This window comes from Pituophis catenifer, unplaced genomic scaffold (genome assembly GCF_029215685.1).
Source record: "Pituophis catenifer annectens isolate HBS135680 unplaced genomic scaffold, rPitCat1.0.hap2 SCAF_4, whole genome shotgun sequence".
NCBI lineage: Eukaryota > Metazoa > Chordata > Lepidosauria > Squamata > Colubridae > Pituophis > Pituophis catenifer.
The window spans coordinates 33,731,536-33,794,162 of NW_027256884.1; the positions used below are offsets into that span (position 1 = coordinate 33,731,536).

The window sequence follows — 62,627 nt, forward strand, 5'->3', positions numbered from 1 at the left end:
CAACTTTTCTGAACAGTCACGACTTTAACATATGTGGAGGTTGAGAAACACTGCTATAGCGATTATAGTCATAGGTTAGTTTTTCTTCCTCCTCCAATCAGTGGATCTTATCAGAATAAAAGGATTCTTGGTTGATCATTCTGCCTGTCATTTTCTTCAACAGATGTTCTGGTAAACTGCCCAAATTCATGAAAGAATGAATTGATATACAGTATTTAGGTTGGTTTTTTTTAAAGAGCACTACTTGGACCAAATCATTTCCATGTAGTACAATTTCTGTTTTGGAGTTTTTTTGTGGAAAAACACAGTTATAGGGCTTGAATAAAGGAGCGCTCAAACATTTATGAACTCATCTATAGAAATCTCCTCATTGCTATTTTGGTCAATGCTTTTAGAGGTGAAATTAGGAAACTCTCTCTCTTAAGCTGCTTTAAGGAGACTATGATCAGTTGTTATACTTTGATTATGGGGGTGGTGGACTATCGCTAGTTTTGTTCTGTTTTAGATTGTTTTGAGTTGCTTATTTTATTTGGGTTTTCAAGGTTGGATTAGGATATATTTCATAACAATGTTTCAACTTGGAAGTTTTATAACTCACTGTAGCCTCTATGTATCTGTCTCTCTCTTGGGAACTTGAAGGAAGGTACTATGTATTATTGTGATAGATTCCACATAACTCTTCCTGAAACACTGCTGAGCACCACTGCCTAGATAGCTCCCAAAGCTCAGGTACTGTTTGTAGTCATCTAAAGTGCAACTGTTCACTTCCTGATGGAAAGTTCAAACACCATAGAACCGTGATAGTGAACCTATGGCACACATGCCACAGGTGGCACATAGAGCCCTCTCTGCGGGCACGCCAGCTGTCACCCCAGCCAGGCTCCACCACGCATGCATGGGCGCCTCCCGCCAGCCAGCTGCTCTGTGTGGGGGTGTGCATGCGGGGGGAATGCTCACATTGCATTTTGGGGGTTTGTGCACGCATTCCCCCCGCACCCCATTTTGGGTCTGGAAAGCATCCTGCCCCAACCTGGAAGCCAAAATGGGGCATGGGGGACACAAGAGCATATACGGGGGACACACATGCATGCATGGGGGTGGAGCGCATGCAAGGGGGGCAGGGCGCATGCGCAGGGGTGCTTACATTGCATTTGGGGGGTTTGTGCACATGTGTGTGCATTCGCACGTGCGTGCGCTTTGGGCACTTGGCATAAAAAAAGGTTAACCATCACTGCCATAGAATAAGGTTAGGTATATCTGACGATTTCCCAAAAGGATTATATACTGCCTCCTGGTGATCAACGTAGCTAAAAATACCACAGAGTATATACCCGGAGTATATACATGGGGGCACATGACATAATTAAACATCTGTATATATCTTCTGTGATATCTTAGGGGAAGAGCATAGACTGCATATTCTCTTCTAATAGATTTTAGTAAATGGATAGCAGGTCACCTAAAAAGAGCATTTGGACTTAAAAGCAATGTAGCAATACATAAGCAAATAAATATGAACATAAGCTATTTCTTTTTTAGTTATTAATGAAATAATAGGTATTTGATTATATAGGCTAAAGTAAGGAAGATTCACTTCCTTCCTTTCTAGTGACTTCCCTGTAATTGAAGTGTCTGGAATATTCTTTATTTGAAGATAAAATTTCAAGTGCATTAAACAGGTGGTATCTCTTCAGGGACAAACTCATGTTTACAGACATGTAACAAATTCCCTTACGTGTGGTAAATATTGAGAACCTATTAAAATCAGAGATGTACTGACAAATATTTTGGAGGACATTCAAAATATATATTATAATTTACTCACAGATTCAAAAATCTTTATTGAAACCCTAAGTACAATTGATTTTGTTTCCCTCAAGCTTTTTTGAAGAAATGTGATCCACTACTCAGCACAACTCCACAATTCATTGTTCTCTGCTCAGGGAGATGAACGATCAAATAAAATAGCATATTGTGCTATTGTGATCCACAACTCAGCACAACTGAATTGTGGAGTTGTGCTGAGTTGTGGATCACATATTTCGCAAACTAGTCTGGGGAAAAGATGAAATAAAAATCAATGGCGCCTATTTAAATTACTTAAGATTTGCAGATGATGTTGTTCTCTTCTCACAAGACCCAGAAGAGCTACAAAGATACATACAAGAGCTGCAAAAGCAGGCATTTGGCTTAAAAATAAACCTGAAAAAGAGCCAGGTTATATTTAATAAATTCACCAAAGAAAGAAAAAAATTATATCTGGAGAAGAACTAGACTTAGTAGACCACTACATATACCTTGACCAATGGATCTCAATGGAAGGGGATACAATAAAGAAATTGAATAGCATGTTAAATGTGGTTGGCAGGCATTCGGCAAGTTAAGCATCATTTTCAAGAACAACATCCCCCTATATCTGAAGAAGAAAGTTTTCGATCAGTGTGTACTACCTGCTCTAATATATGCTGGTGAAACATGGATGCTAACCTCACAATCGATACAAAAACTATGAGTGGCACTAAGAGCCATGGAAAGATACATGCTTGGCATGATAAGACAAAATAGAAAGACCTGCACATGGATTAGAGAACAAACGAAAAGTATACAATATCATCAAGAGAGTCAAAAAATGGAATGGAAATGGGCTGGTCACATAGCAAGAAGAACTGATGGCCAGTGGACCAAGGCAGTCATAGAATGGATCCCATTTTATAAAAAAACATCCACGAAAGAGACCTAAAACAAGATGGATCAATGACATCAGCAAGTACTGCAGTCCCAATTGGCAAAAGAAAGTTCAGGACAATATTGGTTGGAAACATGTGGAAGAAGCCAATGGCTAAACAGACAATGGCTAAAATGATGATTGCAGCTTGAGGGTATTGCCACACATATAGCTTCATACTTTGATGAGATTGGAGCCGTACTCCCGTGCTCCCACAGCCCCCATAATTCTTTTTCACTGTTGATCCTGATAATCTCCAGTTCAGCTGTGACACCACAGAAATCATCAGAAAGGATGGGATGGTTTTTTTGGCAATAATGCTGCTCTTGGAGCCAGTTAGTCCGAAATGGTGGAAATTCTGCCTGCCCTCCATAACTTTTCCTGTTGAGCTTAAGTTGCAGTGGTACCATAACAGCATTTCACCTAATTAACTGAGTGGTGTCAGGGTGTTTTTGCAGCTTCGTAGGAATACCCTTGCTGGAACAGGACAAAACCTATATGAGTCCCACATTTTGTAACTTCCAATGGTCAGCCAGCTCCTTTGAGAGGTTCACAAGCAGGAGATTGAGACCTATCCCTGTCCCACCATAGATGCCTTGTAAGTGGTATTTGGAGAAGAGGAAAAACTCAAGTAAAGAAAATCTAAAAAAAGAAAAAGTTGGGGAGTTCTGTGCTGTGCTATCAGAGAAATACACAGGTCACAGCAAACAAATCAGGTGCAGCAGGTGCCTGATTCCTCAGAGAACAGAAATCACAACACATAAGCATTATCAAACAAATTGACACACAAGCATTAGTTATCAAAGGCACGCATGCCCTGTAAACTATCTCTTCATGTTATAACAATGTGACTCTTCTGGTTCTATAAACATGGGGAAGCCTAATGAATTTCTTATCGTTATCCTTGCGAAAAACAGCACAATGAAGATATCAACGCCTTCTTTAGACACAGGATGGATATTACATAGTAAAGAACGTGAGTCTTGCCAATGTCATGAAGATTTGCTACTTGTAGTTTGACCCTGCTTACTTTTGACACAAGAAGAATGCCACATAGCAAAACAAGAAGTTTTATACAAGGTTGCCAACTACCACGACTGTTCTAGACTGCTTACAAAGTTCAGAGTTTATTATGGATGCCTTCTAATACTACTTCAGGAGTCATGCTCCCCAAACCTTATATCTTTAAGATCAATAGCCCTTGCTATACATGCCCTCCATGAACTTACAGAATCTTTTTTAAAACTATTCAGTTTAAAAAATGCAGGCATCCAGAGAAGAAATGGTGAACTTTTAGCAGAACCTATGACCCCAGCAGAATGAAGAGTCAATGAGTAGACCAGCTCTTTGTAATTTCTTTCCAAAGGAGGAGAGGACTTCAAGTCAGCAATATCCAGTAGGATAAAGTTCTAGAAGATGAAGGAATAGCCATCTTGCTCAAACAATGGTTGGTTTCTTCAAAAGGGCACTGGGTTCCCATACTTCCTTTTTCAATCACTTTTGGGAATTGCTTGTAAACTGCTTTTCACCTATTAGGAAGTTTTGGATTGAGAAATCTGAAAACACCAAATGAGTTTTCATCAACCCTTCGTGAAAAAGTTTTAAATACAATTTTAAAACATTTTTTACCCAATAGCAAAAGGGTGATTAGAACTTTGATTCTGGAAAGTTACAAATGGACAAAGGAGCCAGATGGATTGGAAGTAAAATTTTGGAATTAATTATAAAAATCCTTCCTGTGGGAAAATGCTTCTGTTTTGATTTTTTTTTAAAGAAAACATGATCAGACAGGACTTCAAAAATAGAACATTAGAAGGAACTAGAAGGAGCTAAAAATTAAAATTAAAGGAGAAGAACATTTAAATTAAAATCAACCTACAAATACAAAATGAAGCAAAATATTTTAGCCATGGGCATATTGAAAGATATTTTTGAATAATGGACCCAGAAGTCAATTTAGAGAGTATTAAATAGATTGTGTTTCAAAGTTGAGCTTCAATCAAAGGTTTATAGAAGCTAGACACACTCTTCATTTATCATAACTGTTTCCAGTTGTGTGCGTCTGAACTGGTCTGATAAATTTAGATTGTACCCTTCCAGAAAGGTGAAACATGAAGCTAGGGGGCCAATTAGAGTTCCATAAAGGAACTGGGTTAGCAGCTTAGCCTTTATATCTTTCTTTTTCTTAAAGGCCACTACTTGTTTTTATTGTCTTTAAGGATGACAAGATGTTCAAGGATCATTGTGTTATTTTCCCCTATCTCAGGTGATAAATTGTTTCTTAGCCTCAATAACCTTATCAAACCATGGCTTTGAAATTAGGTGCTGCTTAATCGAATAATTCAAGTCACAAACCAATAAAAATTGTAGTTTTGGCACTAGAGTTTTGTATATGACTAAATGATCTTGTTTGAGATTGGATGACATGAGGGCCAATCAATACTGTTGTTGATTGTCCTTTGCCAATGCCCTCTTCATCTTTCAGATAAGCTAAGAGGTCCATATGGCAACATCTTGCTTGACCTACTGAAGAAATGAAATGAGCCTCCAGGTATGTCTTCCAAGTGGGAGGTTTAAATGGTTGCAAAGGGGGAAATGTTTACTACTTTTTCCTAAATGGGAAAGTATTCTGAAATGTTTCACCTAGAGTAGCAAGTTTATAGTAATTAGCATGTAATTAGGGTTAAATTGAAGTGAGATGGCCATCAAACAAACCAAATCAAATCAATCAATAAATAATTGATGGTACTTGTTCTGATGCTTGCCATAAATGTGAGTTTGCCTGGGTAGTCTCCTATGAAAGAATCATTATTACAAGGAAATTAAACCTATTTCTCATTTTTGCAAGGTAGAATCCAGAATAATTTGATGTTTTAATTTTGGAGATATGGAAAAAAAGGGGTGCAAGTTAAACTGAATTTCTGATTTGGTAGCTACTTGTGGAATTTAGTACACACAGTGTATAATAATCAGGGTCCAAGCATTAAAGCTCCACCCCCATAGGACTATATTAGCATTTGGGTAATCCAACAGAAGGTTGTCAACATAGTTCTGTCCATTCAACACAGATTTCAGCTTTTCTTTGTAATGGAGGGAGGTAAACAATAATAATTAACAATGACCTATTATCCAAACTAAATAGTAGGGCCATAGTCACTTGCTTTAAAGGAGGGGTGTAAGTAAGTGCTTTAAAGTAAGTGCTACTCTCCAAGACATAGATGTGAGGATACCCAAACCACCTATCAGCCATCCTGGCCCTCTGTCTAAGTTGCTCCCTTTTTATATGAATGATCCCATTAAGCAGGAGATCATCAAATGCCCATGTTTCTTGCACAAGAATGATATCCTTGCCATCAGAGGACCAAAAAAATGAAGCCTCTATTACAATATCAGTCAGCAAGATTCCATGTTGGTATTTTTAAAGTCCTTACTGTCTACTGGTCTACATTCTGTCATGCAGGACACTATGAATCCTGACATATCAATGTCCGCTCTATGGTCCTGATGAGTCTCACCAATAAGCATAGGTTCTGAAGAGACAGAATTTGGAAGGTTAGAATTATCAAGAGGCTGCTCATGAACCTGAGCAACTGTAAAAAATAATTTTGATTTTGAGGATTCTGGTCATTTCAGAGGATTGTTGGAATATGGATTAAAAAGAGAAACATTCTTCTTTTCAAGCTCTGCACTGGAGGTTTGTGAATCTGAATTGTTCAAGGCAGCTGTGACAGTGCAGATAAATTGTTCCTCCTCAACAGCACAATCACATTGTTTCCCAAGATGAAATTTATTAACCTGCATAGTAAATTGTGCATTAATGGCTTGGTTGTTTTACAGGTTGTCGTTAAATATTTTCTCAGGCCATCCAGACTTTTCATGATGTCAGCCTAATGTATATTCGACAAGGCACTAAAAGAGTTAATCAAACCTTCTTCTAGTTGTTCATTAGAGAGCTGTGTTGCTATGAGTTGGATAAATTGTTTACATAGATCTTCCCCCTGCAGAGGCTCTGTTGATAAGATGTCCTTGAAGTTGTCTGAGTGGAGAGTTTTACTGTACTTTTATGTGATAAGGTGCCAATACCCTCATGATTCACTGAGTTAAAAGTGAAATGATTTCCTCAGAATGGAAAACAGTTGGAAAATTTGGAAAAGCGCTCAAAGGATTCATTTTAAAGAATATACTACAGCCTGCCCAAATGACAACAGGACTCACTTTAACTGCATCCAGGTGGAAGCCATTCTACCTTTTCTAAGTCCATTGGTTGCCTTTCACAGCATCGTAGCTGGACTGGGTGACTGCCTTTTTAGATCCCATCTGTCTCTGTTTACTCTGTATATGGAATTTGCAGAGTTATCATACTAGTTTGAAGAAACATTTGTCGTCCCCCCCCTCACTTCCTCTTAGAAGACTGATTTCAGGGGTGAGATCCTCCTTTGCAGGACACAATTTAGACCCAAACCATTTGCTTTGGCAGGATGAGTGATTTTATTTGATTGGCTCTCAATAATTTTTCCAAAAGATTCTTACAGAGAATCTACTTTATTTTTAACTGCAGTCAACAAGTCAAAGTTTGAAAGAACAGTCTGTGCTGTCAATAGATTCTGTCTAGTTATAAAATGTGGTGTATTTTGTTCTTTCAGGGACTTAAAATTAGAGCCCTCATCTCCCTCCTGTATGAGCTGTTTGGCTGCTGATCAAACAACAGTCTCTGGAGGGGGAGCATTCACTATCAGAGAGGAGAAAAGCTCTAAAAAGTGTTGACTTTCAATCTTAGCCTGTAGATCCCTCTCTAAGGGGTCATATCTATCCCACAGATGAAGTGAGGTGGCATTATTTACTGGAGAAGCTTGCTTGCTTCTGATATATCTGTCAATTTTCTGTTGCTTCAGAGGCTTAGATGAGGTCTGTGTTGCAGAAGATACCCACTGTCAATTCTTCCTTTTCCCCAAGACTGCAATACAAATGTGCTTGCTGTGAAAAAGGCTGATCCAATAGTAGTGATATTTTTTTTAAAAGTAAAATTGTAAAAATGATTGTTAAGAGAAATCAAGTAATCTAAAAGTAAGTGAATTAAAATACGGGCTAGATAAAAAGTTTTTAGGGGGAAGATCATTATAAGGATTGATGTGTTAGGTCTCCTCACTAATTCCCTATCATAATAAATTGTTCTCAACTAGTGGTGAAATTCAATTTTTTTTTACTACCGGTTCTGTGGGTGTGGCTTGGGGGCATGGCAGGGGAAGGATACTACAAAATCTCCATTCCCACCCCATTACAAGGGAAGGATATTGCAAAATCTCCATTCCCACTCCACTCCAGGGAAGGATACTGCAAAATCCCCATTCCCTCCCCACTCCTGGGGGAAGGATATTGCAAAATCTCCATTCCCACTCCACTCTGGAGCCAGCCAGAAGTCGTGTTTGCCGGTTCTCCGAACTACTCAAAATTTCCGCTTCAGGTTCTCCAGAACTGTCAGAATCTGCTGGATTTCACCTCTGTTCTCAACATTTTATTTAGAAGTAAAACTTTTGGTAAGTTTTACTTATCAAAATGTATATGTAAAACTACTAATATCTGGCATAAAAGTGCTCCAAAACTTTCATGCTCATTTAAAGCAAAGATTTCAATCAATCTATGCAATGTGGGGGATCATAATATTTTTTGAGTATTTCTCAAAAAGAAAGATCTATAAAAATGGACATATAAACCTCCCACTCTCTATACAAAATCTCCCTTGTCATACTCATTTTAAGCCTAGCCTTCAAGTAGGATGAACCTAAGTGCAGATTTTCAGTCCTAACAGTCCTTCCTGTGTGCTTCCAGGAAAAAAATCTGACTGTTTTTTCCAGAGATTTAAGAAACTGAATGTAAACTCTGTTTTCTATCATAATTATTGTCATGAAGCTTTTCTCCAGAACTCTTACCAATAATAAACAAACAAACAAATAAATCCATTAGTCCAAATAGCAGGCTAATTTTGAATTATGTTGAATGCTATGTTAAACTATTTCAACTTATTTTAAATTTTAAATTTTGTTGGGAGTCTACTCAGGGTTTCTTTCTTTTAATGTTAATTAGATTAGCTTAGTAAACCTTGCACACGGTTTTGTATGTCCCTGTGGTGGAATTAACAGCAAACTATTTTGGAAATTAACTATTTTATTACTTTATGCATTCTGTTAATCTTGGTTGATTTTCATGCACGCATTTGAATTAATTGTAACCTAAGGGTTGTGACGTAACCTATACAAATGTATGCATATGCATGTACATACATATACTTGGTGCCATGAGAATGTCCAAAACTGCACAGGCGTATCTATTATGATTTAATCAATTGGGGAGAGGGGTGCTTTGACAATTGCTTCTGCTCCATCCTAAGTAAAACCTGAAAAAGCGGGCACTTTGATTTTTCACACACTGACACCAACAATCACGAGGCGCCTGAAATGTTTCTGTGATTAAGAGTGACTGAAATATTCGGCGCAGGCGCAGTAGGGAAAAGTGACTTCATATTCCGCCACCTCAACGTCGGGTTCTTTCCTTCCGCCGCCCGGGTCCCGTTGCTTTGCCGAAGCAGAGGCTGAAGCGGAGGGAGGGCGGGGAGAAAAGTGGAGGGCCCCATGTGCGCATGCGTGCTGCCGCTGCCAGGAACTGGCCTGGCTACTGTTCCTCCTGCCGCTGGTGGCGCGGCGGGCTGAGGAGGTCCGTGGCGGGCAAGGCGGCGGAGGCTCAAGGATCCCGAGGGTGAAGCTGATGCCTTGCGGTGCCGAGCGCTGCTGCTCGTGGCTGAGTCTTCCCCACCTGGCTGGGGATGCTGAGTAAAGGGACGCTGCTGCGCGTGCTGTCTGCCATCAATAGGAGACGGAGGATGAAGCTGTTGATGGGGCTCGCTCTGGTCGCCTATGTCGTCTGTAAGTGGAGCGGCGGGAGACGGGCACTTCATTCATCCGGCTCTTTCGGGCAGGCCGGGAAATTGGCACGCTTTTTCTGGCAAGGCAAGGCAGGCTGCTTTCCTTGTGCGCGCCTCTTTGCCCGGCCGAAGGCAGCATCGGAGGTGTTGCATGCAGCGCAGGGAAAACACAACAACAACAACACAGAGGAGGCGGCTGGGAGACGGTGCTGTAGCAATTCCTGGGTTGCCATAGGGTTGGGGGGGGTGTCCAATTGCCAGGTTCCTACTTCGGGGGTATGGGTGGTGCAGTCATATTTTTAAAGGGGAAAAAATCCTGCCTTCTGTCTGCTCCGGGTGCTTCCTTTGAAACTTTTCAGAAGTCCAAAAACAAAATTATTTCAGCCTCTGATCAGCTGACCAGAAGTGTCTCTCTGCTTTGAAATTCTTTATGGTTGTGGTTTTGAGTATATTTTCTCTAATTTAGAGAAAAAGAGGTGACGGTTAAGGAACTCACTTTTTCACATCCTCGACTGCTCAAAAAGGAGCACGCCCCACCTTTGACAGAACACAGCCAATATAAATGGGAATCCTGTTTCCTGACTTTGGTTCCTCTTGATATTTTGGGCTCCAATTCCAACTGGTGATTACAAAGCTTTTAGTCCAAGTTATCTAGAGAGGGTATCAAGGGTTAATTAACAGGATATGCTATCTGATTTGCTGGCCGCCAGAAGAGTAGTTGACTAAAGCTCTGAAACTTTTAGTTGCTGTCCAGGTTTTCAAGGTAACATCCCCAAGGTTTGAACTTGATGCATCCAAAGAATCTGCTGTGCCAATGACTGCAAACCTTTTGGGCTTGCCCTCTCAAAAATTTGGAAAATGCCTAACTTGACGCTGCTGGCATGTCATCCCATCCCCAAACCAAAGAGAATCAATTTATCTCCCCTGCATCCAGGCAATCCTAAACAGGGGCACTCAGTGGCAGCACTGCCTCGACTTCAGCACTAGTGCCACCACTGCCATCAAAAAGGCAGTGGTGGCACCTCGCAGCACCATACGCTAGTAACTTTTGGGGAGGGTTCTTGTTCTCTTTCTATTGACAGGCCCCTGCAGCCCACCTGAGGCTGCTACAGGTTGCACAAGGCCTTCGTTCTTCAAGTGGTTTTGGAGAATGCCCTTCCATAGTCCCTGAAGCTCCCCCAAACCACAGGAGAGCACAACCCATTCTCACATGATTTTCAGATGCTCTGAATGCCATGCAAGAGCACAATTCTCTTGTGTGATTTCTGGAGGATCCGGAGGCTATGTGAGGAATACCCCATTCTCACACAGTGTCTGCAACTTCTGAAAACTGCATGAAAATAGGGCATGCTTTTAAGAATATTTGTCAGGTATTGGTGAATGCTGGTGTGTCACCTTTAACATGGGTGTCGTAGGTTCACTGTCATGCTACACTCATGTGCATTCCAGAGGTGGCATGTCAGAGCATGCAAACTCTAGCCATGTTATACTTGCATTGTGACTTTTCACACAAACATAAGGAGAGAACTTGCAGTGTAATATTAAGATAGATGTCTCATCGTTTTGAAGACACTACGGGTTGCTTCAAACACCCATAGCTCTGCACTGTATTATCACCTAAATCACAACTTACTCAGATCTGTACCAATCTTCAGCCTGGTTCTGTCTAGATATTTTTGGAATTAACTTATAATTCCTGTGTTGTGTCTTATGAGAGGAGCCCATATGTATTCTTATCTCATATTTACAAAGACAAGTTTCTGAAGTGTAATAAGCATCCTAAAGAAGGACAACAGTTGATGGAAGGCCAGCATTTCATCCTGAATTTCCAAGAATATCTTTCTTGGGTTGGGAAGTATTGGGCCATCACAATACTTAGCTGCCTTGTTGAAGGTTCTTGTAACTCTATTTTAAACCTTTGTTTACAGTCTGAAAGTTTAAGATCAGGTTGGATAATGTCAGCTGAATCAACATGACAAATATTTAAATGCTATTATAATGTGATTCTTGATAGAAAACAAAATTGATAGACTTGTTTATATACTGGACATTTGTTTTATATGAAATGTATCAGTGGAATATTCTATATTATCAGAAAGAAGCCTAGAATAGCCTTTCCGTCCTTAAGGACAAGATTTACTGGTTCTGCTGAGCAAGAATTATAATCTAGCCTGGAGGGCATCAGTTAAAGAAAGTTGACTTTAAAGGAAGTTTTTTGCTTGCCAATAGTTTTGTAGTATTGTGGCTTTATTGTGTGTTATTTCTGGTAGTCAGGCTTAAGATACTGGTGTCCAATCTGTTTTATTGTACCATAATCGTCTGTCGATCATGTGCTTTTGATATAAACTGTTTTTTTTTCTTTCTTTCAATTGTGTCCAATTCTCAGAGACTACCTGGACAAGTTCTCTGATGTTTTCTTGGCAATGTTTTTTGGAAGTGGTTTGCCATTGCTTCCTTCCCAGGGCTGAGAGAAGGTAACTCACCCAAGGTCACCAGTTGGCTTTGTGTTTAAGGTGGGCCTAAAATTCTCAGTTTTCTAGTTTCTAGTCTGATATTTAACCACTTCACCAAATTGGCTATGAATGAGGACAGTGAATGAGTTTTCGATAGTTGATTCTGCTTTCCATTGATTTTAGGAATTTTGTAACCATGTGTAAGGCCTTTAGTATGTACAGCACCTACGATTGTTCAGTTTTGCATGTTTAAGGGAACTAGTGATGTTTGCTAAATATTTGTGCTGCCTTTTGCAGGATAGTACGGCCTCCATTAGCTATTTATTTGTGATGCAAATGGATCTCTCTCAAATTATCCCCTTAGGTAGTTTGTCTTTGAAATAACATAATATTACAGTGTTGTCAAAAAGTGTCACACAATATCCAGAGGTTTCAAGCAAACCTCTTGGAAAAGGGATATTTTTTAAAAAATGCCTTAGACATACCAGTTGTACTTTTTCATATTACTTAATTACTTGCAATTTGTTTTCCACTTGCCTCCTGTTCATATGAAAACTAATTGTATTTATTTATTTATTGGATTTTTATCCTGTTTTATTATCTTATAAGTAATTCAAGATGGCGAACATGCCTGACACTCTTTCCTCCTCCTATTTTCTCCACAAAAACAACTCTGTGAGATGGGTTGAGCTGACAGAGAGGGACTGGCCCAAGGTCACCCAGGCTGCTTTCAGGCCTAAGATGGGATAAGAATTCTCAGTCTCCTGGCTTCTTATCAAACACCTTAACAGTTTATAATATTTTAAAATAAAAATAATATAAATTTTAAAGCCATCTGTGTTTTAAAAATGTTTAACGACGACTGTATCTTTTATGTACACTGAGAGCGTATGCACCAAAACAAATTCCTTGTGTGTCCAATCACACTTGGGCAATAAAGAATTCTATACTATTCTATTTAATTTTCTCCATTAAAATTGCAATAAATTGTAACTTTTTGGAAATTTATTTTGATTAATACATTTTTTATTAATTTATTAATAAAATAATTTATTAGTAGTAATAATTAATTAAAATTAGCATAGTTCATGTGCTAAGAATTTATAATACAGTTGAAATGGACATCATTTCTCTACTGAACAGAACCAATAGCTGGGTTTAGCTTCTCTCAGGGTCTACCATTTCCATCCCACTGGTGTGTAGTAGGATATCTATAATCTTTGGAATATATGTGTTAGTAAAGTTCAGTATTTTTTACTTCTTTTATATACTGTGAAGTTATGTCATTGTTCTATTTGATATATAAATTAAAATGTAATTATTAGAAGAAGGCGGCATTCTGAAAGCCAAGGAAAGCATTAGTTTTATTCAGAGGGGGCAAAGTGCAAATTCATTTATCAATTTAGGGAGTTACAGATGAAAATGTTTGTTTTTAGAATACTGTATGACAGTTTCAAATGGGCCTTGTGCTTCTGTCTTTCACCATTAATTGTTATTGGTGCTATTTATATATTTAAAATGACCTTGGTTAATGACCAGGAAGTCTGTTTGACCTTAACCCTGCTGGATTTTAGGAAGACACTTCTTCTGCAAGCTCTAAGTTAGAATAGTGTATGGCCTGTCTAATTATTGTATAAGGTGTGGTTTATATAATTCTATTCTCCTGCCAGCACAGTGGTCTTTGAATTTTTCCCCTCTGTTTTTATTGAAGTGAGACATCTTAGAAATTGATCAGATAAAAAAGTAAATAGAAGCCTGTTACCATACCATTCTAAGTAAAAAATGTTCTGAGCTTTAAGCAACTATTTTGAGTTGTTCATGTCCCAAACAAAGCACACTTTTATAATTTTTGCTTGGATAGTGAAAGAAAATGTTCTGTTTCAAGTGTTCCATGTTGGTTTAGAAAGATTTGCACCATAAAGTTATCTTTGGAGTTTTCCTTTCAGTCCTAACACAGTTGGATCAATCATTCCCCTGTTGCATTGGCTTAGGCCATATGGAGAGGACCCAAGGTGATTTTTGCAGTGGCATTTTAAAGGATATGTGGCACAGTGAAAGTGCTATTCCGGATCTGACCATTGCTTTTCCTTCCATTGATCCAGTATCTGAATACCAGAAGAGGGGTGTTTGTGTGCAAATATATTTTTAAAATCCTATAGAAAAATGGGACATCGTGTAGAAAGTAGAAAGCAGGTAGAATGTGAATAGGAACTCATCAAATTCTCAGATAACACAAAGCTAGGTGAATAGCCAACACTTTAGAAGAAAGGCTCAAGATTCACAAGGATCTTGACAGTTTTAAACACTGGGCTTTATCCAACAAAATGCAATTTAGTAGTAAGAAAAGTAAGGTTTTACACAGGCAAGAAAACCCAGATGCACAGGTACAGAATAAGTGGTACCTGGCTCAAAAGCAGTAATAGTGAGAGGAATCTAGGACTGCCCTAATGGACAGTCACTTAAATATGAGCCAGCAATGTGGTGCAGCTGCCAAAAAAAAGCCAATGCAGTCCTAGGCTGCATTAACAGAGAGATAGTATCAATCAATCAATCAGAATAGAGCTAGAAGAGAAGGTATCAAGATCAATGAAGTGTTAATACCACTTCATACTGCTTTCATAAGACCACAGTTCTAATAATGCATTCATTTTTTGTTTCCATGATAAAAAAAAGATGTTAAGATGCTAAAAAGGGCGCAGAGAAAAGCATTGAAGATGATTAGGGAGCTGCAGGCTAAAATATATGATGAATGGTTGCATGAACTGGGTACATCTAGGATAACTGGGTTGACATAGTAACAGTCTTCCAAGTCTTGAGAGGCTGTCATAGAGAAGAGGGACTCAACATATTCTTCAAAGCACCTGAGGGCAGGACAAGAAATAATGGATGGAAGCTTACCAAGGAGAGATCCAACCTGGAGCTAAGGAGAAATTTTCTGACAGTGAGAACAATTAACCAGTGAAACAACTTGTCTCCAACACTGTAAATGCTCCAACACTGGAAACTTTTAAGAAGAGATTGGACAGGCATTTGTCTCAATGATATAATTTTTTTCTGCTTGAGCAGGGACTTGGACTAGAAGACATCCAAGGTTACTTCCAACTCTGTTATTCTGTATTCAGAAGTACAATTTTGATTTGAATGGTCTGTGGAGCTTAGATGGTATTTGCGTATACTTGATTCTATTGTTGCAATATAGTTCAGTGTCTTTAACATTTCTCTAAGTCTTCATCCACAAAGGAACTCTGAAAGTGTCACAATCATCAGGACCAAAAATCATATGCGGTGTGCATATATAGTGTGCTTAGCAAGCCAACAAGGAAGTATTTCCCCGAAAAGTTTCTTATGCTGATGGCTTTGGTAATTGGTTGCTTGGATAATGACTTCTTTGGAATTGTGCTCAAGGGGATTTGAAAAAACAAAAAGATTAATCGATTAGCTTTCTGGGCTTTTTGATATTCATTGTTGCACTGAATTTTGTTCTTTTGTTTGTGGAGACTATAGAATGCATTTGACAATGCAAAAAATTTCTGCTAGTTGGGCTGCAAAGCTTGAGGTGTGTGTGCACTCTTCGCATTCCTGTGTGCTGCAAAAGGATGTTTTCACTTGTTGGTTTGACCTTGTGTGCTGTCACATATCATTCCATTAGCATTTCAGGTGTAAGAAAAAAATTTGCTTTGCTGAACAATGTTGAACAATGCGTGACTTATTATTTCTGTGTGCTATTTAGGACACAGTATAACTTATTAGGATGTACAAAGCAAGGATGATTTTTTAGTTTTCCTGGTTATCAGTTCACTCTTTCTTTTTCTTCACTATTGTTCTCAATCTGCTTGGTCTAAATTATAATCCATCATTTCCTGTTGCAACTAATCGATCAAGACTTGGTTGATCTGGAAAAAAGTGGACCCGCACTTGCAGGAAAATGCTTGGAAGAAAAAAAAAAAACCCAAGGTGAATCCTCAGATTCTGAGCATAGTATATTTGTCAGAACTATATACCATACTATTCCTCCCTTCTGTTTTTCATAGGGGTAATAAGTGCTGAAAAATACATGCATGAATATGTATATTTTTATGACTATTAAGTGATACTACTTTAAAGCGGTGGTGCTGTTGACTAAAACTGGAAATTATTCTGCAGTAAATATAGCCAGATATTTATTTCATCTTGTAAGTAAAGTTTAAAGAATGGTTATCCCCATTCAATCTTGCTGTTCCTAAACTGTTAGATACTGGGTCAAAGAAAAGACAGTGTAGAATCCCTGTGTTTATTGGAGCTCAGCAGAATAGTAGGTTTCTTGGAAGTGTTGGATCTCAGTACTTCACAAAATAAATGTGCCTCCCACCACCATTTCTGAACCTAATATAAGATCAGCTTTGCTGTTGTTGACTGCTAGTTCCAAGGTGTTCACGTGTGAGGGAGTGATGCTGTGATTGCTGTCTGTGCTTGGGAAAAGTAGCTATAGCCAGGCAGTAACACTTCCCACCCCCATTTCTCTCATGCTTTCATACATTCACTCACAAGCATCCAAGCCAGTGTTGCAGCTGCCTGTGATAATTGAAACACACCCTGATGTTTTCAAAGACCTGCCGACCTCACCCCCACTTAGACCCTTAGTTTACAGAAACAGATGGTAAGATAGAGTAGGTAAGGGTGTAGGAGGAAAGGAGACTACAAATAACATATTGTACAGACTAGAGACAGGAAAACGAAGGCGACATTTGGAGATTGGCAGCTATTTCAAGCAGGCAAGTCCATTCCCAGGACCAAGCTATGGTGAGCTTCGTATCCCAGTGGGAGTCCTGACTGGAGCTTTGCCAGGAGCTTGGTAGCAACCAGAAAAGAAGCAACTGCACTGAAACAGCATCACAGCCCCAACTAGTGTAAGTACCTTTGGAAAAAAGCAAATGTTGTATACTACATTAGAGAATGTAGGATTTATTATTTATTTATTTATTTATTTATTTATTTATTTATTTATTTATTTATTTATTTATTTATTTATTTATTTATTTATTTATCAAATTTCTATACCGCCCTACTCCCGAAGGACTCAGGGCGGTGAACAGCCAAGATAAAATACAGATAATACAAATATTAAAAATCCCTTAAAATTATTAAATATTTTGGCCGAAACACAGATTAAAACACCCAATTTATAAAATCACGAATTAAAAAAATTTAAAAGAAGAGAATTAGGCCAGGATTAAAGACATATTTATGTGCAACATCACCTTGCAAAACCTCCTAGGGTGGAGTTCACCCAAAACAGTTGCCTGTTGCTGGGGAAGTTGTGTGCTGCAATAAAGCATTTGCTGTGCTGTGCTGTGTCCTGTCCTTGGAAAGAAAAGAGCCCTCACAGCATGTGCCACTTTCCTTCTGCACCATACTAATTCTTGACCAGTCAAAAATCGTGTACTTTAAATATGTATCACCATAAGTCATCCCCCATTTTAATGTAAACTTTAAAGCACTGCATTCATTTGACTGAAGAGGTTGTGAACAGTTGCCTGTTGCTAATGACTATAGGGAAAATGAATGCCCTGTTGGGTCCATGTATCACTCAAGGAACCAAAGATTGGTTTCTTTGTATTACCTGTATTGCCTATACAGGACACAGACAGGCTGAAGTATAGAAGCTGAATGCATTGCTTCTTCCCTTCTCCAGCTACAACAGAAGAGTATAGAGTTGTGTATGGTTCTCTCTTTAGGTTCTCTCTCTTTCTCAGGATAAGGTTACTTGGGTCCTTAGATCATCTTTCCATGCAATCATTTTGTATGGGATTTTTCTGTTTTTTATTGTTGTGTTACTGCAGAATTTTGAATCATTGATCAGCTTACTAAGATAATATTCTCAAACACTTTTTGTAGCTTGTCTTTACAATATGCCCTCCTTCTGGAAAGTTATTCTTCTAGCAATTACTGGTTTCTATGAACACTCTGTATAAGGGTAATAGCTTTTGAGAGCTTAAGAATATTGATTTTGCTTCCCCCAGATGGATTACAATGCCTGCTATTGCTTTCTTACAAAATGTTTTAAATGTTTTATAGTCTCCATGTTTATTTCCTTGACGTTGCTATTAGTAAAAGAGTCTCTGGCTGTTTCATGTTTGGAATAAAATAACTCAGCATAATGCATAGAGTATCCTAGATGTAGTTTTTAATAGCAGAATAACAGAGTTGGAAGGGACCTTGTAGATCATCTAGTGACTAGTCCAACCCCCCGCCCAAGCAAGAGACCCTACACCCGTGATGGCAAACCTATGGCACACATGCCAGAGGTGGCACACAGCGCCTTCTCTGATGGCATGTGAACCATTGCCCCAGTTCAGCTTTGCTACACATGTGCACGCGCGCCGGCCAGCTGGTCTTTGGGTCTCTGCTGCGTATGTGCAGGGGGCAGGGCACATGTGCGGCACCTGTGCACGCATTGCATTTTGGCGGTTTGGAAACGCGCTTTGGGCACTCGGTCCAGAAAAGGTTAACCATCACTGCCCTACACCATTTTTGATAGATGGCAGCCCAGTCTCTTCTTGAAAGCTTCTAGTGATGAAGCTCCCACAACTTCTGAAGGCAAGCTATTCCATTGGCTGATTGTTAGAGTTGAATAAACCACAGTTCATTTTAAATATTATATGTATTTTTTAAAAATGCTATGAGAAAATCATTGCTCAGTATATGAATTTTAATTGCAAAAAAAAAAAGGACAATTAGACCTTAAATCCTTGTTGGGCTAGATATGTGTTAGTGAGAAAAGTCAGTCTTGATCATGAAATGCATGTAGCTTTTTAAAGAATTTGCATGCCTGTTAAAGTGAGGTAGAAAAGTTATGCTTTTATGCTGTTGCAAGCCAACCGGAACTACTTGGGATAGTGAGATGGGAGGCATGTAAATTTGATAAATAAATAAAAATTGTGTTCGTTAATATTAAATTATTAGAGTGGAGGTGAAAACAGGACTTGGAGATCATCCTATTCAATCTCTGCAGAAATCAGTTCTTAGCAATTGTTTTAGCTTTTCGGCATGAAGATCTTGCCCTTAGCTGGTCTTTTAGGTCTTCCAATAATAATAATAATAATAATAATAATAATAATAATAATAATAATAATAATAATAACAACAACAACAACAACAACAACAACAACAACAACAACAACAACGAATTAACTTCAGCCAAGTACATTCGACGAATTCATAAGATATTAATGTCCAAATTGAGTGGAGGAAACATCATAAAAGCCATAAATACCTGGGCTATACCTGTGATTAGATACTCTGCAGGAATAATTGACTGGACCCAGATGGAGTTAGACAATTTGGACAGAAAAACAAGGAAGCTTATGACAATGAATCATGCCTTGCACCCTAAAAGTGATGTTGACCGATTATATTTACCAAGAGCAGAGGGTGGTCGAGGACTCCTACAAGTAAAGCAGACTGTGGAAGAAGAAAAATGCAGCTTGAATGGTTACATCCAGAAAAGTGAAGAACCAATGATTAAGGAAGTAAATAAAGGAGGCCTTTTAAAGACAACTAAAACAAAAGCAGAATATAAGAAAGAAGTAATTGAGCAGCGAGCTGAAAATTGGAAACACAAAGCTCTGCATGGCCAATACTTGAAAAGTATTGAAGGCAAAGCTGACCAGAAACTAACTTGGAACTGGTTAAGATCAGGAGTACTGAAAAAAGAAACTGAAAGCTTTATTTTGGCAGCTCAAGAACAAGCCCTAGCCACAAACTGCATGAAGGCAAAAATTCAACATGTTACCACCAACAGGAAATGCCGCCTCTGCAATGAAAAAGAAGAGACAGTTGACCACCTGATCAGTGGGTGCAGCAAAATTTCACAAACTGACTACCTACAACGCCATGACCGTGTTGCTAAAATCATTCACTGGAAATTGTGCCAGAAGTTTGGATTTGAGTACAGCAAAAACTACTGGGAACATCAGGTTGAGAAAGTTTTAGAGAATGAGAAACTCAAGATCTTGCGGGACTTTAGGATTCAGACTGACAGGCACTTGGTCCACAACACACCTGACATAACAATAGTTGAAAAGAAAAAAGTATGGTTCATTGACATTGCAATACCTGGTGATGCACGAATTGAAGATAAGCAGCAAGAAAAAATCACAAAGTACCGGGACTTACAAATAGAAGTTGAGCGACTGTGGAAAAAGAAATCGTGTGTTGTCCCAATTGTAATTGGAGCCCTCGGAGCAATACCCAAAGGGCTACCCCGCTATTTAGAAATTCTAAATTTGCCGGACTTGAACATTTTGACTCTACAAAAAACCACCTTACTCGGAACAGCTTACATCCTCCAACGATACCTTAACAGTTCCTAGGTCCTTGGTTAGGACTCAAGCTGCTGAGCTATTAACCAGCCTCAAAGGCTGTGAATCTCACTAAAGATTAACCAATAAATAATAATAATAATAATAATAATAATAATAATAATAATAATAATAATAATAATAATAATAATTTTATTTCTATACCGCCCTTCTCCCGAAGGACTCAGGGCGGTGTACAGCCAATTTAAAAACACAAGACACAACAATAATTAAAAATTAAAATAATTAAATAGATTTGGCCGATTTAAAACCCCAAAAATTAAAATACCCCAATTTAAAATTATTATATTGACAGCCCTGCCTGGCGGAACAACAGGGTCTTCAGTGCACAGCGGAACACCCGGAGGTCGGAGATCTTACGTATTTCCGGGGGCAGTTCATTCCACAGGGTTGGGGCTCCCACAGAGAAGGCCCTCCCCCTGGGTGTCGCCAGCCGACATAACTTGGCTGATGGCACCCTGAGGAGACCCTCTCTGTGGGAACGGACTGGTCGGTGGGAGGCTATTGGTGGCAGAAGACGGTCTCGAATAATGCATTGATCATGACTGCAACTGAATCTATCCATCTTGCTGCTTGTCATCTTCTTCTATTTATTTTTTTCTTTCCCAGCATTATTTATTTCTCCAGAGAACTAGGTTTTTGTGCACTGTAGGAAAGTAAGAAAATTTGAGTCTGGTAATTTGTGCCTCGAATGAGAATTCTGGGTTGATTTGTTCAAGAATATTTTAGTTTGTTTTCTTGGATATCCATGTTATGCTTAGGAGTCTTCTTCAGCACTGTTCAAACTGTCAGAACTGATTCCAACCTGCTTCTTCAAAGCCCGTCTTTCATTTCTATAGTGTATCACAGGAAAAACCATTACTTTGTTTATTTCTTTAAGAAAAGTTATATTTATCGAGAGGAGCCACTGATATCCCAGTGCAATAGCTGCTATGGCAATAGTTTTGCTAAAGTTTTTGTTATCTTGCTATATATTTCTGGAGTCTCATATTCTTTCCATAAAGAAAGAAGCACTGCTGAGGAAAAAGGACTATTTTCTATCCATAGTTGGAAACCTGACTTCTTCTTGTAGTTATTTCCATCAGCAATGGGAATTAATTAATTTATCCTTTTTAATCTGTGTGAAAATTAACTGGTCTTCAAGTTGTGTAAGTATCTGTTGGATGTAAAGCTAAGGGGGTAAAAGCTTGAAGGCCATTTTTGTTAAAAGCCTATTTAAAAAGTGTTTTTCAGACATTTTTTTTCCTGCCTTCTAAAATCTGTACCCTTCAGACAGTTTTGAGTTCCAGAACTTCTAACAAGCATTGTCAAAAAGGGCAAGGAATCCTGGCGGCTGTAATTGAATGCATCTAAAGACCATTGAGTGAGAAAGGATGGCTGGAAAAATTGTGATGAGAATAACCAGTGCCTAACTCTTTCAAATTGAGCATAACCCACGGGATCAAACAAGTGAGTGAGGAACAGTTCTGGTTCAACTTCCCTAACATTTGATTCTGATTTGTGTGAACTGTACTATCACATGGTTAGTTTGACTCCATTTCTGGAGCTGAATGGAGCTGAAATCCTTCCAGAGAATTAAGGGAAGACTTAGTGACACCATTAAGGTACAATTAAATATATCCATCTGTGGATCCCAGTATTTTTGATGGTTTACTGGGATGCCAGCCTGTTTACTTTATCCATGAAACTTAATGCGGCTTCCTGAAAATTAACTTTTCTCCAAAATCATCTAAATATTTTTTAAATCACTTTTATGGCAGCCCTCCACAAAATTGACCTTGGCCTGCATAGAACTTGTACTGTTTTTGATCTGGCCTATCCTAAAGTTAGGTGCACTGTGTTTTCAACCATCAGGGTAAATATTTCAGACAGTAAGATATCAGATTAATTTTGATTCAGTAAACAGACTAAGAACAATTGCTTTATTGTCCACTGTAGTTAATGATAAAATGTAGCTAATGCGGTTATAAGTAGACTTCTAGATAGCCTGTTAATAGTGAGTGGGTGGCTTTGAAGTATTTTGGCTGTAATAACAAAATTGGCTTTTGTTTATGGAACCTTGAAGGTTTTGTATTAAATATCAGCTTGATCAAAGTAACATTGGCACTGCATTTATTTAAACTTTGTACCCATGTATTCTATCAAACAATGCATAAACTTTTTGCCAAAATAGATATGCTAGGAGCAAAGCAAATTTGTTTGAAATAGAACACTCTATTTTAAACACTATATGCACTATTTTCTCTCCCATTAGCACAGTTACCATATTTTGAATATTTTTATGCCTTGTCTGTTAACTTCTTGGAATATATTTCCTGCCTATTTACCTCTTTTTCTTTCCAAACAAATATATGACTGCATAGCTTTGTCTTAAAATACATTATGTAAGTTTAATCAGCTATCCTTAATCTTTGTATTTTTTAAAACTTTCATACAAAGCTTCTAATCCAGACTGATCATTCCCTATTAGTGTGCATTTTAGAGATGCATACATGAACTGGTCAAAGATCAACAAGTTGATTTCTTGAATTAAGTTGGGCAATTGTTTTATTATCAAAAGCATGAAAATGACAGATCAAAAACAGGATTTATTTCATCACTGTAAATTGCAGTTCTCTGATCTGATTTTTTTAAAAAATGATCTTGTATGTTTACTTTAAAAGGACTAGAAACATTCATACTATGGATTCTGATTTATCTAGGTCTTGATCTGGTATCTGAAGTCTGGAAGGAAAAAACAAGGACAATGTTTTATTCTCAATCCCTTTATCTTTCTCCCCCCCCAACATGAAAATAAAAAGTATTAGAAAATGTTCCCTATGGTTTATTTTTTAAATTATACACAAGATTGATAAGATATAAAAGAGATTAATTTGAGTTTAGAAATGTTCATACCAAATCAAGAAATGAACAAACATGTAAAAGCTATTATAAATCCAGGCAAAATATTTCAGGAGTTTGTATGAAAGAAGAATCAGCATTAAGAGGAATTGCTGACTGTAACAGTTTAGATCCAGAAAATGACGTTAATCAACATTACATTAGGCAAAATGCATATTCTGAAAATTCCTTGCTCTATCTCTTTTTATCAGCTTTTGTTTGAAAATGAACATTTTCTGTTTGTTAGATACAGGGAAGGACAAATGTGGATATTTATCTTTTTGTTGTATTCTTGGGTCAATAGGTTATTAGGTTTTTCAGGATTAACATTTTATCTCCGTGCTTTTTTTTTAACCAAGAAAAAAATGAAGAAATATTGCATTCCTTAGAATTCAGCCACTTGTTGCTCCTTTTCAAGCAAGAATAAAAAGTGAATTCAGTATATTCTACATATCTCCATTCCTCCTCCCTCCATTTATTCCATTAGTTCAAGTTTTCTGTATTATTTTATCTCTTTCCTTGATCATGCATAGAGTTTTCTATATATTCAAGAGAATAGCTGGAAAACCCTGATAGTTTGCCTAGGTTTGGGTGAAGATCTCAAAGTATAGATGGAGATACAATGATATTGGCATTACAGTTCCATCATTATTCCACTGGTATCAGTTTCTTGTTCCAATTGAACACCTGGATAAAGCTTACTGCTAAACAAGATAAAATTATTAAAAAAAAACCAAGCTGTAATTACAAATAAATAAAAAAACCTTGTGATTCTCTATTCGTAAAAACGCCAACAAGCTCTAGTGCAGAAAGTCATATGCCTATATATTCCTTATTCCATGACAAGCATGACAAGCAAATTGGTATGCTATACATTTTGAATAAAATCTTATACCATTTTTTTCCTTTTGCCAATTTAAATGTTTTTTTTAGATAATGTGTTTCCCCTGCCCCCTCCTCCCCCCTCCCATCCCTTCTCCTCTCCTTACCATATTTAATTCTGGCAAAGATATCTTAGATGCTTATAGTAGTTTAACATGCTTAAAGTAAAGTAGTAAAAGTAAAGTAAACCTTAAAGTAAAGTGCTCAAAGTAAAAGCAACCTTTTGTTTGATTTGGGAGGGTCTTTCTATGAGCTTTATCAGCAGAATGGATAGTTTGTTCTCTTAAATCTAGAAATAGCTGATGGGTCTCTAAGAAGCTTTGGGACGCCTTTTAGGATAAAGTGATGCAGAGTCCTGTTTCAAAAGCACATTGGATGCTTTTGAATTTGTCTTTTCAGTGGCATTAAAAATCTATGTGACAGGACTTCTTAAACTGTCAGAAATTCTAAATAGAGAATTATGTCAACAATCTATCTATTTCAGAAGATATGCTTGGTCCTGGGCAGTGGTGAAATTCAATTTTTTTTACTACCGGTTCTGTGGGCTTGGCTTGGTGGGCATGGCAGGGGAAGGATATTGCAAAATCCCCATTCCCTACCCACTCTGGGGTTCTCCGAACTACTCAAAATTTCCACTACCAGTTCTCCAGAACTTGTAGAACCTGCTGAATTTCACCCCTGGTCCTGGGGGAATCTTTATTCATATTGGGGGCATTGTTCTGAATAGCAAGTAATCTATTTAAACTGAGTTTTATGTATATTGTGAACAGTTCAAAGCACTGAACTTGCATTATGTTTAGAGATATCCTAAAGCAGCATATGAGCATTGAATTGTCTTTATGTAAAAGTTTAGGTGAGGAAAAGTGAGAGGGAGATGTTTAATGTATTAGAGGCACACTCCCTAGTATAGTGGATGGTAGACATGATACATTTCAACATCAGTCAGGAAATTACAGGAGTTGAAGCTGTTATATCTGCAGGCCATTGAATTGTAGAAGGCTACTTTAAAGTGGTTTTTTTTATCTTTCCAAGTAATTTTGGATACTTTTAATATTTTTTTTAAAAAAACCTGTAAACTTCTGAGAACTGCTTTTCTGCAATTTTCTGCAGAAACTCGTTCCTGCTTTTTTAAAGGAGTCATGCTTTTAAGGCTTGTAGCTTTCTTGTGTTTGAAACATTTCACAACCACGATTTCCAGAATCATATTCATAATTTCTTCAAGTTGTAGAGGACCTCACCTTGAAATAATGGTTATGCTATTATTTATTAGATATTGAAGGGGCATTAATTGTCGTGCACTTTCATTGTCTAAAGCTACTTAATTTGCCACTTTATTGAGGCTCAATAAACACATAAAATATGTGTTTATCTGGAGAGAAATCAATGGAGCTCAACTTGTCAATAAACATATATGTTGGAATGAAACATTAGCTAGAAAATTCTAGATCAAAACTTTCCGCCTTTGTCATGAGATGCAATGAAACGTAGTAGTCTTGATTCACAAGGTGGAGTGCATCCCAGAGGAATAAGAGGCTTTTCCATTCAGATACTTTGTATGAGAGAAAGAGGATGAAGACAGCCCCTCCCTAGTGGTTCTCAGAATATATGCTTGATGTATAGTTAGTATAATGTTTCTGTTTGGCAAGATTCTGTCTCTAGGAACAATAAAGAAATCTACTTGAAAGAATCACTACCCTGTTTCCCCTAAAATAAGACCTCCCCGGATAATAAGTCTAATCGGGCTTTTGAGTGCATGCGCTAAAATAAGGCCACCCTGAAAATAAGCCCTCCCCAAAAATAAGCCCTCCTCAAAAATATTAAATCGCATGCGCAGCTGGTCCCTGCCATTTCCTCTTAAGGAGACAGAGCTGGAAATCAGGTAAGACGGCAAGAAGAGCCCCGTCTTGCTCCACGTGCCCCAAAATAATAAGACCCAAAAATAATTCCAAGTGCTTATTTCAGGGTTCAAAAAAATATAAGACAGGGTCTTATTTTCAGGGAAACACGGTACATGTCTTTCTTGATTTGGGGGTCTGAAATAAGCTATAGCAGGGTTGTCAAACTCATGGCCTGCGGGCAAGATGCATCAAGTACTGACCACGCCCACGGTTTAGCAAAGGGGAAAAAAGTCATGATACGTCACTCAGTGATGATGCGAGTTTGACACCCCAGAGCTATAGCATCGAATGGAGAACAAATATTACATTTGGAACAATAGCATAATGACTAGCAAGAGTATACCTGCAGTCAAAATTAAGGTCTACTTGTTATAATATTTTGCTGTATAATACTTCTTCTGTGTTGAAAACAGCATGTTAACCTATCAATACATAATTGTGCTTTAGATTCTCAAGTAAATATTCATAGTTGAGAGACATAAGCCCTTATATTTCTAGTCTCCCCTTCCAGGGTTAAGATGAATTAAAATATACATAGTAGGTCACTTTTCAGAAAATCATTCCATTCCTGAAATAATAAATTGCATTACAAGCACATGTTATTCATATAGAATTATTAGTGCCTTAAAGCAAATGTATTATGAAATGATGCCAATTATTTTTAAGCAATATTAATGTTACTGTTTTCTTTTTTACAGCTGTATGGGGAAATGTGCTCAACATGAGGTAATATACATAATATACACTTCTCTTGTACATCTGTATAGCTATAACATAATTTTTCTTCCAAAGTTAAAGGAAAACTCTTCTCTCAACTTTGTTGCTTATTGCTAGAAAGGAAGTTGGGAAAATGATAGCTAGTGTGATTCATTTCTATGATGGGAAAGGTCACCTTTGATCACAGATTTGTGGATGAACTAAATACATGCATTGCTTTACCCAGGGGCAGGTTTCAAAACCCGTCACTACCGGTTTGCTCGTGGACGCACTCGCGCTTGCGTGTGTGCACAACGTTTCTGCACATGCACAGAAGCATCCGGGTGGGTGGGCGGAGTTCGCCCAATTCAGGGTGAACCGGTAGCAACCCACCACTGACTTTACCCCTTTAAACGAGCTGAACGTTTCCATCAAGTACAGGATGTGGTAGTTCACATTTGAAGCAGGGAAAATATTCCATCCAGAATTATTCTGCTGGTCACATATTACATTTGCTTAATCTGAGAGATGTTGGTCTTTCAGAAAAAAGAACAGTGAAGAATAAAAATTGAACAGAAAAACTTATATTAATTGGTTCCAACAAAATTAGTATTCTTGCTTCTTTTATTCCTCATTCTTTTCCGGTTTTCCAGCTATTAATTCCTCATATTTTTATAAACTTCCTTATGTCTTTCGTTGCCTTAAACCATTACTGTATTCTCCCTTCTTCTGAGAGGTGGCTAGAAAGAAAATGGAAAAGGTATGCTATAATACACATCCCTTTTCCATAATACTACAGTTGTAACATTTCAAGAAATTTTGAATCCATAGTTAAAGTTGGGAATTTGTTGTTTGCTATCATGAGACTAGAATATTTTAATCATATTGTAAATGATAATATGTTAAAGCATATAATATATATATATATATATATATATATATATATATATATATATATATATATATATATATATATATTGTATAAATTACCCTTACTTCCTATTTGTTTATTTTTTGTTCTTTAAAAACATGAAGCAGAATTCTTTATAGCACGAAGCAGAATTCTTTATAGCACTTCTGATTGTAAGGTAGAAACAAGCTATTGTATATATGAGGACATTCATTAGGCACCTGCAAATCCTTAAAACAGCTGATCTTTTTCAGGGTTTTATAGCTGTTCCTACAATGCATTCTGAGGAAAAAAAGCATTTGCTTTGGAATTTAAAGCATGGCACAACTCTGTGGGAGATAATTCATGCCCGTATTAAGCATGAGATAGAAATATATTTTAGGAAATAGCTCCCTTTTATATCCTTCCATATCCTTTCCATCTAGCTTGTACAGTATTCCAGCATTATCCTGTTGGTTAGCTCCATTCTAAGATATTTCTTTAGCACTTGTTGTAGCTATCTGTCTTGTACCTTGTTGAGAGGATTTTGCCAGAAATCTTCAAATTACGCCATTTAACTGAGTCAACCCTCACTTGAAATACATTTCAGAACAAATATTTTGTAAGAAAATCTTTTAAGGGTTCCCACACAAAAGAAAAGTAAAAAAAGGCCATTAGAGAGAAAGAATAAATCAATTCATCTTGTTTTCTTCCAGGCCCTAGTGTTTCTCAATGTAAATATTCTGGAATTCTCCTTAAGTATATTTGAGAAAGTAGGTTCAGATGAAAAGCGGTGACAAACTGAAAGGCACTTAGTGAAGGTTGGGACATTGTGTACTGTATATCTGAAGTCTACTTCAGATTTAGTAATCGATTTTTTATGTGGCAGGGTTCATCTCATAAGTTGGTGCTATGTCTCAATTACCCTCAAATGGGGGGAGGGGAATAAAAATTTAAATAAAATAAAAAATAAATAAAAATGGCTCATGTGATTGAACATATCTCCCAAGATTTTAAACATTTTTTTATTTCTATACTTTCCATTTTTAAAAATAGTATTTCTCCCCCTATTTTTGCAATTCAGTGGGCGCCGTCCAGGAACTCTGCATTGTTGCTCCATCTTTTTCTGTCCAGTAGAGAAAATGGTGATGGTGGTTCATTTCATCAAAATCCGAAGGAAATAGATTTCTTGCTCTAATGTTTCATCTGAAACATTTCTAAACGTTGATCTTAAACGTTGATTGCCTTTTCTGGCCGTTAGCTTTTTTTTTTCTTTATTTATTTTCACAAGAGGTCAAAAGACTGTGTTGGCTGCCAGGAACACTACATAATGAATAGCTATGTTTAGTACTGTCTCTGACAATGCTATAAACATTTTTTTTAATGCTCAATGGATAATTTTATGAAAATGCAACTTTTAACTCCCAGTACTGTTCTTATTCTAAAATTATTTGGCAGTCTTGTCTAAATTCTGTAGGACAAGAATTGCGTGTTTGATTTGTAATAGGGTTACTGCAAAAGGGTTTGTCAAAAGGTTGACAAAACCTTTTGCAGGAGAGGTTTTGTGATCATACTGTATATACTGTATATTTCAGAGTATAAGACGCCCGGACTATAAGACGCACCTACCTTTTTTGGTGAGGAAAACAAGAAAAACAAAACTGCCTCTGCCTCCCAGCAATTTTGCCTCGTAACAGCAAATAGCCTGCTTTACTTACAAAAGTAAAACAGCTGAGAGCAAAACAGCTGAGAGCCGGGAGGCCAATCCAATCAACTTGTGCTAATTAAGCTGTGCTGAAGGTGAAACGAGCTGTTTCTTCTTGCTGCTTGCTGCAAGGAGGTAAACTGCTGGGAGACAGAGGCCAAAGGGTGTGGGCCAGTAGGTGGGCAGGGCTACATTTGGTGTATAAGACACCCCTAAATTTTCACCCCCTTTTAGGGAGAAAAAAGGTGCGTCTTATACTCCGAAAAATACGGTACCTCAAAGGAAAAACAGCTTCATTTGACTTGCAGGACCCCTTTCATAGGTGAAGGATCCTAAACACACCTTTAATTCTATTAGGACAATTAGAAACTAACGCCATTTGGAATGTTTAAATGCGATACTCTGAGGTGTTACAATTACCACATATAGCTTTTGAGGTTTTACCACTTTCTATTTGCAGAATTCCATTTACATAAACAATTTTAAAGAAAGGTATTTGAACTTTATGTCATTAAGCCAATTAATTGCACAGGATAATCTTTAGAATCTGAGCAGGGAACAGCTTCTATAAAAGCATTCATCCAAAGACAGAAATTTTGTTTCAGGATATTATCTTCTCTGTGTATTTCAATCATTTTCCTATTCACAGGATGGCAAGGCAGAAAATCATGATTTTAGCAATAGCTGCTGCTGAAGGAGAGACTTCAATTTTGAAAAGAGCATATAAAGAAGCTCTTTGAATAATACCTGACAGAGTTATCAAAGGATATAATAGCAATTTCATAAGCAGTCTTCCGAAGTATATCCCTGACGTTTTTTGGATACAGACAAAATGTATTATTGACTCTTAATAAATTAATAAATACTATAAATACCTCTCATGCTATTGCTTCTTAATTAAACTTTATTCTGTTCTTTCTCCAGTTAGCTCAGGGAATGATAAATATCCTTAATTTATCCTCACAGCAGTCCTATGAAAATGTCTAGTCAGGGGTATCAAACTCAATTTCATTGAGGGCCGCATCAGAGTTGTGTTTGACCTGGGGGGGCATGTGGGCATGGCCAGCTCAACCTCACTCATGTCAGAGGTGCCTGTGGTGGCCCAAGCCCTCTGCCAGCAAAAACGGAGCTCGGGAGAGTAGAAAACGGAGCTTGGAAGGGCCACACGCAGCCCTTCCAAGCTCCATTTTTGCTGGCAGAAATACCACGGGCCGGTCATTGTTTCCAGGGTGGCCCTGCGGGCCAGATCTAAACACCCCACAGGCCAGATCCAGCCCGCGGGTCTTGAGTTTGATACCACAGGTTTAGGTTATGGAAGAATCTTTCTCTCTTCCCTCACTGAGGTTCACGCTGCCTGAACCATGGTCTCCCCCCTCTTGATGCAATGTTTTATCTGCTAATCACATTCGCTCACAGACAGCTCTGAAAATGTGAAGAAAGAAGTATTATCCTAGTCCTGAAACTGTCAGTCTCTATGAATCTTCCATGCTCTTTTGATATCACAGTGTTTAAATAGACTATATGCTTTATTCTTTTCGCTTTCTGGGAATTTGAGCACCTATTCATACAGACCCTACCATTCTCACTAAAGCAGAGTTGATTTTGTTATATTCACAAGATGTTACTTGCAACCTGGATATATAAAACAAACAAAAATACATATTCCTAGCATTCCTAGGTGGTGCCTGTTGCCCCTTCAGATTTAAATAAAATTGAAAAGATTCAAACAGGCTTAAATTTGACATGTTCCCTAGCTTTTGATTTACCTGACATTTCAAGTTATTTTTAATTTCTTGTACCCAACACATTGTGTAAAATTGAGCAGTGAATCCAATGAGTGACTAAGAATTTGAGCCTTGGATTCAAATTCGCATTCCTATTCTTCTCAATTTATTTTTAGGGGCCAGATTAAGTGTTGAGTCAATGTTGAGTAGTCCCTGCAGTTTTCTTGGCAAGATTTCAGAACTGCCATGGAAATAGCCTTGAGTTACCAAAGGAAAGGCACCAAAAAAATAAATATTTGCTGACCTCTCAACTTTATTAGCATTCAGGCACAATGTTAATATTTTCCTTTAGCACTTCTGATTCATCTATTTATTCTTTTCCCATCCATTCACCTGGAAGAAGAAAATTAGAAATTATGGTGACATTTTATTTATGTCTAAACACCGACAATCTGTGGTCATTGTTAATAGTTGATGTGGTAACAGGTGGCTTCTTTTTCAAAGAACATCAGAATAAAAACCTTAACATAAATTCATGATTTTATAATGTTTTATAACATGACTATGTGGCTTGTCATGTTTAAAAAGTTGCTTTTTTTCTTTGGCTTCCTATCCAGCAGGTTTATCCAGGACAATGGGGATCAAAAAGTAGAAAATAAAATTGAAGAGGTCAGTAGACTATGTTTTCTCTCTTTTTTTCTTCCCCTACTCCCTTTTAATATGTTGCTTTGCATTAATAAATCAATTATCAACTTTATTCTCTTAATACTTCCTCTTGAATTGAAGTTTCTTTTCATTCTTTGGATTGGAGTTGGTTTAAAAAAGATGAAGATGATTACAACAGTTCAAAGTGACACACATAAAAATCAGGTGGTGTTATATTGAAACTGTTGTAGCCGCCATCTTGGTTTTTGTTTTTTAACCATATCCTTCCATTTGAAAACTTACAGAAATTCTTAGCTCCTCCTCTGTAGACTGCTTTGTTAAGCTTCTCATGTTGGTTGGGGTTGAGGGAGGATAGTTGTGTGGTTGTTTTAATAATGTCCCCATATGGCTACTAACATGTACATCAATTCTTAACATGTACATACATTTCTTAAAAATGTAATATAAATGTAACTTATATGCCACATAAATAATCATATCCTGATCTTCAGACTAATTTTCTGTCTGCAAGTGTGTGTGTATATGTATGTATGTATGTGTGTGTGTGTGGCACTAAGGCACTGTGCGGCCTCCTGCCTCACCGTGAGCAAGCAGAAGTGGGCCTCCATACATGGCGGGGGGGGAAGGCACTCCTGAAAATAAGCCCCAGTGCTTATTTTGTAGCCCAAAAGAATACAAGACCTGGTCTTATTTTTGGGTAAATACAGGGGTGTGTATATAGCTGCATCATAATAGGTCATTTTGATTTTATATTAATGGTTTATCCTTGATACTTTTAATTTTAAAGGGACTTTTCTGTTGCTAAAATGCAAGTGGATTAGATCATGACTTCTATAACTTTGATGAAATCAGTGAGGTTTATTTTCATCATCAATAACTTAAATCTCAATTATTTAATTGACCTGTTCAAAATATAGCTTAGTTTAGAACATGCCATTATTTTCAAAGGTTTGCATGGTGTGTGTGTGTGTGTGTGTGTGTGTGTGTGTGTGTGTGTGTAACATAATAACACTACATGGATATGAACAATGGAACATGTTTGTATATTATAAATAAGTAATTACTATTAATAATATAACTGAAACATGAATAAATTCTAGCCATTTTCTCTACAATTACATTCATGATCATTGAATATAATTCTGAATATTCTGAATATAATACATTCAGAATATTTATGATATACATAGCATATTAATTAAAATAATTTTAAAAAATTAATACTAAAATGTAAAATACTAAAAATTTATAATACTAAATAACTAAAATTAAACCAAGTCCTTGGTTAACTCCCAGTGAATTCTACAGTTCTCTTTACAGTGTTGAAGGACTCTTTGGAGGACCTTTGGAATATAGAGGGCAAAACAAAACAAAACAAAAAAGCAAGTCCACTTGACTATGTCTGAAGTGCATTGCGGGAGTCAGTTTTGGGAAATTTGGGTTTTTTAAAACATAGTTTGATAGAACTTAACATTGCAGTTATAGAAGATAGCAAAAAAAAAAATGTGGCAGAAGGGAGTGTCAAAGAAGAAAGTGTCCACACTGACCTTGAAGGAGAGGAATGAAGGCAGGTGCCATGAGGGTTGCAGTTTTCCATGTTGAGTGGGAGAGTATTTAAAGAAAGCAGGCAGGGTAACCAATCACCAGTTTATTTTATTTAGTTATTTATTAAATTTATATGCCGCCAATCTCTCTATTGAAAGCAACTCTGGGAGGCTATTCATCACTTGCATCTTTGTGCAATTACTTGATTAGCTCCAGATAAAGCTCAGGAAAGTAGCAATTGGATGTTCTTCTATGCTGGTCTATGACCAAAATAAAGATTTGATTTGATGTTTTTGGAGTTTGGACTATGTCCTTTATTTCCACCATCACTTTTGAAATTGGAGAGATTCTTATTAAGAGATTGGCATGTCTGTCCATGATATTCCTGAAATATTTAAAGTGGCTTATAATGCCTCTATTCTCTACAAATTGTCATTTTAAATGGAAAAGGTATTTATACAAAACTAACTTTTAATTTTCTTTTAGGTTATTGCACCTCTAAGGGAAAAGATCCGAGAATTAGAGAAAAGGTATGCTTGATTTGTGCTTTCAGTAGATCATCTTTTGCTTTATTTTAAGTTAAGGCAAGGAGCTTATGTTAGAATATTTGGTCAAGAGTTACATGTTACTGTACTGAAAGAACGTCTGTATGCAATAAATGCTACTGTCTCTAATGGTAGTATTAAATACACATAGTCCTCAGTTAACGGCTGCCTCATTCAGAAACCATTCAAACTTAAAGACAGTGCTGAAAAAGTAGATACATGACCAGTATTTAAACTTACAGCAGTGGCAACATCCCTGTGGTCATGTGATCACAATACAGGCACTTGGCAACCAGCATGCATTTATGGCCATCACAGTGCCCATGGTCATATGGTTGCCATTTTTGTATTTCACAGCTGGCTTGCAATAAACAGAGTCAATAGGAAAACTGGCAGGAAGTTACAAGTCACAATCACATTTATTTATTTATTAGTTCGATTTATATGCTGCCCTTCTCCGGAGACTTAGGGCGGCTTACAATGCTTTAAGCAATAGCTTTCATATTTTTGTATATACCTGCTTAGTAGGGCTTTTTTGGCCCCCCCAAGCGGTGTTCTATTTTATACGAAGTCAGCTTATTGCCCCCACAAACCGGGTCCTCATTTTACCTACCTCGAAAGGATGGAAGGTGAATCAACATAACCTCACACTAACAATGGCAGGGATTCACCTAACCACAGCAAAACTGATATACGTTGGCCGTGGTTATGGGTTATGTGACTTTCAGTGGTGTTCTAGATAGGAATGTATCTTAGTAGTAGAAAGTACCATGTTTCCCCTAAAATAAGATCCACCCCAAAAAGAAGCCTTATGTTTTTGAACGCATGCGTTCAAATTAAGCCCTATCCCTAAAATTAATCCTAATTAAGACCCCGCCCATCCCGAGGTGCAGGGGGTGGGGTGAGGTAAAAAGCTAGGGTGGAGATGGGGGGGGTGGAGCTTCCCTACTTACCAGGCCTCGCACACCCTGATAGTTGCTTCTCCTTCTGCAGCCACTTCTTCTGTGGCCGCTTCTTTTGCAGCCCACTTCTGTGGCTGCTTGCCACCATTCGCACGCCTCGCCCCTGGCCTCCTTTTCGGCGTCAGAGCCTTCCAGAAAGCCCTCTGCAGTTGAGACAGTGCCCTCTGCAGCAAACTCTGTTATCAGCTGCAGAGAGCTTTCTGGAAGGCCTCTGAAGGCAAAACAGAAACCAGCGGGTGCCATGCGTGTCAATCCAGAACCAGTTTCTCAGCTGCAGAAGGCTTTCTGGAAGGCTCTGATGGCGAAACAGAGGCCGGGGGCGACACAGTTAAGCAGCGGCAACTGGCTATGTAAGAAGTGGGCTGGCAGCAGACTCCTGCTGGGCGGAGCTGAGGGTGGCGCCACCGCAAGGTGAGTCAATAATTAGACCCCCTGAAAAGAAGCCCTAGCCATTTTTGGGGGGGATCAAAAGAAAATAAGACACAGACTTATTTTCGGGAAAATACAGGTAGTAACAACCTATCATTGGTGGTTTATCAAACTAATCATATAATCCTGTAGAAGTTTATTTAAAAATTCTGCTGTGTTCAGTGGGATTTACTCCTCAGGTAACTGTAAATAGATTTGCAGCCTAAAATACAAGAATCTCGTCTGAAAGACAAGAATTTAGAGTTGAATATGAGAGCATAACAATGCTAAAAGGAGGAAGGTAGAACTAAATTGGTTCTTCCTTTAATTCTCTCCTGGAAATGTCAGCAAATCATGTTTTACAAATATATTAATATTTGGAGTTTGTTTTGAAAGTAAATGCAAGGATTTTGCATACAGTAAACTTCAACAATAAATATCGATTGACCATATCTGGCATCTTGCCTCAAATCTTTGGAAATTTTCGACAGTCTATAATAACATGCAGTATATTTTATTCTAAATTACACTGATCAATTATTTTCTTATAAGGTATCTAGTCCAAATTGAATGCTGAAATATAAATGGGAAGGCTTCAATATTATATTCCAAATATTTTAAAACATCTTAAATTTAGAGATGTTTTTGCTGCATAATAGATTGAAAACAAATCATTGCAGTTATTTTAATTCTGAACTTAATGTGGAAATCACCATTTAAGAATTACTGTAAATTAAATACTAAAAACTATCAGCATTTTTTGGGACACAGCATGTTTGTATTTATGACAACATGTAGAAACATGTATTAGTGTAAACTGCTGGTGCAGTTTTACAACAAACCAGCATTTTTTCTTTTTATTCACTAAGAAAGACAGAAGCTGCAAATGAAAATGCATTGTAAACAAATATTATCTAACAATTCAAGCAATGATTATCAAATGTATTATATAAGATATATAATTATATCTTATTATATAAAATATAATTATATATTATAATATATCTTATTATATAATTATATCATATAATACGATATATACAATATATACAATATAATTCTATCGTATTATATAAAATCATCCCCTAATTTGAAAAACCAAATTGATATCTCAGTAAGTATTTAGTAGGCAGAGTTGCAGACGGCTATTTCAGAACCGAATATGAAGTTCTCTCCCTCTATTTCAAAGTTAATGCATGACATTGAGCTGGTAATTTTTACCCATGCTGGAATCAACAATGTCTATTAGTGTAATTGGATAGAAAATCCCTTTGCTGCAGTCTTAGAATCATCCAGATGTAATATTCTCTACACCTTCTTAGAGAGATGCCTTCTAAATTGTACCTAATTTATATTGCTTCTTTCTGAAAATGGGATTTCTAAATAGTCCCTATAATGAGAGAATTATAAATATGGAGTAAATCAAATGTAAGATAATGAATCTCTCAGTAGCGCTGATGCTAATGATGTTCTATCAGAATATTTATTCAGAATATCACCTGTGTGTTCTTTCCAAACATGACTATTGAGCTGTAGAGCTAATACAAATTTTTAAATATTTTTCCCAATATGCTGATAAATGACTCTCCATATGTACTGTAAACGCATTATCTTATTCTTCTATACTACAACAAAGCAAGGATATTTTTTATGTTTTATGTTGGAAAAAAATAAAAAAATACTTTGAAAAACAAACAAACAAAGCAAGGATATACTAAATGGTTTTTGGTGTCTCTGTTAGTTTCCCTGTGTTGTTAGTGCACAAGAGAAGTGTGCTAGTTTAATACATTTGAGTGTCTTGAGATTGGCTGGGATGGCGGAAGTATACACAACCCAGTTAATAAATTTCAGAACACAGTCTGAGCATGTTCTTGAGATACAGATTTGGGTCAATTCATACATCAGCAGAGACCTCTGGGGCTTCTTCCCATGCCACTTCAACAATGTCTGGATGGCAGAAGTATGGGTGGAAGGCTAGGACCAGATTTCTTTTTCATCTCTACAATAGGACAAGTCAAGGAACTAATGTTAATGAATAAGTTCAAACAGAGGTATCCATCGCAAAGAAGTCCAGTTTAATTCTAAGAATCTGTTGTTTTAAAATAGATCTTCTGATATAGAAGAATATTAGGTTGGAGTGGCCTAGAAATCTCTTAAATCAAAATAAGTAAACACTGGCAGGATGTGGGAAGAGAATCACCGACTCTGCCAAATAACTAAAGAACTATTAATTCTTTTTTCCTCTCTTCTGAAATGCCACAATTATTTAGAGTCAGATTTCTTTTGCTGTGGCGAATATTTGTAACAGTTTTCCTGTACATACTTTTAGTGATATTTTGAACCATTAAACATATTAGAAATATTTTTGGGGATTATTAACCACAGTTCTTCCTATTAAACACCTTATTAATAATTCTGAAATAAAAGATTTCATAATCCAGATTTTGTTTTTAAAAATCCATGAAAAATCCGGGAAGCAAGTAAGTGCTTTGGTTGAGAAAAACTAATATTTAATGAATGTTACAATGCTTACAACCTTTACTGATGTGTTGTTTTAATGTTTCGATTTTGAAATGCTTCATAGTTTTACTCAGAAGTACCCACCAGTGAAGTTCTTATCTGAAAAGGACCGTAAAAGAATTTTGGTAAGTTCAGCCCTTGTTTGAGGCTAGTCAATTATTCTCGGTTTTTAAAATAAAATAATGAAAACAAAGTTAGAAGTGGGTCCAAACTGAAAAGGAAATATCTTACTTTGTGAAAAATTGTACAGGGATCCAAGCCAATCTTTTGCTGAGCCTACTCAAGCTTGCATGTCTGTGGCAGTTTGGTGGAGCAACTGTTTATTTCTGTTTTGTTGAGCATCCTACAGGCTGCCCCACTGACCCCCAGGGCTGTTTCCAATCAAATGGAAGTTAATTAACTGCTTCCATGATTTCTAGGGTTTGCCCAGTTCAGAGAAGAAACAATGTATGGAGATTAATCTTTAATTAATATTGTCAAAAAGGAGAATTGATTGAGCAATGCTTTGTTTGATATTCCATGCAGTTAAGAACCTCTTAGAAACTACTCTTTGTAATCTTAAAATAGAAAGCAATAATAAATAAAATCCCCCATAAAGGATTAGTCATAAGACATGTGCATTTCTGTATTAAAATGGAAAGGTAACAGGCTTGAACTTGGTATGTGGCGAAGTGACACTTTTAATTTCATTGAGTCTCTCAATGAATAATGCAGTGTGATTATCTTCATTTGAGCAACGTCTCGTGTGATGCATCTAATGAGATCCTTCTATATTCTGGAACAGTAGCTTTTCAAATTACTGGTGAACCATACAAGTGAGCAACTTCAGATGCATTCCAGCATATTTTTAATGTGGCCACTAACATAGTTGTTTTAAAAAAATCAGGCAATATTATTTATGTTAGCTAAAAAGTAAGCTATACAGAAATAATATGTGATTACCATCAATGATGGGAGATTAAGCCTTTCTGGAAACATTTCTATTATTTTCTTTTTCCATGGAAAATATTAACCTCATATCTGTGACTGCGCCAATTGCTTTACATCCCTCATGGTAATTTGCATAAAATAATTTCCATCCCAAATTTGACAAAGGCTCCAGCTAAGCACTCTTTAAACCTATATCACAATGTAATGTGGTCCCTAATCAACAAAACCTTTACTTTGTTTCACCCCTTGCTGTTTAGTAACCCCTCTCAGCCTCTTTTCACACTACTGGCTGAAATGTTTTCAGGTCTTCAGCAGGAGTGAAATCCATCAGGTTCTGATAGGTTCTGGAGAACCGGTAGTGGAAATTTTTAACAGTTCAGAGAACCGGTAGCGGAAATTTTGAGTAGTTTGGAGAACCGGCAAATACCACCTCTGGCTGGCTCCAGAGTGGGAGGGGAATGGGGATTTTGCAGTATCCTTCCCCTGGAGTGGGGTGTGAATGGAGATTTTGCAGTATCCTTCCCCTGCCATGCTCACCAAGCCACACCACACCCACCAAGCCACGTCCACAGAACCAGTTTTTTAAAAAATTTGCATCTTCCAAAACTACCCAATCAGGTGCCTTTTCAGTATCTTCCAGATTGGCAGCTTCAGTGCCAATCGAATTAGTGACCTGTTCTAGAAGCCCTTCATCTTGTCATTAGGGAGAAGACCTGACCCAAAGCAGTTCCAGTTGATGGGCCCAGCTTTGTTGTGGTGAATCGCATCACTGTTGGCTTTAGAACAAATTGCATCTCCATTATAACACAAATCTTTTTAATGTTTCATACACACCTAATATCAGTTTTTAAAGTTCAGTGAAATAATTATGCAGAAGAAAAGGTGCACACCTCTTGTTTCCTATTCTCAGGTTGTACTCACAAAAAAAAAAATACTTTCATAATTTAAATGTTCCAAGGGAAGTTGTATAAATGTTTTCCTTCATTGATTATATTGTGTTAATGCAGACATTTGTGGTGGTGTTCAAATACATGCTTAGATATAAGACATACATCAGATGGTAAACACATGTATGATTCTCATGCTATCTGATACAAAGGAAGTAGCATGTAAAATGGAACAGATTTCAAACTGTGCAAGTTAATGTTTCTATATTTATACAGAATCTCCTACAATACAGAATATTTCCTAATCCAATTTTTGTATATGTTTACACAGTACTGTATTTAAAAAGAACAGGAAAGTGCTAAAATAGTTCATTTTGGAGACCAAAGAATATGCTTAATGGGAAGATTTTCCTTAGCCAAGACACTTATTTAATTTTAAAAGTGAGCAATAGGATTGTTCTAGAAACTCTAAAATTTCTTGTTATGCACCAAGACAAATTCAATGTCCAATAACACTTGGCCAATAAAGAATTCTATTCTATTCTAAAAAGAAATATCAATTCCAAATAGCACATGAAAGAAGATGGAATTTCCACCCTAAGTCATTGTGGTTGTTAAGCAGGTCAGCTCATGTCTCACTCAATTTTACAACTTTTTATGATGAGTCACTGCTGTCATTAAGTGAACAACATGATCATTTTCTCAAATGAGGGTTGTTGGGTTTTTTTGAAAAAATCACTGGACACCAGCAAAAAAATGTCACAAATTGTAGTTATGTGACTGCAGGATGCTGTAACCAGTCCTAAATGTGAGCCGGTTGCCAAATCCTGGAAATGTGTGACCACATGACTCCAGAAGAGAGTACAGCAGTCATAACTTTGAAGATGGATCATAAGTACCTTTTGGAGAATGTCTGTTATAACTTTGAATAATCAGTAAGCAACTTGTTAAGGGAGGACCACTTATACAAATGAATGAATGAATTAATAGTTTATGGTTCATAAATCTCTTATTAAAATACTGGGCCAAAAATGTGTTGATATTAGTCTCTGTGGCACTGAGATTGGATGATGTACCATTTTGAGAAGCATTTTATTTTCTCTAAGGACATCATCTACCTGTCCTACCAAATCAGGTAGGGTGGACAAACTCTTAGTCCCTTTTATAATTTTCTGTTGCATGCTCTTCTCCCACAAATCTAGTACACATGTAGTAGCTTTTGTGGTATGATTATTTTAAAAAATGCTGTACTCAGTGTTATGAACACTTCTAATCTGGCATCTGGAACCTTTCAATGAGAATTTAGTTTAAAGAACATTTTTCCTACTGTCAAATTTTTGAACATTGTGGGACAGTAATTAATGACTTGGATCCTATGGGACCCTTTGATCCTATGGGTAGCAAATAGAATTTCACTTGCACAGTAGGATGTTGTTAACTGGAACAATTTGTGGCATATCCTACAATGCTTTTGGGAAGCCTACAAACCCTTGAGGTTGTCATAATGCTGAGAATTCTCAGTGTATTTTGAGGGCACCAGGTTGGAGATATTTGCTGCAGTAAGTAAGTGTTGCACTGCACCAGGAGCATGTATTTATTTGCAAACATTGCTATTGATTGCTTGTATTGGGTAGACACACTAAACTTTTAACATAATTTAAAATAAAATAGATTTTTTAATCCTTAATAGATCAATATGGGTTTTTTCCTTTTGTTCACTTTATCAGTCATTTTAACTAAATAATATTAAATAATAGAGAATTATAATTTTTAAATGGGCTGACTTATCAAATTCAAGTAGAAAAACATTCCTTTTTTACTCCACATGTAATTTTCTACCCCTGCCCCCTTCGATACATTTTATCATTGTAAAAGACAGTAATTAACGAATGAATAGCCAAGTTGGCATATGTTCAAGACTCATCCACTATTAGTTATTTGGAATATCTGCAATCACTTTAGTCTCACAGCTGCTCTATAGCTTGTCTTGGTTGAATACCAAAAATTGGCTCCTACACAGTTGACCCTTAGGAAATTGTCATATTAAACTGAAGCCCATTTGTTTTCTTCACAGTTCAATAGTGCACAGTTATTTTCTATGGTCTTTGGAATGTTGTGGATAATTAGGACTTCTAAATGGTACCAACTAAAGATCTTTGTATTTCTATGACAAACTAGATGACCTATAATTTTTTCCCATTATCTGTGCAAAATTGATGAGAAGTCTTAAGGAAAACCAAGAGAAAATGGGCCTTTGCTCAAAATGTAGTTCTGCTTAATTCCTTTATTTAATAGTGAAATAGTAGCTGTGGGAAGAGACCTCCTAATGGAGAAAGTGATGCAACAGTTTTGGATTGCCTGACTGTATTATAACCCTTCTGTGGACAATCTGGGTCTGCATGTCTCTCTTGTTTTGTCAGCCTCCACATCTTCATGAAAAGCTTGCATGTTAAAATGGCAAAATCCTCTGTTTGATTAAAAATTATGTTCTCAACACATACGAAATATATCCTTCACAATGTGCGAATATACTGTATTGGGCACTAAAGTCCTACTTCTCTTCCTATATCTTACTTTACTTCTTTGCTAAACTAAAGGGAAATTTCTTTGGGGAGGTGAGATTGTAAACATTAAGTACCTATGGTTTGTTTAATTGATCTGAAGGAAAATCTTGTATGTGGCTTCTCAGATGCTCAGATGCTAAAAGAATTTTGAATGCTATTGTTCTTTTATGTAATGTTTGTGGACTTTTTGTCTGGTATTTTCATTTAAAATAGAAGAAAAATTTATATGCAAACTGTCCTAATGCAGATAACTGGAGGAGCAGGGTTTGTGGGTTCTCATCTTACTGACAAACTAATGATGGATGGCCATGAAGTTACAGTTGTGGACAACTTCTTTACGGGCAGGAAAAGAAACGTGGAACACTGGATTGGCCATGAGAACTTTGAACTGATTAATCATGATGTCGTAGAGCCCCTGTACATTGAAGGTGAGTATCCTGAGACATACATGCTGGTTATGACAGTAAGGAAGAATTCTTCTCTTTGCATGAAGTGCTTTCTCTGTGTGGTTGGAATGTCTCTACAATAGCTTCTTCTGGTATCCTCAAGGTTGTTAAATCTCATTTTCCATAATCCTTAGACAGGATGGTGTACACTGAGTGATTATTCTGGTATTTTACATTCAAGTAGAAGCTTGATACTTTCCTTTCAAGACTAAAGCAGGTTGTTTTGATCTTATTGGAGGTGTGTGATATGCTATTCTGAACATTGCAGAAGTTTTCAGAGCTTGAAATCTTTTGAATCTGATATGATATACTATTGCATTCACCCATACATGAAGAGCTGGATATACTGGCTTGTACAGGCAACTGTCATTGGAAGTATTGAAATTCCTAGGAAATTGATATGGTGGATGCGTTTTCCCTAATTATACCAGTATATGATTGATATAACTAGAGATCTTACCAAATTAGGATGACCTTGGTTTTAAATTGAACAAATTTCCAAGTTCTCCAAATTTTATCCAATTGGAGTCAATTTGATATTGATCATAGCAAGTAGGGAATTTGGCCTCTACCATGCATGCATCTGAAGATTCAGACGATACAATACTGCCTTTCTTCATTGTGATTTGAAATCATATGGAGATACCATCCTGGAATGCCTGGTCCTGGTTTTTAGTATAGAGGAGAGCTTTAATTATCCTAAGAAAAGGAGAAGGAGCATCAATGATGGAGAATAGGAACAAGGCTTTTCAGTGACAATTTTACTCCTGGGTTTAATATTTTTTCCATATCTGATTCAATCCCCTTTACCTGAGTTCATCTGCAGGTTTATTCTATAATATTTTGCTTACAGAATCAGATACTTCATAGTGCAAAATATCTTCTCCATCGGTCTACAACAAAATGAAAATATAGGTGTAGAAGTCATCATTGATTGTAATTCTTGAATTGGCAGAAAAAAAATTCACCCAAGTGACTTTTGGAAAGAAATTCATAAGGAACCTGTTAGCATTGTGAATGTTTTATAAACATTTTGAATCAGTCATTGGAAAATAGTGACACAGGACTTGAAGAATTACTTTGCCATGGCTTGCTAAAGTGCCTTGCATGTTTACTTTCTGATTTTTGAGGAAGATCCTCAGTCCTAAGCAGTCCGTGACTGTGGATGAGGATTTAAAGAATTGACTACCTGGCAGAGCTGGCTTTCTTATTATAGTTACTGTGGACATGTTCACAAGTGCTTTTTCTGGCTACCTATCTCAATCTGTTTTCTCAAGATGCATCTTGCCTACATGTGCATGTAACCTAATACAGAAGATCTTGCAGTTGAAAAATAGCTTTCACCTGTGCAAATTAATCATCTGATAAAAACTGGCGGCTTGAATTTTCCATAATATCTTTGATGGTCTGCTCTTCAGCAAAATGAGTTCACCTTGTTTCAGCTTTGATTACCCTACACTATAGAGCAGAGCCTATGAAATATCCCAGAATTCCAAGATGTGTAACTTGCACTCTAATTCCGATTCTTTTAGGATATTGGTTACAAGAAGAGTGTCTTTCAATAATAAACGGGGTTTGACATGCATGTATCTAAAGCTGAAAAGTACTGTTATTATTTTGTTGAATCTCATAATTTTTTAAATCATTTAATGTAAAATAAATTCGATCTCTCTCTCTCTATCTCTCTATCTATCTATCTATCTATCTATCTATCTATCTATCTCTGTGTTTCTTTTTCTGTTTCTTTTCTTTTTTCCATAGTGGACCAGATTTATCACTTAGCTTCTCCAGCTTCTCCTCCAAATTACATGTATAATCCCATAAAGACATTAAAGACAAACACAATTGGAACATTAAATATGTTAGGTGAGTATAAAGTTTAAGTGCAACGTTATTTTCATGTTTACTTAGGAAGGGTAAAACTCAGCATTCTCATTTAATTTTTCCATTGGCATGTCCCTCTGTAGTTGTATATTGTTGCATATTGATCTCCTGTTTGATCTGAAATGCTAAAAAGAAGTTCTGAGCTGAATTTAGCAGTTCACACAACATGCTAAGACAAAATATGTTTTGTTTTGCAACAGACAAGCAGCATGCTGATACTTGCCACATTGCATGTACTTGTTCAGGAATTCAACTGGAGGGTAGGGTTGACAATCCACTTGTGGAAGGGTATGCAGCTTGCACCAGCATGTGGCTCAATCAGCAGTAAATTCTTGGTTGCCAAAGACCCCATTTACAATTTTGAATACAGTTGAGGGCCCCATAGTGTACAAAGACACATTATGCATATAGACAGGTTGAATGTTTAAAGCAGTTTCTTTTAAGTATTGCAGAGGATTTGGCATGATTGAACATTGTGTTGTCAGTTTTCAACAATCATGATCAACATGGGACTCCAGAGCCGGCAAAAAGCTGTCAATTGCCCAGCTTGTCTTAGCAGTGTGAACGTGTGTATCTGCATGGGTGTGTGCTTATACCTCTGTGTATGTGAGAATACAGACCTAACCAGAATAAAGGCATGCTGAGCTTGTATGTGCCAACATGGTGGTTGAAGCAGCCCTTATACAGTAGCTGAATTGCCAAGAGGTTATTCTTAATAGAGAATGTAAGCAAATATTCATGTCTAATACAATTTAAAATTATTTCCATTCCATTGAGAAATTTAGTTTTGAAGCTGTTACCAAAGAACCTACTATAATAATACCAAGGCAATTCAGCCCATGCTTATCATTGAAAATTGTGACAGATTGCAGTGAGAAGGAATTCACAAATCTGGTAAATGACAGATTCTGTACCACTGCTTTGGCTCAGATAGCAAAGAATATTTAATAGTGCAGAGCAAAAAAACAATTTTATGGGAAAATGTTCAAGGCAAATCACTAAGTAGTGGCTCAGAAATAGAAAAGAACATTCAGAATAGAACAGAACATTCACCAATAATATTCCTAGATGTATCTACTTTAAGAGATAAATCTGAATCTTTTTATTTAGAATTAAATTGTGCAATGTAATTGAAATGTAGCTGGGGGCACATTTGGAATTTTATCATATTAAAAAATAGTTGCAATCTTGCCCAGATAGAAAAATGGTGTAACTGAGGACATGGCCACTCATAAAAGGTCATTTGCCAGAAGGCATATTGACCCAGGGCCATCCCAGTGGGATCATTGTACCCCTGAAGGATCACTCCTGCAAATCAATAGGGTGGGTGATTTTATTTATTTTATTTATTTATACATTCAGTTTCTGTAGCCGCCCATCTCAAACAATGACTCTGGGCAGCTTACAATTCAATATAAATATGTACACATCAGTGGTGGGTTTCAAATTTTTTTACTACCGGTTCTGTGGGTGTGGCTTGGTAGGAGTGGCATGGCTTGGTGGGCATGGCAGGGGAAGGATACTGTAAAATCTCCATTCCCACCTCACTCCAGGGAAGGTTACTGCAAAATCTCCATTTCCTCCCGATCAGCTGGGACTTGGGAGGCAGAGAATAGATGGGGGCGGGGCCAGTCAGAATTTTTACTACCAGTTCTCTGAACTACTCAAAATTTCCGCTACTGGTTCTCCAGAACTGGTCAGAACCTGCTGAAACCCACCTCTGATACACACACTGAAATTAAAACAATTAAACATTATAAAACAAAAACAAAATAGTATAGGGAGCCTAGTGGATTTTTGCCTGGGAATGTTTTGGTACCCCCAGGCTCCAAGTTGATATTCCCTGTCTTAAAATGTTGTTTGCTCTGTTAAAGTGTTAAGTCAGTGTTTCTCAACCTTGGTCTCTTGAAGATGGATGGACTTCAACTCCTAGCCAACTTTGCTTTGCTAGCTGGGAATTTTGGGAGTTGAAGTCTACCCATCTTCAAGTGACCAAGGTTGAAAACAACTGTATTAAGTAATTATAGATGGATTATTTGCCTGCGTACACATATATGGTTAAAGCCACTCGTTATAATGGATTCTTATATCCTTTGTTTTGTAGCTTTCAGCCTTGATGTTCTTGATTTTTAATGGCAGGATGAGAATAAACTTTTCATTTTCACCTTAGATTGATCACTCACTCGCTCACTTACTTATTTTATTACATTTTGGTTTGTAATCCTTTCACAGAGGTTAGAACTAAAGGGACAGAAGGTTATGTGACACCTGCTGCAAATAACAATAAATTCCAGATTATAAATCATTTTCAACTGCCTGTGCTAATAATATAATGAACCCTCATAGCAAAGAAGTAATATACAATATTACCTGGCTACAAGCTCTTCTAAAAACTCTTAAAACTGGTACAAATTTTCTTGGCATAGTTAAATACTTCTTGAATCACACATCAGCATTTGTTCTGTCCTGAAAGAAATGCTGATGTGTAGTATTTTACTTCAGGGTTGGTTGAAATAAAATAAAAGATATGTCTGCTCCTTTTAAAAAAATATGTCCTCTTTTTGTTAAGGTTTAGCAAAACGTGTTGGAGCCCGTCTTCTCCTTGCATCCACTTCTGAAGTGTATGGAGGTAAGAAGTGACTGATATGGGAAGTTCCACTTCATAAAGGCTTTATTGATTACATTGTTTTCTTCACCTCACTTATCTTCCATTTAAAGTATGAACAATTTGTTTGTTTCCTGCCACCAAACATATCCCAAACACCTTCCTCCTCCTATTTTCCCCATAACAATCCTGTGAGGTGGGTTGGCTTGAGAGAATGTGACTGGCCCAAAGTTATCCAGCCGGCTTTCATGGCTAAGGCGAGACTTGAAACTCATGGTCTCCTGATTTCTAGCCTGGTGCCTTAACCACTAGATCAAACTGGCTTTCCATAGATAATTGGCTGTATGGTGATGATGATTGACAAATCATCCATATTTTCTGTTACACTACTTTACTCTTTAATTATGAGTTACTGTAATTTGATTACATTCAACTTGACATATTGTTTTGTTCTGAGTTTGGCATCCTAATGCCATCAAAATGTTCAAATAATAGTTCCCATGTTCCCTGACCAATGGCCATTTTAATGGAGGCCTATAAGAATTGTAATCCAATTATAAAAGACGAAGTTCGTTTGCCAAGCCATGGTGTAGAAATGCAGTACAGTCAAACCTTCTTCATTCTTACTAATGGAGGTTGATTTCTTTGGGAATTTATGTTGATGGAAACTGAAATTAATTCAGATATGAAGAGATTTAAAATGTACAGTTTAAGCTATATCGGTGATATGACTATTGAACAATTTGTGAACAGAATATGTGGGATATCTTAATTTTTTTATTTATTCCATTCATTCAATTTATATAAATCCCATCTCAAATATATGATGGGGGGCTCAGAAACCATTAAAAGCAATATAAAAACACCAATACAATAAAAAACTGCAATAGAAGAACAATAAAAATATTTTTAAAACATACATTATCACCATGGTATGTTTGAACAATTTGTCATTGTAACATTGCAGATAATTAAAGGACCCTTTGTATTGATAGGTGTGTTCTTTTATCCTTTCTCAATTGAGTAACTGCAATAAAGCATTTTAGCAGAACTCTAATTATCCAATCAATTTTTTTTAAAAAAACCTCAGTTGTAAATAAATTAATTTTGTATCGGATGATACTGTGGCTCAGAAGAAAGAATTCCACTTGTTTTTAGTAGTGCCCAGCAAAATTAAATCAAAGTAGAAATGGAAAGAATTTTTTTTTTCTTTAATTTATATGCCGCCCTTCTCCGGAGACTCAGGGCGGCTTACAATGCGCTAAGCAATAGCCTTCATACTTTTGTATATTTATACAAAGTCAGTTTATTGCCCCCACAATCTGGGTCCTCATTTCACCTACCTTTGAAAGGATGGAAGGCTGAGTCAACCTTGAGCCTGGTGAGATTTGAACTTGCAGTAATTGCAAGCAGCAGATGTTAATCTGTTAATAACAGTGCTTTAGTCCACTGTACTACAGGCTAAAAATTACTAAAAATTGACTGTTTTAGGCATAGCTCTTTTTCTATTTTATATAAATTAAGGCAATTCTCTCTCCTTTTTTTAAAAAATCAAAACCCTGATGCCTTTCTAGAAAATTCTGGTGCTCAATAGCAATTTTTAAACTGGCTATGTTTGAGCTATATGATCAGCATATTACCTTTTTTCTAATAGATTTTGTTTGTCCTTCATTAAATTTTTTTAATGGCCCATATATTCTCTGTGTGTGGAACACACACACACACACACACACACACACACACACACACACACACCTCTCAATTGACTGGGATCAATTACAAATAAATTAAGTTCCCAGAATTGCACTAAAACTATAGGTATTTCAAGGAAATTGAACAGATGGTTCCAGAAAGATAAGAAAAAGAAGTTTTCAAGACAGGAAAGACATTCACGTAACATTTTGCTGAGCTCTGCTATCCATGATTCTATAGAATAGCCTTTTTTCTCCTCTGTGTGGTCCATTCCTGCATGGAATGGCTAAATAATAATAATTTTAAAAAAAATAAAATAATAATAATAGTAATAGTAGTAATAGTGATGATGATGATGATAATAATAATAATACAAAACACATCAAAAAATTGCAGTTTCCTTCAATAACACCAGCGGAACTGCAAAAAAACTGCGCTACTTGGAACATCATATATTTTAAGAAGGTACTTGGTTGATACCTAGAACGTTGGCAGCAACGTGTATCAACCATTAGCACCAGTCAATGGTATTTGTGATGCATTTTTGAATGTTCAGTTGACTAAGTTTCATGTTTAATGAATAAAGTAAATAATAATAACAACAACAACAACAACAACCTTTATTGTCACTGCACCACATATGTACAATGAGATTGGTGGAGCTCCCTCAGTGCACCCCCCCCCAACACAGTACAACTCACAGTGAAGACAGAAAATTCCTAACCAATAAATTATATTAACAAACACCCAGTCCTATTGCACCAGTGTGAACATGTTACACGTTGCGCCGGCCCTGCAAGTCCATCATACTACGTAATTATGATGTTATTTCACATTCAGGAGTCTGACAGCCCATGGATAGAAACTCTTCTTCAGCCTGTTTGTGCGGCTGGCTATGCTTCTATATCTCTTTCCGGATGGTAGGAGGGTAAAGAAATGCTGACCAGGGTGTGAGTCATCCCTGAGGATTTTCCTCACTCTTCTAAGGCAGCGAGCCCTAGCGATCTCATCTAGTGGTATCGGGACAGCCCACGATGTTTTGTGCGGTGCTCACCATCCTCTGTAATGTTTTTCTATCCGTGGCTGTCAGGCCAGCATGCCATACCGTGATGCAATAAGTGAGAATGCTTTCTGTTGTGGACTGGTAAAAGGAGGTCATCAGTTCCACCCTGTTTTTACGCAAGACCCTAAGGAAATGGAAAACCTGTACTGAATTGTGAACCTGGGAAACTAAGTATTCCACACATCCTTAGGTCAAAGTTAGAAAAATATGTCCCATCAAAAGTAATTAATATTAATACTGTTACTTGTTATTGGATAACTGAAAGCTCCCTCCCCCTTTTTTTTTTCTTTCAAGATCCTGAAGTTCACCCACAAAATGAAGATTACTGGGGTCATGTGAATCCTATTGGACCTAGAGCATGTTATGATGAAGGAAAGAGAGTTGCTGAAACCATGTGCTATGCCTATATGAAGCAGGTATTGAGGGCAAAGTTTGCACAGTAATAACATTTGTGTGTGAGAGAATGTGCCTTCAAGTCAGTGTTGATTCCTGGTGGCACACAGGACTAGCCCTGCAGTTTTCTTGGCAATGTTTTTTTTTTTCTGAAATGGTTGCCATTTCCTTCTTCCCAAGGTCACCCAATTGTCTTTATGTCTTGGTAGGACTAAAATTCACAGTCTCCCAGCTTCTAGCCTGCTGCCCTAATCACTATGCAATCTGGCTCTTAGTCATAACATTATACAGGTAGTCTTCAGCTTCTGACCATAATTGAGCCTAAAATTTATGTGGATAAGTGAGAAATTTGTTAAGTGATTTTTGGCCTATTTTATGACTTTTCTTGCCACATTTGTTAAGTAAACCACTGCAGTTGTTAAGTTAGTAACAAACGTAACTAACTTAAGTGTTGTTAAGTGGATCTGGCTTCTCCATTGACTTGACTTGTTAAAAGGTTGCAAAAAGATATCATATGACCTCATACCCTGCAACCATCATAATATGAACCAGTTGTCAAGTGTCCAAATGTAAATACATGACCATGGGGATGCTGCAAAGGTCATAGGTTTGAAAAGTGGTCATAAATCACTTTTTTCAGTGCCACTGTAACTTCGAAAGGTCACTAAATGAACTGTTGTAAGTAGTAAGAGAACTGCCTGTAGTCCAGAATTTGAAAAATGAGTGTAATACTAAGGCACTTACGAATGCAAAATATATCAGGTGTGAGATAAGTAATTATCTTTGGGGGCTGAAGGCAGCCTTTGGTCTTTCTGTTAATCCCATCTTTTTTTTCATATATATTGATACAAAAATCTTTTTTTTCATCACTTGTTTTCTGGGGTGGGTAGATGTTATTTTTTGTTTGTTTATTCGGTCACAGTAAACTGTTTGTGGACTGATGCATATTATTCTCTCAGTAACTGCTTCTTGAGTTCTGATAAACCTGTGTTTGTTATTTTTTTATTTTGTTTTTATCCCTCCTTTATTATATCCTGTTTCCCCGAAAATAAGACCCTGATTTATATTTTTTTAAACCCGGAAATAAGTGCTTGGCCTTATTGCCATGCGCTCAAAAGCCCAATTGGGTTTATTATCAGGGGATGTCTTATTTTGGACGAAACAGGGTAGTTATAAATAATTCAAGGCGGTGAAAATACCTAATACTTCTACCTCCTCCTGTTTTCCCCATAACAATAGCCCAGTAAGGTGGATTGTACTGAGAGTGTGTGACTGGCCCAAAGTCACCAAGAAGGTTTTCATTTATAAGGCGAGACTAAAACTCAGTCTCCTGGTTTCTAGTCTATATCTTAACCACTAGACCAAACTAGCCAGCATCTAAACATTTTGTCTCCTCTGGGCTTCTTTTTAAGATTGCCTTTGGTTTTCCTAAACATCCAAAGCCTTCTCCAGTAACAAAAGCTTTAGCTTTATCATTAGCTTTATTGATGTTTTCAGTATACAGTTAATTTTACTTTATCTAGTTGATTTTTTTTTTATTATTTTTTTGGATAGGAACAAGGTTGTTGGGAAGTTAAGAATAAACTAGTTAAATGGTTCTTTACGTTTCATCCTATGTGGTGAATTTCATTTTCTAATCTATAGTTGCTAAGTTACTAAAAAGGCAGATAGGCTATACAAATATTATAAGAGGCAGTCTAAATTCTAATACTTTCTGGCATTTCTTCTAGAAATATTATAAAGAGAACAAATAATTGAGACATGTTTGGCAACATTTCCTGCTGTTGTCAGGATCTATAAACATTCATGGCATCCTCAAGAGTATCTGTTTTGTTTACTAGTGCTTCGTGTCCCCAAAAGCCTAACAAAAATTGATTTAGTTTAATCAGAAATACTCCTGACAGATCATTATATTATCCTTCCAAAGAGAAATCTCTGAGAAGGAGTTCTTGCAACAATGCTACAAACCAGTCTTCCCCATCTTGTACAGTCCCAATATGCTGGACTCCAACTCTCATAATTGCTAACCCATTTTAGAGGCTGGCTGGGATGATGGGACTGTTGTAGCAGATATTTGAAGGACACTGTGTTGGCGAGTAATAGATCTATAGCTGAACTTTTGTTTTGTTTTGTTTTTTAATGACCCCATAATCCCTAAGTCGGGACATATCCCTGGAGTCGGGGCAACTGAATGGAGTTGAGTGTTTATTGGCCAGATGCCCTTCCTGTCATCAATACAGAGTTTGCAACAGATAATTTCACATTGTGCCCAGAGAGAGAAATATCTGCCGCTACCTAGGATCGAACTCACAGCCTCCTGATTGTGAGGTGAGAGCTCCACCTCTAGGTCACTGCACCACTCTGATCTATAACTGAACTGCACCATATGAAATCATTACAATTGTATGTTTTTGTGGGTATGTCTTATTCTGGAATAATACAAAAAATATGATTTTCAATAGAATTTTTTCAAGATGCTATTTTTCTTGTCCTTTCAGGAAGGTGTTGAAGTAAGAGTTGCCCGAATCTTCAATACATTTGGTCCCCGGATGCACATGAATGATGGCAGAGTTGTTAGTAACTTTATCTTGCAAGCTCTTCAAGGAGAACCCTTAACTGTATGTATTCATCTTCTTGTCCATTCAGTTTAATGACTGTGTGGCAAAGACAAATCAAAGTCTGCCATTTTGTGAAATCTCACAGGATCAATATTTTAGTAAAGAATCTTAAATTAAAAATTTAAACATTCTAATGCATCATCTAATATTTAATCACATAAGCACATTGTGTTGTACTCAGAAGTGCCATTTAATATTCAGATACCTAAGGTTATAGAAATTGTTTCTAAGACATGGAAGATTCATTGGTAAGAAATCAAGTGAAGTCTTCAACCAAATAGGTGAACTGTTTCTATTAAAAACTGTTCCTGAATTGAAATGGCTTCTTTTAAAATAACGTTGAAAGCTGCTGCTGAGTTTTAACGATTTAAATATTTACAATAAAGTAATGCTTTTATCTTAGAATGGCAGAGAAGTTTTGCAATATAAAAGTAAAGGATTTTTAGGCAAGGATGTATTGAAATCCTTTTGAAGAACAATGGAATCTCATGAGATTCAGCCTTTTCAAAATTGCAATATTTTGTTTTCTGGCAAACAACCATATACTAGCAGAATGCTTGTAATCTGCTTACTGGAAAGATTGTTGCTAAGACACTTAGTAGGCAGTCTCTCAACTTGCGCGAAAAAGATTTAAATTCTTTATAAATTGTCAGAAAAGCCAGCATGGGTAACTTAGTTTTATTTTTTGCCAACTTAAGAACATTTTTTTCTTTCTCATTTGTAAAGCAAATTGATAATTATTTGGGGCATGTTCTACTATGAAATCTTTTTTTTAAAAAAAACCAAATTCTTCCAAAAAATGCAATGTTGAAAATAATGGATTTTTTAATTGGTAAGAATTGCTAGACATGAACAAACGATCATGAAAATGAACAAATAGATCAATATGAAATAGTTCTGTTGGTTTGTATCTTGGATAGGAAGCCTGTTGATGGCACTTCATGAACCCAGAGAAAAATTAATGTGTACTTAAGAGGTCTATAATAAGATTATTCTCCATATAACTTCAGATAATCATTTGGTAAATCAGGATAAACAAGGATACATGGATGGTACTTGTACGTCACTGCAAAGTGGTATCTTTGCTATGCATATTTATGTCATTTTTAATTCTTCCAGGTATATGGGCCTGGCACTCAAACCAGAGCATTCCAGTATGTCAGGTATACATTTTTATGTTGAATTCAACTCAATCTTCTTATGGCCTTTAGCTAGCCAATGTTAATTGTTTCAAGAATTTTGTGGGAAAGCTTTTTCCACATGCCATAGTTTTGCTATATAACTTTTCAGCACTTTTCCTGAGTAGTTTCATTCATGTGGCCCATTATCTGGTAGCACTTTTTAAAAACTATTTGTAGGAATTTGTATGGGGAGAGCATTATAATTACAGTATTTTTCGGAGTATAAGACACACCTTTTCCCAAAAGTGGGTGAAAATCTGGGTGCGTCTTTTACTCTGAATGTAGCCCCGCCCAGCTTCTCAAACGGAGGTTTCAGAAGCTGAAAAAAGCATCAGAAACGAAGCTTCAGAAAAGAAGCCCCCAAACAGAGCTTCAGAGGCTTTTTTTTCTGAAGCTCTGTTTTGGAGTCTTTCAGAGGCAGGAAAAAAAGTTTTTTCTGAAACTGCGTTTCAGAAGTTTCAGAGGCAGGAAAAAAAGCAAAAAAAAAAAGCAAGGCACAGAGCTCACAACCAAGGAACCTGTTCCTAAAATTGACCTCTGGGAACAGCTGATTCCCAGTATTCCGGGAGGCCGATCCACCTGCCAATCAGCTTTTTTCTTATTTTCCTCCCCAAAAACTAAGGTACATCTTATATTCCGGTGCATCTTATACTCCGAAAAATATGGTATATTTTTTCTAGCTAACTGCCTCAAAACTAAAAGAAAAATAAAGTAGTAATAACTACCAATTCTGAATGTTGGTGGTGTGCTCACCTCAAAGGCAAGAATTCTGACAAATTAGATCAGTGTTTGTCTTCTAGAACTTCTCATTACTGCTAGCAAGTTGAACCTCCATCTAGCATACGATTACGTAAACAACTCTTTGTACAGTTTGCATTGCAGATGTGAAGAATGATAATCATCACTCATCTAAAAATGTTGCATACCAAGAATGCCGTTGGGTGGCTTATCATCTTTGCTGGGAGAATCCCAAACTTATAATTCTAGAAAACTCAGCTTTTAAAAGCTCCTACTTAGGAACTTAATAACATTTTAATTTTTTTAAAAAGTCATAAAATTACACTGTTTTCTACCCATCAAACCACTGACTAAATATTTCTGAGCACCAACAACATCGGTTCAGTCCTGGTGCAGCTATTTTAAGAGACAGCGATGAGTTGTAAATGTTGAATCTACTTGTCAGGGATGAAGGGGGAAGTTTCTTCCGCTTATGTTTTCTTTTCTTTTTTGTAAATAAGATTTACACTTTTTAGATGCTTTTTCTTTCTTTTCCTTTTTATGTATTTGTTTTTGTATTTGTTATATCTATTTAACATAATCTTTAATAATGTTAAAAGAAAAGGTCACCGCTGAAAATAACTGTCATACTGTACATCCTGGCTTTATTCTCTCATTGCAAGGTGCTGCTTTAAATAATTGTTGCAAATAAATAATTATTGTTTTAGATTAAAAAGTTAGAAAGGAGCAAATGAGCCATCTGTCCAAAGAGTTCCAATTATGTATATTTGCTGGTCGAACCTTGGCCCAAGCAGAGGCTTGGTGTTGGGTTAGCCATTCAGGTATTTGTTTGGAGCAGAGTGTGGGAAATTTATCCACCCACGACAGAGTGGAATGTTTATCTAGCAGTGCCTTGGCTACATTTAATTGAGCCCAGCCCAGCAGGGATACAATGTCTATTTATACCCACACTATTTGTCTTAATTTTTACAGAACGGGAAAAAGTCAATATAAATTGCTTAGTAATAATCATAAATACACACATACACACAAAATGACTCTTAAGAAGCAAAAGAAGTGTTAGAAGCCTCTGGGTTTCCTGTTTTTTTCCTTAAACCATTACTGCCATCTTCTGCTGAATATGTGAATATGCAGTTTTCTTTGTAGGAGAGCATTTTTTCAGTTTTAGCCAGCATAATGGTGGCTTAACACTAACCTAAAATAACCACATTATTTTAGCAAATATTAGCATATTTGTGCTAATATTAAAAATTATGTGACTTTGCTGTTCCAAATTCATTTATGCCTATGCATCTACATTTATTGAATTTTGTGGGGGAGAAAAATCACATAGCTTAATTATAAAAAAGAGGAATTCCCCTCCCTCATTTCTTAAAGGGGCTAAGGAACCTAAATTTCTTTCCTTATTACATAGTTATCCAGAGTGAATTTGCCTATCAATGTTCATTATGCTCTTAATGCCAAAGTTAAGTATGACAAGCAGAAATGTTCCAAAGAAGGAGATGAAAATAATCAACAAGGTGACAAAAATCATGCAGTCAGTGTCCTTCCCCCTGCTTGCCTGCATCATGGCTGGGCAGGTATTGATTGCATAGATGTGGCCGCCATCTTGAATTCCTGATGCCCATGAATACCTGTGAGGATTACAGTGGAAGAGTCACATTATATTTTGTTTTGAAATTTTCTACTCAGGCAGTTCATAGCAGACTTACAATGAGAGGTAACTGAATATACAGTACATGTTTGTTCCTAGACTCTCTATAAGCTATCCATTTACTTGAGTAAACTACATTTCTGCTCTCTTTAAAGCATGGCTACCAGTGGTGGGTTGCTACCAGTTCTATCCAGATTGGCGAACCGGTAGTGGTGGCAGGAGGCTCCGCCCACCCCGCCAGACACTTCTGCGCATGCACAGAAGCATTGCGCACATACGAACACATGTGCATGCACGAGCAAACTGGTAGTGACGGGTTTTGCAACCCAATACTGATGGCTACACATGCTGAACCTTGCCAAAAGTTGTTAGTAAATGTCATTGTGTAATAATTTAATAATTAACATAATTAAGGCCAAAAGAAACAATTCAATTAGCTACTTTTAATCTATATAATTCATTTATCTCTTGAATTGGCCACATTGGTGATTAAAATGTGGGCCATGATGTACCACACTCAAAACCAACTCTAGTTTTCAGTCTAATAAAAGTTCCCCACCCTGATTTTAAAGTTTTATCATGTTCTGCACCTAAATCTGACACCCTGATAACTCATTCATCCCATTGTTTCAATTGGCACATTGTGTCTTTTGTGAAAATTGTTTAGGCGGAAATGTTTTGCTTTGTCCTTTCATGTATATTCAGCGTAAGTTGCTGTGGTTTACTTGCTTTAGCTTCTGTTCATGGGTATCAGCAGAAGCTTCCTGTTTCATCCCAAAGGTGAAGGTCATATGGCACTGCATGTATAAAAGGGATGGGACTTTGTCAGTTTCGGCCCCCTTGACCACTGCCCCCGCCCCATGCCACTGCTTACAGTAAAACTTCCCCCAAGAGAATATTTTTTCCTCAGCATCAGCACTTTGCAAGGCCATACCATAAATAAATCAGGAAATAACTCTCAGCTCATATTGTCTTTATCTTTTTTTTCCAGTGACCTTGTGAATGGGCTCGTGGCCTTAATGAATAGCAACGTTAGCAGTCCTGTTAACTTGGTAAACAAAACACTCTTGTTGTTATAAACCTTAATGGGAAATTGAGTAAAGTAGTATGGAAATAAAATAGCACCTCCAAATTCAGAGTGCATGGAATCAATCTGTGCTGGGACGTAGCCTTTTGTATTTTCCTGATCTGAAAATTGCAATAGGCCCATCACCATCACCAGTACCTCCTTCTGCTTCTCATTGTTATTAAAAACACAAACACCATATGAGGACAAACAAGCATGGTGCAATTTTTCTACTTTAAATGCAGTGAGTTCTATTATATCTGCATTATATCTCCAAATAAGGCCTTTGCAGACCCCTTTTTATAAATCCATTTTTTAAATCCATTTTTGCATGCAGTGTGCTGCTTTTGTAATTATATTCTTGCCTCATAATATTTCATCTCTCTGAGTTTTTGTTACTAAATCAGAAAGTAACTAAAACCATTGAGGTTCCTGATAGTAAAAATTTCTACTGAACATAGTATGATCTGAGATGTAAAATGCATTTCCTTAGGTTTGACCTCAGGAGTGGTGTGAAAACAATAGGAATTTCTGCTAGAACAAGGATTCCAGTCTTTGGATCACTCTTTTACTTTAGGAATTCCTGTGGTAGATTCCATTCAGGAACAGAGAATTCTGCAATTGGGATGCAATTGTAATTTATTAGCTGAATATTCAGGAAATAACTCTTTATGGAAGATCAAAACCTATATTTTCCTCCTACTTATTGTACTTAAATAATGAATTTGTACTATTGTGCTATATAATACCATTATACTATAACTATTGTACTATTGTACTGTAAACATTATTTTAATAATACTTGTTATATCTCTAGGGGAATCCAGAGGAACATTCTATTCTAGAATTTGCCCAGTTAATTAAAAAGCTTGTGGGTAAGTACATTTAAATTACTTTGTAAAGAAAATATAGAGCTTGGTGATATGTGTCTCCTATTGATTGTTCCACGGAAGGTAATCAATTTAATAAATAAGTCAGTTCAAATTATTTAATTTGGAGCTGCTACTAGAAAACCCAATGAAGATGTAATTAACTAAAAAAAAAGGAAAGAAAAATTATAGGCCTATAAATACTAAAAATTCTGTGATCCACGTGTACCTTTATGTGTACAATGCATTGTATAGTTTTTGACTTATGATTGGTCACTTAGCAACTCTTCAAAATTATGACAGAGCCCCCAAAAGGTATTTACAACCCAGTTTCAAAGTTCTAATGTCAGCCTCCTGTAGGAGGTGACCAGGCTGAGCCGAAGGGAGTGGTCAAATGAGTCTCTGCACACCCACAAGAGATCTAAGTCCAGCCCACCGTGAATGGCTTTCTTAACTCTCACTCATTTCGCTTGACCGCTGATTGGTCAGATTCTTGTAGAGCGCTTAAGCTTGCAATAAATCTTTATACTTATTTGAACTGCCTGAATCTCCTGATTTCCTCGGCACTTGACATCTCCACAGTTGCATGACCATATTTTGGGTGTTTGGCAATTAGATAGCATTTGCAGCTATTTGCCACACCCTGTGATCATGTGACCATGATTATAGGATAGTTTTGTCGGAAACTGGTGTTTACTTCTGGTTTCTGGCAAAAACTAGCTCACAGCAAACAATGGTTTCACTTAACAACTGGATCAGTCACATGATGACTCACATTATGAACATCATGACTTACAACTATGATTGCAAGGCTGACTTACAGTTGCAAGTCAAGGACTACCAGTGTTATTATGTTATTACTTTTGATGCGGGATGCCTTGCAGAAGGATATTATCTCTTTTCAGAAATTGAAATTGTAACAGCAGTCACTCAACAATATGACTAATTATAAAATGTGTTTACAGGCAGTGGAAGTGAAATCCAGTTTCTGTCAGAAGCCCAAGATGATCCTCAAAAAAGGAAGCCAGATATCAAGAAAGCCAAATTATTGCTTGGTTGGGAACCTGTGGTACGTAATGTTTATCAATGGCATTGTAGTTTCAAAATGTAATATTATTTATTTCATACCATTTAAGGCAAGTTGTTGTGATTTATTCTGTGGTGTGCTTCCTTTTGGGGATAGGAGAAAGAGACATTTTTTAAAAACAGATTCTTTATATAAAGCAAGTTAATTAAACTCAGGAGAAACTCCAAAAGCCAGTCATTATAAATGTCCAGTTTTTGCTATTTCCAATTTTATCAAATTGGAAAACAAGCAAACTTCCATGAATGTTTCCACAAATTGAGGAGATAGTTTTAGGAAGCAGGGTTTTAGTACTACAAATAAGCACCACATATTCTGTAAGCATGGATAATCCTCTCTCTTTCTCTCTGGAACAGGTTCCATTGGAAGAAGGTTTAAATAAAGCAATTCATTATTTTCGGAAAGAACTGGAATATCAAGCAAATAATCAATATATTCCTAAACCAAAACCTGCTAGGATAAAAAAAGGAAGAAGCAGACATAACTAAAAATTCAATTGGACAAGAAATGACATTTCTTACCTTGGATTTGAGAAGATGTCATATGTCTTTTGGTAAAGACTTCAGAACAGGTATCATGAAGAAAAAAAAAACTGGAATTTCACTCTGAAGCTTGCTTTAAAGAAGTGGATGTGCCTCAACAAGAAAACTGCAGTTCTTGCCTTGCACTTTTTAAATCTGTCTTTTTATGTAAAATAGATGCATCCTTTTTTAGTATCTTCAGGTTTTATATCTTGCTGTGACATCATTTGTTATAACTGTCCTTGACAGTTTTATTTACTGGTTTCTTTGTGAAGCTGCGCATAAGATAAGAAGGGCAGAATTGCCAATTTATTTATAAAATGGGTACTTTAAATGAGAGAGACTATGCATAAAGGAAAAAAAAGTAGCAGTATTGTCAGATGACAAACACTGGCATTTAGAAAATATCTGTACAAGAGTTTTATGTATTCCTTAAACCCCTTCCCCTCCCGCACCCAACATTTAGTTCTAGTTGCACATTTGAATTTGAACTATTTCCACTGATAAATGCTATTTTAAATCACTACTGTATTGTGCATACTCTGGGCAAAAGTTAATGTATTATTGGCTACCAGTGGTTGAATATGCTATTTTAATAAAACACTGAACCTTACAGATTTAAGTAAAAGAAAAGTCTGTGGTTGTGGACATATTATTATATAGGTATAGCAGACTGTGTAACATCTGTCTCTGAGTAACTGATTCTTTTAATCAATATTTTGTGAGGTTTTTAGATAGTATATCTTTTATGAATACAGTTCAATTACAAATAATCCTGTAAAATTAAATTAAAAATCAAGTAAGACCAGTAGTGGGTTTCAATTTCAGCCGCTACTGGTTCACTCGTGGGTGCGCTTGTGCTCGTGATGCTTCTGCGCATGCACAGAAGCTTCTGCGCATGCATAGAGACATCCGGGTGGGTGGGCGGAGCCTCCCACCGCCGCCGCTATCGGTTCGCCCAATCCAGGGCAAACTGGTAGCAACCCACCACTGAGTAGGACCATACAGGTAATCCTCAACCTATGATCACAATTGGCATCACAAGTTCCATTGCCTAGCAAGATAGTTATTAAGTGAGCCATGCCCAATTTTATGACCTTTTCTGTCACAGTTGTTAAGGAGATTACTTGCACTCGTTAAGCATACCATTGATCAGTGGATCCAGCTTCTCCCATTGACTTTGTCAGAAAAAGGCTGGGTAGGTCACAAGGGATGATCATATGACCCCGGGATGCTGCAATCATTGTAAACCCATGCCAGTAGCCCAGTGCCCAGATTTTAATCATGTGACTATGGGGATGCTGTGACTGTTACAAATGTGGGGACTGCTTGTAAACCACTTTTTTGAATGAGTTGTAATTTCAAATGTTTGCTAAAGGAATGGCTATACGTTGAGGACTACCTGTATGAATAAAATTCAGTGAACGACTTCTGCTCCCGTTTGTGGAATGCAGAATCTTCTGTCTGCTCTCAAAGCCTTGTCTGGGTTGTGAGGGATCTTAAAGAGCACAAATCAAGCTGGGAAGGAGAAAGACAAGGAAATATGGATAACTTCACTTTTCTGTTCTATAATTAAATTATATTGCTATTTCCAGTAGTAACCCACTTTTATCAAAAAAAAAAAAAAAGATGAAGAATTAGGGCCACTTCCACAAAAATTTTAACTAATGTAGAACGTCTGGTCACAACCAGAATTAGTTCCATAACTTTGGTTGCAAACCTAATTTTGGAACTTAGGCACTTACAAAAAAAATGGCGCGGAATGGGAAATCAGCCATGAAAAAAAAGTGAATTTTTTGGTCGGAACCCGATTTCGTTGTGGTCAGAAGCATTTGTGACCAGAAGTTCTACTGCATTGTTAATATTGACATACCTGTAGGAATCACACATTCCTACAGAAACAACAACATCCTGTTTTCTTTAAATGGGAAATGATTTGGAATGTCTTAATCCTATTACAAGTTTTTCATCTTTTAATACTGCAAAAAATTTTGAAATTTGAAATGTATGGGAGTGTAGACGGCCAGCCAACTTGTGCTGACTTACAAGAAAGCTACAGTAAGAGTTTATAGTCACCATCACAACAGTGTGGAGAGAGAATTGTGTGTGCTATCTCCAAGCCTTTATAACAATGCTTAATGTAAAACAAGGGAGAGAACTCTTTTTATGACTTGAGAAAACAATTCAGTGTTTTTAAAGGAGCAAAAGTGATAGTTCACAGAGAAGTCACCCATTAGATCTAGCATTTGTCTTGGGGTAGTGGCAACATGATCTGAGGTTGGGAATAGCGAATGTTATCATCAGTTCTTTTTCATGGACAAACCATTCCTTCTGGACACTGGAGTTCTTTATAAGCTGCCCCCACTGCAGGGAAGAGGGTTCTATTGAATTGGGTGGCCTCAAGAAACTGATGGGTTTCAAAGGAAACTTGAGGTTATTCCTGAAGGTGTAACTATGGAGATTCTCAGTCATCCAAGTCATGGTTGTTTCAGAGGTGCTTTTTTCCCCCAAAAAGGGCCACTGGACTATGTTTTTTCCTTGAGGATGAAGATGACATTGGTGCATGGTTCAGCCAGGGCTTTAGTTGCAAACTGAAATGAGCATTTAAGAAGATTGACTCACTACTCTGATTGTGCGGCCTATGTGATTGTGGCTCCT

General features: G+C 37.0%; 1 protein-coding gene across 3 annotated transcripts; it reads left to right on the forward strand.

Annotated features, from left to right (window-relative positions):
* The first annotated feature begins 9,392 nt into the window (after positions 1 to 9,392).
* Positions 9,393 to 60,582, forward strand: UXS1 (UDP-glucuronate decarboxylase 1). Of its 3 annotated transcripts, none has more exons than XM_070943285.1 (15): positions 9,393 to 9,642; positions 26,813 to 26,840; positions 31,746 to 31,797; positions 33,826 to 33,869; positions 37,839 to 37,899; positions 42,403 to 42,583; positions 44,363 to 44,467; positions 47,055 to 47,114; positions 50,140 to 50,261; positions 52,737 to 52,856; positions 53,976 to 54,019; positions 57,421 to 57,481; positions 58,313 to 58,370; positions 59,330 to 59,433; positions 59,805 to 60,582. In XM_070943285.1, exons 1-15 carry the CDS (start codon positions 9,543 to 9,545, stop codon positions 59,934 to 59,936), a joined length of 1,272 nt encoding a protein of 423 aa, XP_070799386.1. In that variant the 5' UTR covers positions 9,393 to 9,542; the 3' UTR covers positions 59,937 to 60,582. The 3 variants fall into 3 exon arrangements, with proteins under 3 accessions (XP_070799386.1, XP_070799384.1, XP_070799385.1); XM_070943283.1 differs by having other exon boundaries at positions 31,749 to 31,797; XM_070943284.1 differs by lacking the exon at positions 9,393 to 9,642 and adding an exon at positions 21,809 to 21,903.
* Positions 60,583 to 62,627: the final 2,045 nt, after the last annotated feature.

Excerpts from the sequence above, each read along its gene's own strand:
- UXS1 (XM_070943285.1), top strand. The coding sequence starts at position 9,543 with ATGCTGAGTAAAGGGACGCTGCTGCGCGTGCTGTCTGCCATCAATAGG. Across the intron at positions 33,870-37,838 it reads ATCCGAGAATTAGAGAAAAG|TTTTACTCAGAAGTACCCAC; the intron begins GTATGCTTGATT and ends AATGCTTCATAG. Across the intron at positions 58,371-59,329 it reads GTTAATTAAAAAGCTTGTGG|GCAGTGGAAGTGAAATCCAG; the intron begins GTAAGTACATTT and ends ATGTGTTTACAG.